Source organism: Acomys minous (assembly GCF_964271855.1).
Source record: "Acomys minous genome assembly, chromosome: 3".
Taxonomy (NCBI): Eukaryota; Metazoa; Chordata; class Mammalia; order Rodentia; family Muridae; genus Acomys; species Acomys minous.
Genome location: NC_140485.1, coordinates 101,927,140 through 101,988,087, shown reverse-complemented (window position 1 = coordinate 101,988,087; position 60,948 = coordinate 101,927,140). Strand labels below are relative to the sequence as shown.

The following is a 60,948-nucleotide window of genomic DNA, read 5'->3' as shown; positions in this document are numbered from 1 at the left end:
CAGGCCTCCTAAGTTCTTCAAGTGGCAGATAAGGGGTGAAATGAAGGCTCCCAACAACATAAAATATTTGAACATTCTATATTAAAATATTTGAGAAAAACAACTTGTAAAACACAGTGACACTTGATGCTTACATTGACACTGATTAGTTGGTTATGACATGATTAGCAACTGAAAACAGCACAGCAGGGCTCTTTGTTGAGTAGTTAAACAAGTTTTGTAGGAAAAAATGAAGTTTCCTACTTAACCTGATCTATATGAAGGAAAAGCGTTACAGCCAAGGCAGCAGAACATCACCTACAATTAGCTGCATTTGAGTTCATATTCATAAATTAATCAAGGTTTTTAAAGATGCTATCATTTCTTTAATTTGCCCTGAGCTTGCTTCTTTTACTTTGTGAATTAAAACTGTTATTTCCACTCCTATGACATCTGTCTCTAATTTGTGGTGTTTCCTTTAGCTTCGTAAATTTCTTTTCTTCTTTCCCTTTTCTTTCTTTCTGTCTTTCTTTCTTTCTTTCTTTCTTTCTTTCTTTCTTTCTTTCTTTCTTGTTATTCAGTCATAGAGCTCCTTCACTCAATGACACTACCAAACAGTCTTTAAAATCTACAAATGTCCCCTCAAACCAACTCATCTCTCTCCTCTTCCCTAGACCTCTCTGCATCTCATTCCCTTCAATTTTGCCCCCACCCCCACCGGCCTTCATCACAGGTGTGCATGGAACACAGCTTTCTCTAGATTCAACATGCTGAAGCTAAAAACCAAAAACAAAACAAAAAAAAAAAAAACAACAACAACACTACCAGGAATTAAGAGTAAGTATAACTGTTGTTGGTTATAACATCAACTTGCCATAAATCAAAATATCTGAGCAGAGAGCCTCCCTGAATAAGTATCCTGCCTTGGCTGATTTGGAAAAACGCTCCCCAATTGTGTCAACTTTCTGTGGTAATTTAGATAAAAATTGGTATGGCCAAAGGAAGATAGTTCCTCCATGTGTGCATTTGGCCTTCCCTCTCATCACCCAGGTAATTTGCCCACTTGCTGCTGCTGCTGAATCTATCCCTGATATCAGAAGCAGGGTTTCCAAAATTTCAATGTGGAATAGGGAGCAACAATGCTCCAGGACCTTCCAGCCTTCTACTACCACATCAGTACAGCTTAGCCGCCCAGCCTTGAGGACTGGACAACTCAGGGTTATAGCCACACTCCCTTGCCAGCTGAGACAGCAATTGTCTGACTGCCCTCAGTGCTCATGTACCCATAGCAAGGACCTAACTCCTGGATCCTCAGGTTTTCTAGGCTGAGATTCTGTTAATGTTACTATATTAAAACTGACAATAAATTGACACACACACACATTTAAATCATGAAGAAAGGCTTTTGAGACATTTAAGTTGACTTCTAGATATTTTCCTGTCACTATCTTCAAATTTAGTTCACAGTATCAATAAAATTATATATATGAGTAAAAGAAAATCTTAAGTTTATTATTCACAAATGTTGAAAATAGTAATAGAAATCCATTGTGTAATAATACAAAAATAATTAAACTACCAAATTCATCAACAAAATATTAGCCTTTTTAAGTAAATGAGTACATCTTCCCTCTTTTATACCTCTTAAATTGTCAATTCTGGTTGCCTTCAATGCTTGGCTAGTTTTCCAAATTAAAAAATTACATATTCTTGACTCAGCCAAAGTTAAATTTTTATTGTGTGAATGGGAAGGTGTTTAATATTTTTTGATCCAAAACTTAATTGCAGAGGATGAAGTTAAAAGGTGTACTGCAAAATAGTATTTGTAGCATTTCCTACACCACAAAACATCATGATTTATGTCATTAGTGCATAACGACTATGCTAAGTCAGAAATAAAGTAATTTAACGCTATGATTTGAAATAAATTTTTTAGTCTCATTATGCTTAATTAATGCATAGTTTACTCATTTTGTACCTTTATATGGCTTGATATTTAATGATTGAAATATGGTAACATATCAATATTGCTATTACAATATGACTTCTGATGAATGGACTTGTATGAATTCTAGTCTTCATTTATATCCCAGGTAAACTTCAAGGGAAAATTGTTCATATTCTTCTTGAATATCATGTCAAATCTTTCATTTTGCTCCACAGTCAAATGATGCTTCCAGTCTCCGATGGTACCTAATGGCAAAAGCACAGAGACAGCAGAAAAGCAAGTTAGTGGACCTCCCAAAGCAAAGGTCACTCTAACTAACTTCAGTATGTTCGGCCACTCATGCAAAATACTTTGTGTTTTGTGCTGAGAATGGTACCTCACCTTCCTTTATAGGATAATGAACACTGAAAGAAATGTATGCAATAACACATTTAAGACACTAACATGTCACTGCCCATGGATCAGCCAACCAAACATAACCAATTTTTACAAAGAAAGAAAAGCCTTAGCAAAGACAAATACATGAGAGTCTTTGAAATGTATTTTAGCCTGTGTCATGTATCATACTAATCAACTATATTAACCAATAAAATGTAACATATATCACATGGCTCTAATTATACATTGTCATGTTTGAGTTTTCCTGCCCCCTTGGACTTTATATCTATTCTGTGACCGGACCACATTGTTTTTATTGTTATATCTCTATAATATATTTTGCAACCTGGAATGAGAATCCCACCAGTGGGTTTTTTTTGTTATGATTGCTTAGACTAAGTGGGTTTTTCAGTATTAATTATACAACGGCCTTTTTGTATGTCTGAGAATATTGTTGACATTTTGATTGGCATTGCATTGGATCTATACATTGCTTTTGGCACGATTGTCATTTTCTCTATATTCCAATCCATGAACGTGGGAGATCTTTTTATTTCTAATGTCTTCCTTAAACTCTCCACAGGCTTAAACTTTTCTTTTTTATTAAATCATTTTTAATTTATTAATTCATTCATTTTACATCTCAATGGTTATCCAATCTCTTGTATCCTCCCATTCCTCCCTCCAGATTTCTCCCTACTTTCCTCACCTATGACTGACTGAGGGGGGCCTCCTTCCCTGTATATGCTCATAGGGTATCAAGTCTCTTCTTGGGAGCCTGCTATCCTTCCTCTGAGTGCCACCAGGTCTCCCCAACCAGGGGACGTGGTCATATATGGGGCATTAGAGTTCATGTGAAAGTCAGTCCCCTCCCCCCTCAGCTCAACTATGGAGAATGTCCTGACCATTTGCTAGATCTGAGTAGGGGTTCGATGTTTACTACATGTATATTTCTTTGCAGGTGTCATAATTTGAGCAAGACCTCTGGGCTGAGATCTGCCCATAACAATGTTCTTCTTGTAAGTTTCTAGTACCCTCTGGATCCTTCTATTTCCCAATTCTCCCATACTTCTTTCGCCTAAAGTCCCAACAGGATGTCCTCTCCTCTGTCCCACTTTCCTGATAAGTGAAGACTTTCATGGGACATGCCCCTTGGGCTAGTTTCCAGATAGAAGTTAGCATATTCCATTTGAGTCTTTCTGCTTCTGGGTTAACTCACTCATTATGATCATTTCTAGTTCAATCCATTTGTCCACAAATTTTGGAAATTCCTTGTTTTTAATAGCTGAGTAGTATTCCACAGTGTAAATGTACCACAATTCCTTTATCCATTCTTCTACTGAGGGATACCTAGGCTGTTTCCATATTCTGGCTATTATGAATAAGGCTGCTGTGAACATGGTAGAACATATGTCCCTGTTATGTGCTGGAGCATCTTCTGGACATATTCCTAGGAGTGGAATCCAAGTGGATTAAAGACCTCAACATAAAACCAGAGACACTAAATCCATTAGAGGAAAAAGTGGGGGAGATCCTGGAACATATTGGCACAGGAGACAACTTCCTGAACAGAACTCCAACAACCCAGGCCTTAAAGTCAACAATTAATACATGGGACCTCGTGAGGCTGAGAAGCTTCTGTAAGGCAGGAGACACTATCAACAGAACAAAGCAACAACCTATACACTGGGAAAAGATCTTCACCAACGCTACATCTGACAAAGGTCTACTATTCAAACTATATAAAGAACTCAAGAAATTAAACACCACCAAACCAAATTAACTCAATTGAGAAAGGGGGCTCAGAACTAAACAGAGACTTCACAACAGAGGAATATCAAATGGCTGAGAAACACTTAAGGAAATGTTCAACGTTGTTAGTCATCAGAGAAATGCAAATCAAAACAACTCTGAGATTCCATCTTACACCCATCAGAATGGCTAAGATCAAAAACTCAAGTGACACCACATGCTGGCGAGGATGTGGAGAAGGAGGAACACTCCTTCATTGCTGGTGGGAACGCAAACTAGTACAAGCACCTTGGAGATCTACCTGGTGCTATCTCAGAAAAATGGGAATAGGGCTTCCTCAAGACTTAAACTTTCCATTGCAGAGGCTTTTCATTTTCTTGGTTAGGTTCATTCCAAGGTGTCTCACTGCCTTTGAAGATCCTGTAAATGAGATTAGATCTCCTTTGCAGCATGTTTGTTATTGGTGTGTAGGAAGGCCAGTAATTTTTGTAAGCTGGTTTTGTATCCTGAAATTCAGGTCAAAGTGAAGTTCCTACAGGCTTCTTGTGGAATTTTTGCATTCTCTTATGTATACTATCATATTATATCACAAAATATCATGTTACTATGACTTCTTTTTTTCTGCCTATATCTCTTTAATTTCCTTCATGTCTTAGCTAGTGCTTCAAACACTACGCTAAAAATCACTGGATATAGCGGGTAGCCCTGTCCAATTCCTGTTTTTAATGAGATACCTTTAAGTTTTTAATTTAAGTAATTTAGTTTTTAAGTTTAAGTAATTTAGGATGTTGGCTGAAGGAGTGCCCTAGGTAGCTTTTAATATGTTGATGTACATTCACTCAAGTTCTACACTCACTAGGACTTTTGTAATGAAAGTATGTTTGATTTCATCAAAGGCATTTTTTAAAGCTATTGATGTGATCATGTGATTGTGGTCACTAGGTCCATCTATGTGACTCATTACATCTATGTGCTTACATATGTTGAATCAGTTCTGGATTTCAGGGAGAAAGCTCCTACATGGGCCTTGCAAGGTCATGGATTTTACTTCATTTCTAACTTTTTGTTTTTTGAGACATGGTTTCTGTGTGTAGCTCTGACTGTCCTGGAACCTGCTTTGGTTTTGTTTTTTAATATTTTATTAATTTATTCATATTACACCTCAATTGTTATCCCATCCCTTGTATCCTCTCATTCCTCCCTCCCTCCCGATTTCCCCCTACTCCCCTCCCCTATGAATGTGACTGAGGGGGACCTCCTCCCCCTTTATATGCTCATAAGGTATCAAGTCTCTTCTTGGTAGCCTGCTATACTTCCTCTGAGTGCCACCAAGCCTTCCTATCAAGGGGAGGTCATCAAATATGAGGCACCAGAGTTCATGTGAAGATCAGTCCCCACTCTCCACTCAATTGTGGAGAATGTCCTTTCCATTGGCTAGATCTGGGTAGGGATTCAAAGTTTATTGAACATATTTTCCTTGGCTGGTGCCATAGTTTCAGCAGGACCTATGGGCCAGATCTGCCCGATGTAATGTTCTTCTTGTAGGTTTCTAGGACCCTCTGGATCCTTCTATTTCCCCCTTCTCCCATGTTTCTCTCACTTAGATTCCTGATCTCAAGCTGTACTATAAAGCAACAGTAATTAAAACAGCATGGTACTGGCATAGCAATAGGCTGGTTGATCAATGCAATCTAATCAAAGACCCAGAAATAATCCACACACATATGGTTACTAGATTTTTGACAAAGAAGAAAAATCTATTCAATGAAAAAAGGATATCATCTTCAAAAAATGATGCTGGACTAACTAGATGTCTAAATGTAAAAAAAAATGCAATTAGATCCATATTTGTCACCATGCACAAAACTCAAGTCCAAGTGGATCAAAGACCTCAACATAAAACCAGAGACATTAAATTGGTTAGAGGAAAAAGTGGGGAAGATCCTGGAACACATTGGCATGGAGGGTAACTTCCTGAACAGAACACCAACAACCCAGGCCTTAAGGTCAACAATTAATACATGGGACCTCATGAGACTGAGAAGCTTCTGTAAGGCAGGAGACACTATCAAAAGAACAAAGCAACAACCTATAGACTGGGAAAAGATCTTTACCAACGCTACATCTGACAAAGGTCTACTATCCAAAATCTATAAAGAACTCAAGAAATCAAACACCACCAAACCAAATAACCCAATTGAGAAATGGGGCTCAGAACTAAAGAGAGACTTCACAACAGAGGAATATCGAATGTCTGAGAAACACCTAAAGAAATGCTCAATGTCTTTAGTCATCAGAGAAATGCAAATCAAAACAACTCTGAGATTCCATCTGACACCCATCAGAATGGCTAAGATCAAAAATTCAAGGAACCTGCTTTGTATAGCAGGCTGAACTTGAGCTGAGAGCGTCGCCTTCCAGTACCTCTGGGGTGCTTGGATTAAAGGCATGTGACACCGTGCCAAGCAGGGTCCTAGTGTTTAGAAAAGAAGCTACTACCATCAGTGTACTAGAGGAGAAAAATTCATACCTGAATTCTAAAAGACATACTTTACTACAGATAAGTGTAGCTGTTATCTGTCACCCCAGCATTTGCTCTTTATAGAAATACAAATTGTTACAGAAAAGCATAACAGTAACCCTAAGGCAGAGAACATGGCTCCTATGGAGCTCACTCCTAGTGACACACTTATAACATGACTCCTAGGCCTAAGACGCAATAAACATTATGGAAGAGGGGTAGCAAGAGTGATAATGTACCCCTAGAAATGACAGAGATGCTATACAGAGAAGAGATATTTATGATGTCTCAACAACCTGGCTGCCTAAGCAAGACATGAACAGGGTAAATATCAACTGCCATAATAGCAAGGAAGGAAGAAGTTTCAAGGTTCTAATCATCTGGACAAGAACTACAGGACCCTTCACCTGCTGCAGGACACCTGGCTCCATACTTTGCCTGGTCAGTAGGGGAAAGCTGGCTCTGGCGGCCTGAGTGTAAGAGGGCTGGTACTATCTCTTGATAGCTGCAGCCCTCAGGAGCACAGGCCCCATACCTCTCATAGGCAAGACAGCAGAAAAGTCTCTATGGGGGAGGATGCTGATGAGTCATCCCAGTCTGCCCTGCTAGTGTGGGAATGGGAGATACGTTCCAAGATATGTTCCCTGCCAGCCAATACCTGTGTCAGTCTTGTGAGATGACCTCTAGAACATGAGGACTGGAGAGCTGACCCCACCCCTGCAGCACTCAGCATATCAGGCTTGCATAGTCTGGACAGCCTAGTAGAGCTGGCCCTGGTGGCAATGGTCCCATTGAGCTGGCCCTAGGGTGTGAGGGCAGGAGGGCTGTCCCTGCTTCTAGCCTGCTGCAAAAACAGGATATCCAACAGGAGTCCCAGTAAGGATCTAATATTGATAATAGAGCTGATAACAGAGTCCTTTAACCAGACCGATGACACATCGTAATGAACATGTGTAAGTAAATCTTTTTGGACAAAAGTGTATGGTGTGTGGCATACCATGACGCACTGTATCTTCCATCGAGAGATGATTTTCTTTTTAAGTATTAGTTAATTAATTTTTCTTTTTAGTTTATGTTTTTTTTGCTTCCACTTCTCCAAACTGATAGAAAAAGACAGAGGTCAGATGTAATGAAATGGGTTAATGAATGGGACTGGGTTGGATGGTGGGAAATTTGTTACCAAGAAGAGACTTGAAACCCTATGAGCATATACAGGGGGAGGTAATCCCCCTCAGGAACAATCATGGGGGAGGGGAATAAGGGGAAAATGGGAGGGAGGGAAAAATGGGAGGATACAAGGGATGGGATAACCATTGAGATGTAACAAGAATAAATTAATAAAGGAGAAAAAAAAGTAAAAAAAAAAAGAACAGAAAAAAAAGAATTAATAAAAAATAAAAAGACAAAACACCTGGCAACTAATGACTGCTGAGAGAAGAAGAATTAATGTCTCCTAGGAATAAGCTCCTGAATTGGTTAACAAATACAAAGTAGGTAGTCCTGAAAATAATACAGCCCATGTAAAAAGGAATCAACAGGTTGTATATAAATATTTATGCATTTGTATATGTCAGAATAAGAATCAAAAGAAGGTCATCAGTTTGAGAGGCTGTGAGGAAAGCACATGGCTGAAGAAGGCTGGCTTGAAGGGAGCACAGCTGGGGTTAACTGTAACACAAGAAATGAAGGAAATTATGTAATATTTTAACTAAAATTTGTAATAAAAAATCAAAGAGCAATGTAAGTGCCAGAAAAAAATTAAATTGCAGAATGCCATCATTGGGGACTTTTAATATTTAAATTGTTTTCACCCCCATATTAATGAATGATATATATGATATATAATTTGACATTGTGAATTCCTCCATTTTCAGAGTAAATGAGACCCAGACTTTCAGAGAATATTGTCAAAGTCAGAGAGGGCACCACAGCTGCCACTGCTGTGATTCTATAGGATACATTTTTGAAGTTACCGTAACCAGCCCTTTAAAATGGAAACAATAGCACAATATTTCCTGCTATCACATGTGATTGCACAAACAGCATTCCTTACATTTGTAATGGACAGAAAACTCATATTGGTATGAGAATTGATGAGCAGTGGTCTAGGCAGAGAATAAGAACTAAAGAGAAGTTAAATGGGAGAAGAGAAAAAAAAGCACATTCTCATACATTACCAAAATCTAGAGAAATTTCAATAAAATGCTTAAAAATGTGTCCATCCTCATAGAAGTAAGTAATGAATTACTTAAAGTAATCAAAATACATGTCTAGTTATGCTATAATGTGCTGCATGAAACCACTTATTGAATTAAAATTCTGTGTTTGGGGAATAAAGACTTAGGGAGAGTCACTCTTTCTTAACAACTTCTGACACATAGTAAGGACATAGTGACTGGATATGGCTGCTCTTACTTGTATTCTCATGGCTTGAGAAGGAGAGGCAGGACTAAGTGGGAGGGCATCCTCCTCAGTTACACAAAGCAAGTTCAAACCCAGCCTGAGTCTCTTGAATAAGACCATGTCTTAAAAATGGAAATATAAAATTAAATATTGATATATAATTCTGTTTCAGGTGATAGGGTAAGATACCTCTCTAATTATTGTGTGAAGTTATGTAAATGTTGTGTAATTATGAAGAAAAAATAACACATAAGGAAAGAGCAATTTAGCCCCCTGAAGTTCAAATATACACTTTATACAGTATGGGATTTTAAAAAAAATGATATCCTAAAGAAAAACAACTAAACTATGAAAATTGCCTCAAGTCTAGAGGCAGGAGGAATTCAAATTCTAGGCCAGTCTGAGCTTCATAGTGTCTGTGATGCCAGCTTAGACCAAAAAGGATGACTTTCTTTCAAAATAAAATAAAGTAGCAAAATTTACAGTTGCCTCTTCTAAAATATCCATTGCTTCCGTTGATATACCATAAAATATTTGAGCCATATATGTATACAGAAGGAAATCCATACTTATTAAATAACTAAACCTATAAATATTTCTAAATATTTTCTAAAATACTATTAAATTGTGGTGAGATGCTCAGTTATCTGTCCATTATTTTGCTGTTGTTGTTGTTGTTGTTGTTGTTGTTGTTGTTGTTGTTGTTTTCTGGTATCCCAGTGTCTTTATGTCCTGGAAAAACAAATTCGAATCCCAGTGCTACTTTTGGTAATCTGTCTAGAGACTCTTAGTACTCTGATTACAAAAGACCATTGAGTCTAACCTTTGCGCATCATACTGCCTTCCTTCTTGGTCACCCCAAATACAGAATTTAAAATATTTTCATAATTAGCTCGTGGGTCAGATTTCATGGTCTGAAATGTAGCTTGTCTCACAACAGCATCCACGTCTTCCTCACTCAGATCTTTCTCCAGAAAACTGCAGATTTTAAGCACTGAGCTTCTGAGGTCCTGAAATAGTCATGGGTTGAGAAATTACTGACATTGTAATAGAAGTACGCATTATTGACAAACATGAGACATGATTATGTATGTAATTGAAGATCTCCCTTCTGGATGGCAAAGATGGATCAACATAAGCAAATTAGTGAATGGGGAATATAGTAGGTTCAGGAAAGAAACTAATATGGTTACTGCCATTGATAACTGGAATTTTTTTTTCAGTAATACTGCAAACAATATTAGAAAGAATTTCCTTCAAACACAGAATGCTACCTATAAAATACCTACACATGAAATCATAATCAATAGATAAATATATAAACCTTTCCAAGTGATGTTGGGATTAACTCAGACTTTTCTGGCTCTGCTGCTACAGTGTTAGGGATAGGAAAGAAAAGAAAAGTTAGTCAACAGCAAGATAAGCAGAAGGTAAAGGGAAGCACACTAAGTCTGTCACTACTAAGCAGGTCACATGGTTTTCATTGTAGAAAGTGTTCACAATATAACAATGACATATAGAACAAAATCTAAACCATACAAATACTCCATGAATATGTAGGTATTGATATAAAAACTTCTTCAACGGTACATCATAACAGCAATAAACTTAGCATTAGAGTTAACAATGGCAGTCAGAAATTACACAAATATTATTGAAAGAACACAAACAAACAGAAAAAGCCAAACAAATAATCTACATTCAGTACAGCTCTTCTTAAAATATAACTAAAAATAATAGAACAAAATATTGCAAAATTTATTGGAAAAGACATTAAATATGTAAATAACCTTCAAGGAGAGGTTAAATTTTATGTATTCATACTTTCACATTTCAAAAGTTAATAAAAAATTATTGGACTCAGTATGATACAGTAATTACATAAACAGAACATGTGAGTGAAATTCCTTATCTGGAGATTAATGTATCATTTTAATGTACTATTAAAATTTGCATAAATGGCTCAGCATTATATTACAGTGACTTGTAACCAAGTATTGGATACAAATTCTTATAGTAAAATTGTAACTGTGAAATTAGGACTTCATTTTTGTGAAGGAAATATCAACAAGCATAAAAATTCAGAGAGAGTCTGAGAAAATACTGGTTGACAATTCCAATAGTTCACTTTTGACGACAGATAGGCCATCCAAATTAAAAGTCAACCAGAATACTCTAAGTAAAATTGCATCACAGCTTAAAAAACCATGACAACCATCTACAGAATTTTGTGTCATTTCTTTGTGATAAAGCATTGACCAAAAACAATGTGGGATAGAAATGTTTATTTTGTCTCACAGAGAGGACTCCATCATCAGGAGAAGTGAGGACCTGAAGGGAGGAACTGGAGAGAACAATGGAGGAACTCTGCTTACTAACTTGCTCCTCATGGCTTCCTCACCCTGCTTTCTTAGACAAACCAGGACCACCTGCCCCGGGGTGATGCCACCCACAGTGCGCTGGACCCTACTTCATCAATCATTAAATAAGACATTGACTCACACACTTGTCTACAGCCAATATGATGAAGGCATTTGTTCAATTGAAGTTCCTCCTCCAATATAACACTAGTTTGTATCAAGCTGACAAAACAAAACAAAATATCACAAATCTTCCCAGAATAGGTGCAATTTTACTGCATAGCTACAGTGATAAAAAACATCATGGTGCTGGCATGAAAACAGACACATTTATCAGTGCAATAGAATTGAACACCTACATATAAGCACTCAGTCTTATATTCATCTGATTTATGACAAAGAGGGAGCCACACAAAGAATTAAGGCCAACAGGGACCTCATGAATAAGTTTTGTACAGTAAAAGAAACTACCATTTGACTGAAGAAGTAGTCTAATGAATAGGGAAATTTTTAGCACCTACACAACTGATATAGTGTTAGGTTCTAGAATATGGAAAGGACTAAATAAAAATGAAAACAAACTTAAACGAAACATCATAAAGAAAAAAAAAACCTAGTTGAAAAACAGGACAAGGAATAAAATAGAGAATCCAAAGAAGACAAAATAAAAATCTTGGGAATGATTTTTATAAATGCATATGGGCAGAACAAATTGTACTTCATAGCAAAAGGGTGGAAAAGGTGGATTCAATTTTGACTAGGTAGGGAAGAGGGATGGATTTGGAAGGAGTCGAAAAAAAGTCAATAAGACCAAATCCATGACTTGGGATTTCTCAAAAATTTAATAGAGTAAGAAAAAAGTGGAATAGGCAAGCACTTTCTGAGAAGGACTTCAATAGTTTAGAAAGTAATGGGAAAACTGGCAAATATGATCACATGAAATTACGGTTTTTCAAAAGCCCAAGGCCAGATCTTTAACTGCAGGATTCTAACAGACTTTCAAGGAAGAGCTAACACCTACACTCCTGAAACTATTCCACAAAACAGAAACAGAAGAAACATGGTCAAACTCATTATGAGGCCACAGTCATGAGGAGACCCAGACCACACAAAGACCCAACAAAGAAAGAAATCTTCAGACCAATTGTCCTTCTGAACATTGATGCAAAAAAAAATATTCAATAAAATACTCACAAACAAACTCCAAGAACGCCTCAAAAACATTATCCACCATGATCAAGTAGGATTCATCCCAGGCACGCTGGGCCGATGCAATATACAAAAATCCATCAATGTAATCTACTTTATAAATAAACTGATAGAAAACACTAAAGGTCAACTCATCAGATGCTGAAAAGCTATTGCCACAATCCAACACCCCTTCATGTTAAAAGTCTTGGAGGGATCAGGAATACAAGGCATGTACCTAAACATATTAACGGCAATATACAGCAAGCCAGTAGCAAACATCAAATTAAATGGAGACAGAGACAAGTCATGCTGTCCACTCTCTTCAATAGTGCATCTCTTCAATAGGGTACTTGAAGTCCTAGCTAGAGCAATAAGGAGAGCACGGGGATACAAATGGGAAAGGAAGAAGTCTAAGTATCACTATTCACAGATTATTTGACAGTATATTTAAGTAACCCTCAAAATTCTACCAGGGAACTCCTACTGCTGATAAACAACTTCAGCAAATTAGCTTGACACCAAATTATCTCAAATAAATCAGCAGCCCTACTTTATAGAAATGATATATGGGATGAGCAAGATATTAGGGAAAGAGTATCCTTCATAATAGCCACAAATAATATAAAATAGTTTGGGGTGACTCTAACCAAGCAAGTGAAGGCCGGCAAGACAAGAACTTCAACATCTATAAAAGAGATTGAAGATATCAGAAATTAGAATGATTTCTTGTGCTCATGGATCCATAGGATTAGCATAGTAAAAATAGCCATCTTCATTTAAAGATGGTTTTATTATATTATATATTCTTGGACAACAAGACAGATAACTCCCAGCAACTCAGCTTACGTCAAAGAAGAAGATGAGAAGTGATGTCTGCAAATGCATGGATTTCTTTTTTGAGAATATATTAAGTGCCAGTTCAGAGGAACTGGAAATGCTTCCCAAATGTGATGAACTAATAAGTTTTAGAGAGCTTGATCCATAAGAGAATCACAAGAGCATGCAGCTGAGCATTGTTGGAGTGAAGGAAGGGCTTTCTAAGCTTGCTACTGCTTTAATTTCTTTTTAAGTGATCATGTGAAAGACGTTTATGTGGCCCATACAATAACTACATCATAGTCATTAACTTACTTCTACAAATATCTTTGTTGTGTGGTGATCATAAATGGACATGAAAAGCAAGGTACTGTAGCCAAGAAGAAATAAACGCACAGTGATAGAAATAGAATAATTAATGTTACAAATACTGAAATTACCTGAACATTTTCAACATAATTTTGTTTACTACCTTCGATTAAATAATAGGGCAAAATAAAAATTGTCTAAAAAATCTAGATTCTGGCTGATGATGTAGGTCAGAAGAACATTTTTATGGCATGTATGAGACACTGGTTTTAGTCAGTGGCATAAAAAAAAGACAAAGAAAAAAAACTAGATGGCCATGATGACATATCAGATTAAACACTGAGTGGATTAAGTACATTCACAATGGAGAACAGTGTAGGTCTTACACAATAAAAATAAGCCCACCATACAATCCGGTAACCCCATTTCTTATTATATAGCCAATGAAAATAAATTCAGCATTCCAGACTCTTATTGGCATCTAATGTTGATGTACACTTCACTACAGTCAAGGCATGCAATGTCCTTAGAAACTCATTAATAAAGAAATGAATGAATGTGCAGCACATACATAAAACAGAGTATTATTTAGACACAGCGAGATGTAAACACCACTTGTTGGGAATGGATGAACCTTACAAAACAGATTAAATGAGATCTGACAATACAGAGCAACAGTGATCACATCTGGCTCCAATGAAGAGAGGAGTGAAGGCAGAACATCTGTCATTTTAAAAGTTAAACTATGATTACTAAAAATTGGGAAGATTCCTGAGCAAATAAAGGCTGAAAGTGTAAGAGAGTGATTAAGATGAATGCATGTTTCTTTCATCAATGGCAATACCACACTGAATCTACTAATACAAATAATTAAAGATTTATCAACTCTTGAAAAGGTGAGTATCCTCTAGATACCATAAATTGTCTTTATGGACACTAGTGGGTACACACAGAAGGAATCACAAAAGACATCACCAGGGAGAAAGAGCCCCAAGGCATTCAAGTCAGTAAGGGAGGGGTTGGAAACCATACACGCCCTTCCACAAAACGCCCAAGGAGCACTGAGGAACAAGGGGACCTGGGAGTGTGTAGTTTAAGTTCAGAGATGGGAACATTCATGTCTTACCTTCTTCATTTCTTCATAGCTCAGGAACATTATATTGAAGTCATGTCTGTGTTCATACCAGCCTCTAATGTGATCAAACCAACGGCTTCCAAAAACTAAAGAAAAAGTTACTGAGTAACAAGTCAAGGCATCATACTACTGAGATCAAACTGGATCCTTTCTTTTCTGGTTCACACTCTTCAGAAACAAAAATGAAGCCACTACACTTGGATCATCATATGATTACATAAAAAGAGTTGTGTTTGTGTAACAATTACACTAGGCTCAGACCAACTTACCTACATAGGGACACAGGATGCAGACACTGAGAAAGTCAAGGATCAGGAGCTGGAGACATCACTCAGTGGCTAAGGAACTGGCTGCTCTTGCACAGGACCTGAGTGTTGTTCTCTGCACTCACATGCTGGCTCCCAAACCAACTATAACTCCAGTTCCGGGGAATCTGATGCCCTCTTCTGACCACTGAATTCCCTGCACATGTGTGTGCACAGACATACATGCAGGCAAAATACTCATAAAATAAATCAATCTCAAACCCTTTCAATAAAGAAGTCCAAAGGTCTGACTTTAAAGACACCTTTAAGGGAACTTCCTATTTCTCCTCTAGCTGAAGGCATATGTCTCCACTCCTGTTCTAAAAGATCTCTGGGCAGCAGTATTTCCTTGCCACAAGAGACAAAACTTGAATATAACAATAGAAATGTGTGAGATTCTGATTCCACACTCCATATGGCTTTTTCATTCATCAATTCTCCTCAATAATGGCATGAAAAAATTCATCAATTTCCTCACAAATGTGTGCCATGCGAGCTCAACTTCACTCTCAACTTTAGTTTTATGACACTTCCTATACCATTATCTAGGGAAACAATGGATAAAGTATTTTTAAATATCTTATGGTCTTGCCAAAATCCCTTAATATACAGTGTTGCAAATTTGACAACCTTCAAATGGTCCCAACACTGGCAGGAAAACTGTTGGTTTTGTTTTTCAGGTTATATTGTTTCAAAATCATAGCTCTTTATAACCTTCCCACTGTCCCCTCCATCTCTTGGTTATGTCTTCCCTAAATTTAGACGGTTTAATTATCATGTGTACTTTGTAAACAAGTGAGAGGGATAAATATTGTTACCTTTTCCATCCAGAAAATTGTCCAGAAAATGTTCTATGGTATATGTAGCTTCTATGAAATTTATCAACTTTGAAAAATGAAAAAAGGAGATCAAAACATCTTTGGGATTTCTGTAAAGATAAAGAATCTGCAGAAAAAAAAACACACCAAGTTGCTTTAGTAGTTCATTGTTATCCTGAAAGGTTCTGAACAATTATAAAATGGTTCATTATGCATAGAAATCTTTATTTTCACCGAGGTAATATTTATGAAAATGTAGTTAGTTATCAACTTATTTCATGCTATAAAAGATGAAGGAATCCTTTGATTTCCATAGTGTTTCACACATGCACTAAAGCACAGGTCAACTTCCTAGAAATTATATTCTTTGTAATGTTGAGTGCACAGAGATGGAGAGGGGATCTAGAAGGCCTTGGGGGAGGGAAAGAATACTGTTATAATATATTTCATTAAAATTGTTTTAATCATGAAATATAATAAAGATAAGAAAGTGATGAATTTATGTTAAAAAGTCAGTGTTTGATGATACTAAAGTTGAGAATGTTATTAATGCAATTAAACCACAAGGTTATAAACAATTAAGAAGGACACACGTATATTAGTATACAGAAGTGACAGGATTCAAATCAGTAGGAAAATTAATCTAAAGTTATAATAATGAGCCGGGCGTGGTGGCGCACGCCTTTAATCCCAGCACTTGGGAGGCAGAGTTGGGCGGATCGCTGTGAGTTCGAGGCCAGCCTGGTCTACAAAGTGAGTCCAGAACAGCCAAGGCTACAAAGAGACCCTGACTTGAAAAACCAAAAAAATAAAAATAAAAAAAATAAAAATAAATAAAGTTATAATAATGAAAAGCTAGAGCAAAGCTAGAGCACCTTCACAAAACCAAAGCTAATCATGAGACTAAACATATGAAACATGTTTAATCTCAGTTTTTGAGGGTTGGTCTTTATTTTGTATGTTTTGATTTTTTGTTTTCTTTTTGTTTTGTTTTCAAGATAGGATTTTTCTGGGTAGCCTTGGCTGTTCTGGAATCATTCTGTAGACCAGACTGGCCTCCAAATCACAGAGATATGCCTGCCTCTGTCATCCAAGAGATGAGTTTAAAGGTTCTATGTATTTTAATGCTAACTGCTGCACCCAAAATCAGGTCTCTGCTCAGACAAGCACATTCTCAGGTATACCTGTCCTTGTTGTGTAAACCTTGCTCCACCTAACTTAAAGTGGATTGGTTAATTTTTTTAAAATGCTGAAAGATGGAATTTGGCAGATAGAAGAGGTGGAGTTTTGTTGTTATGAGGCTGGAGGTCCCCAAAGAGGGCGCAGAAGGAGGTAAAGGAGAAGAGAATGGTTGGATTCCAGAGAACACATTCATGTGATCACCTGGAACATTGGACAGGAAGAAACTCAACTGATAGTGTGATAACAAAGTAATTATTATGTTCATTTCTATGCTTAATTCTGAATGAATCATAGTCTCAGTGTGTGGTTATTTGTGGAAATTATTAATTAATGAATAAATAAGTTTTTACTAAACATAATACTGAGTATTAATTACTAATATTCACCAACATCATTACTGAGTATAGATATGCAAATTAAGACCAGTATGAGACACAATCCAATAACTATCACATTGACAAACACATTTCAGCCATGTCAAGTTACTGGAGGGAAAATAAGTATTCATCCTTTGCTGGTTTCTGAATAACTGATTATCCCCATTTTTTTAGAATGCAGTGCCACCTCTGTAAGTAGAATATTCTCACACTTAGGTTCTGTAGTACAATTCATAGGTGTAGACTCTCAGAAGGCTGGTGGAAGAATGCAGGTACAAACTCAAGAATGTTTGCTTGTAAGATCATAGCACAAGCACTGAAGTAATAATATTATTCACAAAGCAAAGCATTTTGTCTCTATAGGAAGCCAAAGCTCTATGACGTACTTTAGCTTTTTTGTTCTTGAGACCTTTTGGTACTAAGTAATATGGAAGGTGGGAAGAGAAGATGCGAGGTGATGGCATTTTCACATAGTCTAATTTAGGACTCTTGTACTCAAAGAATGGTGCTCTTTCATTTGTTAGGGTGTTTTCAGTGCAGTTCCGGTGACCCTCAAAGTAAATGGAGCTGAGGATCTGCCGAGCCCAGGTGGTACCTGTAAGAAATATATATAACAATCCTGATGTAGGTTTGAACAATTAGTATCTGTGGTAATACATTCTATATTAAAGCAAATGGTGCTTTTAAAAAATATCCCCTGTATGCAAATGAGCAAGTGTAGTTTTTATTTGATTTTATCTCTACTTGGGTGTATGAATAGAAATGAAATTCTCTGAGTTCCTTTTTTGATTTTAGAGTTCTTTTATTCTGATTTCTTTGTAATGGTCATTTAAATTATTCCTATAGATTCTCTGTACTCCAAGTTCCATGGGAAATTTTTTAAATTCTAATTGACAGACACTATTTGTAGATTTTAATGGGTACCGCTATATTATAACCCAAGTGCAAACATTGTGCTAAAATCACACCAGAGTTAGTAGCATTACATTTTTACTACCTTTTTTGTTTATTTGTTTGGAGTATTATTGCTCAGTTTTTCTTGACCTGGTGTGTGTGTGTGTGTGTATGTGTGGGTGTGGTCTGTGTATGTGTGAGTCTGTTATGCATAGTGTGTCAGAGAATTTATACATGCCCATATGTTAGTGCATGCATGTGTGTGAGTACAATGGCTTTCAGACTTTTTTGGGATAAGGTGTTTTGGTTGTTTTTGAGTCTGCATTCCAAATGGCTAGTGACATTCTGGGAATCACGTCTCTGCCTAGGATCTCACCACAGGAAGCACACAATTAGAGAAACACATAACCACATCTGGCTTACAGGTGTTTAAGTGACTCCCACTCAGGACTTTATGCTTGCAAGGCCAAGACATTCATTCACTATGCTCACTGGGCCATCCTCTGAGCTTTCAAAAGACTTCTATGGCAAAACAATGTACAATTCCACTGTTTGTACTATTCAGCAACAGCCAAGAATAAACTCATTTTTCAGAAGTATGCAATGTTTTAAGAGTGTATTTATATTTAAACACTTACAGAATACAATGTACAGATTAATAATTTTACAGAATTAATAAATTTCATGTTTTACCTTTAACTGCATTTAAAGCAAGAACAAAGACATCCAAGTCTGGCCCCAGCTAAATCAGAAGTGACCATCATATTAGATTTTTCTCATCTGCAGCACAACACCGCCTCTCCACCATTAGTCTGTACCTATGGACTTCACACCTCAGTAAAATGTGTGTCTCAGACTGTGTGTGTGTGTGAGTGAGAGAGAGACAGAGAGACACACAGAGAGAGAGAGAGAGAGAGAGAGAGAGAGAGAGAGAGAGAGAGAGAGAGAGAGTTAAGTGGACCTCAGTTCCTTTGCAAATCTTTTAAAGTAAATGATATATGGTAGAAAATTCATACAAAATAATGAAGCATTTGGATTAGGAAGAAACTATTTCAGACTGTCATTCTTGTCTACCACATTGACAGGTCAGTGCTGACCTAGTGTCTGCTCCTGGCTCTAGATTGCACCTCTCATTCCCATAACACTTCTCCTCACCATCAGCGTGTAGTACATGCACGGATGGTGGCCTTCTCTCCTACAGATACATTTTGGCTGTCATTGATTGTTGTGCAAAAGAGGGTTTGCTGCTCTTGGTAAGTGGAGAGGAGCAAGTTGGACACCCCTAACACTAAAGCAAAGGAGACATTAGTGACCACTCCTGGTACTTACCAGATTTTGGATATGTGACAATGAAGACATCGTCATCTCTAATCTCAAAATCTTCCATCTTTTCTAACTCCTCAATGTCCACAAAGTATTTCACAAAATTACATCCTTTAAAATTAAGCAAATATCCATTCGTATTATCCATAATTATTCACCTGGAAGTAAAAGCAGAGATTATTTTGTATGTCAATTAGCATACAATAGTAAATAATAATAACTGAGAGGCCAATTTGTGCCAAGAACCATTTAGCTAGCTTAAGTGTATAAATACCTACTCTGAAAAACAAAACACATAAGTTATATAATCTAAATGTCATAATATACTATGATGCTATATTCTTAAAACCTCCTTATTAAATATGAGGAAACAGAGAGTAAAATGTTAAGTATATTTTCCTGTAATTGAATGTGAGATGGAATTCCACAGTGCTTTTTTTTTGCACTCTTTAGCATCTTTTTTTCCTCCTTTATTAATTTATTCTTGTTACATCTCAATGGTTTTCCCATCCCTTGTATCCTCCCATTCATCCCTCCCTCCCATTTTCCCCTTATTTCCCTCCCCTATGACTGTTCCTGAGTGGGATTACCTTCCCCCTGTATATGATCATAGGGTATCAAGTCTCTTCTTGGTAACCTGCTGTCCTTCCTCTGAGTGCCACCAGGTCTCCCCCTCCAAGGGACATGGTCAAAGGTGAGGCACCAGAGTATGTGAGAAAGTCATATCCCACTCTCCACTCTACTGTGGAGAATGTTCTGACCATTGTCGAGATCTGGGTAGGGGTTTAAGGTTTACCGCCTGTATTGTCCTTGGCTGGTACCTTAGTTTGAGCGAGACCCCTGTGCCCAAATCTGCCTATCATAATGTTCTACTTGTAGGCTTCTAGGACCCTCTGGATCCTTCTACTTTGCCATTCTCCCATGATTCTCTCATCTAGAGTCCCACTAGAATGTCCTCCCCTCTGTCTCGGTTTCCTGGTAAGTGAAGGCTTTCGTGGGACATGCCCCTTGGGCTAATATGCAGATATAAGTGAGTATATACCATTTGAGTCTTTCTGCTTCTGGGTTAACTCACTCATTATGTTCATTTCTAGCTCAATCCATTTATCCACAAATTTCAGGAATTCCTTGTTTTTAATAGCTGAATAGTATTCCATAGTGTATATGTACCACAGTTTCTTTATCCATTCTTCTATTGAGGGACACTTAGGCTGTTTCCATGTTCTGGCTATTATGAATAAGGTTGCTATGAACATGGTTGAGCAAATTTTCTTGTTGTGTGCTGGAGCCTCTTCTGGGTATATTCCAAGGAGTAGAATAGCTGGGTCTTGAGGAAGCCCTATTCCCATTTTTCTGAGATAGCACCAGATAAATTTCCAAAGTGGTTGTACTAGTTTGCATTCCCACCAGCAATGAAGAAGTGTTCCTCTTTCCCCACATCCTCACCAGCATGTGGTATCGCTTGAATTTCTTATCTTAACCATTCTGATGGGTGTAAGATAGAATCTCAGAGTTGTTTTGATTTGCATTTCCCTGATGACTAAGGAGGTTGAGCATTTCTTTAAGTGTTTCTCAGCCATTTGATATTCCTCTGTTGAGAATTTTCTGTTTAGTTCCAGCCCCATTTCTCAATTGGGTTATTTGGTTTGGTGGTGTTTAATTTCTTGAGTTCTTTATATATATTGGATATTAGACCTTTGTCAGATGTAGGGTTGGTGAAGATATTTTCCCAGTCTGTAGGCTGTTGCTTTGTTCTCTTGACAGTGTCTCCTGCCTTACAGAAGCTTCTCAGCCTCATGAGGTCCCATTTATTAGTTTTTGACATTAATGTCTGGGCTGTTGGTGTTCTGTTCAGGAAGTTGTCTCCTGTGCCAATATGTTACAGGCTCTTTCCCATTTTTTCTTCTAAGTGTCTCTGGTTTTATGTTGAGGTCTTTAATCCACTTGGATTTGAGTTTTGTACAAGGTGACAAATATGGGTCCAGTTGCATTTTTTTACACATAGACATCCAGTTAGACCAGCACCATTTGTTGAAGATGCTATCCCTTTTCCATCGAATGGATTTGACTTCTTTGTCGAAAATCAAATAACCATATGTGTGTGGATTGATATCTGGGTCTTCGATTTGATTCCACTGATCAACCAACCTGTTGCTGTGCCAGTACATGCTGTTTTAATTACTATTGCTTTATAGTACAGTTTGAGATCATGTATGGAGACTCCTCCAGAGCACCTTTTATTGTACAAGATTGTTTTAGCTATTCTGGGTTTTTGTTTTTGCATATGAAGTTCAGAACTGAACTTTCAATGTCTTTAAAAAATTGTGTAGGTATTTTGATAGGGATTGCATTGAATCTGTAGATTGCTTTTGGTAGGATGGCCATTTTTATTATGTTAATTCTCCCAATCCATGAGCAAAGGAGATCCTTCCATCTTCTCATGTCATCTTCAATTTCTTTCTTTAGAGTTTTGAAATTTTTTCCAAACAAGTCCTTCACTTGCTTAGTTAGAGTAACTCCTAAGTACTTTATATTGCTTATGGCTAATGTGAAGGGTGTAGTTTTCCTAATTTCTTCCTCTGCAAGCTTGTCATTTGTGTATAGGAAGGCTACAGACTTTTTGGAGTTAATTTTGTATCCAGCCAATTTGCTGAAGGTGTTTATCAGCTGTAGGAGTTCTCTGGTGGAATTTTGAGGGTCACTTATGTAGACTATCATATCATCTGCAAATAGGGATAATTTGACTTCCTCCTTTCCCATTTGAATACCCTTGATCTCCTTTTCTTGTCATTGCTCTGGCTAGAACTTTGAGTACTATATTGAAGAGATATGAAGAGAGTGGGCAGCCTTGCCTTGTTCCTGATTTTAGAGGAATTTCCTTGAATATCTCACCATTTACTTTGATTTTGGCTATTGGCTTCCTATATATAGCCTTTATTATGTTGAGGAAAGTGCCTTGTATTCCCGATCTCTCTAAAACTTTAAACATGAATGGGTCTTGGATTTTATCAAATGCTTTCTCTGCATCCAAAGAGATGATCATGTGGTTTTTTATTTTCAGTTTGTTTATGTGGTGGATTACATTGATGGATTTCTTTATATTAAACCATCCCTGCATGCCTGGAATGAAGCCTACTTGGTCATGATGAATGATCTTTGATGTGCTCTTGTATTCGTTTTGCAAGTATTTTATTTAGTACTTTTGTATCGATGTTCATCAGAGAACTTGGTCTGAAATTCTCTTTCTTTGTTGAGTCTTTGTGAGGTTTAGGTATCAATGAGACTATGGCCTCATAGAATGAATTTGGTAATGTTCCATCCCTTTCTATCTTTTGGAGTAGCTTGAAGAGTATCGGTATTAGCTCGCCCTTGAAGGTCTGGTAGAATTCTGCACTGAAACCATCTGGCCCTGGGCTTTTTTTGGTTGGAAGACTATCAATGATTACTTCAATTTCTGTAGGGGAAATGGGACTATTTAGCTTGTTTATCTGTTCTTCACTCAACTTTGGCAAGTGAAATTGATCAAGAAAATTGTCCATTTCCCTTAGATTTTCAAATTTTGTGGCATATATGCCTTCAAAGTAGGATCTTATGATGCTTTGTATTTCTTCAGTGTCTGTTGTTATGTCTCCCTTTTCATTTCTGATTTTGTTGATTTCAATACTGTCTGTCTGCCTTTTAGTTCGTTGGACTAACGGTCTGTCTATCTTGTTGACTTTCTCAAAGAACCAGCTCTTGGTTTTGTTGATTCTTTGGACTGTTTTCTTAGTTTCTAATTTGTTAATTTCACCCCTGAGTTTGATTATCTCCAGACGTCTACTCCTTTTGGGTGTTTCTGCTTCTTTTTTTTCTAGGGCTTCCAGTTGTGTCGTTAAGGTGTTTATGTGCAATGCTTCCAATTTCTTTTTAAAGGCACTTAGTGCTATGAATTTTCCTCTTAGCACTGCTTTCAATGTATCCCACAAATTTGGGTATGTTGTTCCTTCATTTTCATTGAATTGCAGAAACTCCTTGATTTCTTTCTTTCTTTCTTCCCTGACCCAGGTGTCATTTAGCAGAGAGTTGTTTAGTTTCCACATACGTGTAGGCTTTTTGTTATTTCTGTTGTTGTTGAATTGCAGCCTAAGCCCATGATGATCTGATAGGATACAAGGTATTATTTCAATCCTCTTGTATCTGTTGAGGCTTTCTTTGTGAACTATGATGTGATCAATTTTGGAGAAGGTTCCATGGGGTGCAGAGAAGAAGATATATTCTTTCTTCTTTGGGTGAAAGGTTCTATAGATATCTGTTAGATCCATTTGACCCATGGCATTGGTTAATGATGTTATTTCTCGGCTTAGTTTCTATTTCAATGACTTGTCCTTCAGAGAGTGTGGGGTGTTGATGTCTCCCACTATTATTGTGTGGGGATCGATGCGTGGTTTAAGCCTTTTTAGCAGATCTTTTACAAATGTGGGTGCCCTTGTATTGGGAGCATAAATGTTCAGAACTGTGATGTCATCTTGGTTGACTTTACCTTTGATGAGTATGAAGTGTCCATCCTCATCCCTTTTGATTAATCTTGGTTGAAAATCTATTTTGTTCAATATTAAAATGGCTATGCCTGCTTGCTTCTTATGACCATTGGCTTGGAATATTTTTCCAACCTTTTATCCTGAGGTAATGCCTATCAATCATTATGGGTGAGATGTGTTTCTTGAATGCAGAAGAATGTTGGATCCTGTTTATGCACCCACTCAGTTAGTCTGTGTCTTTTTATTGGAGAAGTGAGACCATTGATGTTGAGAGATATTAATGACCAGTTACTATTAAGAGTCTTAATTTTGATGTTGGTTCCAGTCAAGCGTTTGTGTAGTTGTGTTTTTGCCATAGTATAGTTATCTATTTCCTGAGTAGTTTTGGTTGTAGCTTGACCCTTTGGGATGGAGTTTTCCTTCTAGTACCTTCTGTAAAGCTGGATTTGTGGATAGGTACTGTTTGAATTTGGTTTTGTCATGGAATATTTTGTTTTCTCCATCAATGGTTATTGATAGTTTTGCTGGGTAAAGTAGTCTGGCCTGGCATCTGTGGTCTCTTAGGGTTTGCAGGATCTCTGTCCAGGCCCTTCTGGCTTTGATGGTCTCTGTTGAGAAGTCGGGTGTAATTCTGATAGGTTTGCCATTAAATGTAATTTGGCCCTTTTCCCTTGCAGCTTTTAATATTTTTTCTTTGTTCTGTATGTTTTGTGTTTTGATTATTATGTGACAGGCAGCTTTTCTTTTCTGGTCAATTCTATCTGGTGTTCTGTATGCCTCTTGTATGTTTATAGGCATCTCTTTCTTTAGATTGGGGAAATTTTCTTCTATGATTTTGTTGAGAATAGTTTCTGGGCCTTGGAGTCTGTCTGATATCTTCTCTTTCTTCAATGCCTATTATCCTCAGATTTCTTCTTTTCATGGTGTCCTTAATTTCTTGGATGTTTTGTGTCTGGAGTTTTCCAGATTTGGCATTTTCTTTAATGGTTGCTTCAAGATCTGTTATTGTATCTTCTAGACTTGAGATTCCTTCTTCCATCTCTTGGATTCTGTTAGAAAACCTCAGCACTGTGTCATTCGCCTTCTTCTCTGAGGCCTCATGTTCTCGTTTTTCTTTTGTCTGTGTGTTTATCATTGAATCCATTTTCATTTTCATATCTTGAACAGATTTTTTAATTTCTTTCATCTGGTTGTTTATATTTTCCTGAAAATTTTCCGGTTCCACTCTATGTGCTTCTTTTATGTCTCACACCTGCTTGGCTGCGTCTTCCTGCATCTGATTTTGAATTTTATTTGTTTCCTCCATTACCATCCTCATTACCAAGGATCTGAGGTCATTTTCTTGTGTTTCCATTGTATGTGAGTTCTCCAGGTTGTTTTCTTTGGGATAGCTGGGAACTGGAGATGTCATGTTGTTTTGGGGTTTTTTTGCGAATGCTTTTACACTGTCCCTTAGACATCTTGCCATCTCTGCTTTTGTTGGGTAAGTTCCAGAGTTGAGTGGAGGGAGTCTGATGATAGATTCACTTGTTTTCTCACGATTTCCGTAGGCTGGAAGCCCTGATACTTCACTGGCAGGGGAGCTGTGCCTCGGGCAGAGTTGCTTGCTGAGCTGAGCCAGCTTCTCCAAGGCACAGCTCACTGAGCAAACCCAGGACTCTGGGGCTGAACTGTCTCCTTAGTCCAGTTTGGGTCTCAAGGCACCATGAGACCCAATCCTGTCCAGAGTCCCCTCTCCCGCAGCAACTCCCACCGTCCACCACACCAATCGCCTCCACTGGAAGGCTCTGAGCTGCAAACCTCAGCCACTTCCGCTGGTGCCGCTGGAGCCACTGGTGCCGCTGGTGGCACTGCTGCTGCTGCTCTGATCCGAGAAAGTCCACGCTCCTCCCGTGTGCAGGGGCAAGCAGGTCTTCCGCACCCTGGTCCCTCCGAACTGTAGAGCACTTCTGCTGCCGTGGTGTGGGGACCTTGGTGTTCCTGGCTCAGAAATCTGTGCAATTCCCTGAATTGTTCACTGGAGCTTTCAAACATGGTCCACACTGCTCGCCGCCATCTTGGATCCACCTTCCACAGTTCTAAACATGTAGGTGTGAAAATGGAGCTGCACAGATGTCTAACCACCTCAGAAGATTACATACCAAAAATTTTGGCACAGAGTCCATGCATATAATATAGAACATTTTGTATTTTTATTACCTTCATGCTTTCATTTTTTAAAAAATATATGAAACCCTTTAAAGCTGTGCATTTGATATCTTGTGCAGAGTTGGCATAACCTGCTCTCACTGAATGAAGCTTCTGACCCTCAACAACTGAGTGGTTATTTAAAGTTAGTAACACCAGCATATTTGCTTCTGAAACATTATTTGCTTAGAGTTACAAGGTCTCCTTTGAAATGTGTAATAATTTAAATTTCCAACCAAAGACTCACACATCAGAATGCATCGTAAGTCTAAGTAATAACTGAACTAAAAATGTAAAGCAAACAATCTCAAGACATACCTGATGTTGTCAAAGTTTGATCAAGCCAAATATCTCTACTGAATCTGCCAGACAATTCTCTACCTGAAGTTAGTTAAAGTGATAAGAGAATACTCACAATTCCAATCTTACGTTGGCACTAGTGTGCTTCCATTCAGTTGTTTATTTAAAGAAAAATAGTTCCCAAGAAATCCAATTAGATAAAATCTGAAAATACAGTGTTGACTAAATTGCATGTCAATAAACAATATTTAATTTGGTGTGTGGATGATATAGACAAGCACTCTCCATGTAGTCTAGGATGTCCTACAACTTAATATGTAGTCCAGGGTAGCCTCAATATGCATTGATGCTCTGACCTGTACTGGGATTACATACATGTACAACGACTCTGACTAATGTCTTCAGAGATATCTATCAGGTAGACAATCACTTACATTAGACTCTGCTGGAGGACCCTTAGTGGGGTGCATACCACAACCAAAGATATCTAATGAGGCCTACATGCATTGCAGTTTCTCCCTCAGACAGGGAAATGCAAAGCACCCTGACTATAGAGTGTTGTTGATAGAAAGGCTGGGCTGAGGAAATGCACACGCATATGCACACATTCTCTCTCTCTCTCTGTCTCTCTCTGTCTCTTTCTCTCTCTGTCTCTGTCTCTCTGTTTGTCTGTCTGTCTGTCTCTCTCTCTCTGTCTCTCTCTCTCTCTCTGTCTCTCTCTCTCTCTCTCTCTCTCTCTCTCTCTCTCTCTCTCTCTCTCTCCCATGCCAGTGCAGGTAGATGACATTGGTATTGAAAGAGAAATTTTGAATATATTCTATGAAGTGTGTGAAAAATTGCTGAGGTCATAACACTGATAAAGGGAAAATCTATTCACAGAGAATATTGCTGAAACCCAAAAGGAAATAGAACCAAGTCACTGTCCCATCTCATCTGTCACCTACAATACCTACCACACACTCTCTAAACAGCCATTTTTTTATTCCACCTTGACCTTCCTGGTTAGGAGTGTCAAAAGACCCTTGTAAGCACACTGAAGGAAATTTTCACTTTTTCTATTGTGTTTGTATACCCAGTTACGCTGCATTTTATAAGATTGAGATGGAGAGGAGGAGACAGAAATAAGGCAGAACAGGGAGAAAGGAAAAGACACACAGAGAAAACCTAGATGGAGAAAAAGAGTTATACAGAGTATTAGAAAGACAGAGAAATTCATTCTCTAAAACAAGGGGAGTAAGAAGCAATAAAAAGATTCATTTACATATAGACATCAGAGTTTTTTAGTGATGGAAGGAAATGTGGTTGTTTATAGAGAAAGTAAATGTAAGTCCCCTGCTTATTTTTTCACTGAAATTCAAGAAAAAGATGAAAAAAAAAACATTACTGTGAGGAAAGGGTGTTAAGACAAGGACTCCTTGTGTAGCCTTGGTTGGCCTGAAATTCACTATATAGACAAGGGTCATCCCAAATACATAGAGATCTATCTTCTTCTGCATCAAGAGTGCTGGAATTAGAGCCATGCACCATCATGCACAGACTATGAAGAGATAATTGTACACATATTCTGACAAAGTAAGGGAGACCCTTGGAAATAATTGAATCCATCCAGTTGTACCCATTGTTTACAGATCAACAGATAAAGAAAAATCATTTCTGATGAAGATTGAAGAAAAGCAGGAATCAATAGGTTGCTGGTGACTCAATAATCCCTTCCATGTATTTACTGGAAAATGGCAGGTGTTACATAAAATAAATTGAAATCAGATGGGATACACTAGGTAAGATTTGTTAGTTCTAGAAAAATCTTATCAGATGTTTTCCTTAAGTGCATGAAAGAAGTTAAACATTAGGAGATTCGGGTTAAACATTACAGGGAACTGGAGGACAAGTTAAACTTTTACTTAACTATGAGAATTATTAGCAAATCTGCAAGGTGTTTTGGGGGGTTGTTTGTCCTTTTGTGTTTTACAATATAGCTAGAGCTTACTTAGGTAACTTCTAGCATATGATTGTCACAAAATCCTTTTAAGAATAGCTGAGTGGCTATTTCCAATGATTAAGGGCTTTCTTTCTATTTTCGTCATCTTAATTTATGCTGGTCAGATATTTCTGGTTTGTTGTTGCTTGTTTGTTTGGGTTTTTTGCTGGTTTTTTCCTTAATTACTATTCTTTCTTTTTTCTTGGTTGGTTGGTTGGTTGGTTGGTTGGTTGGTTGGTTGGTTCTTCTCTTTGTCCACTTGATAGAAGCTAAGAAATCTGAGAAGTGGAAATTGAAGAATTGTGGCTTTGACAATTTGGCCTCTGTGGGAGTCAATGGGGTAGTTTCTCAAGTAATGATAGAAGTAAAGAGCTGAGTCTACTGTGGATGGTGACAACTTAGGGTGGATAGTACTAGGCCGTACAAAAAAAAAATACACATTAACAAGCCATGTAGAGAAAGCCCAAAAGCTGCTATTCTCAATAGCCTCCACTTCATCTCCAACATCCAGGTTCCTTCCTCAAGTTTCTTTTATGAATCTTCCTTGATGATGAACAGTGATGTGGAAGAGCAAGTCAAATAAACCTTTTCCTCTTCAAGTTGCTTTTGGTCATGGTGGCTCATCATAATAACCCTAAGACGCAGTATATTAAACCACTGGGTGCTAACAATATCATGGATTACAGAGGGATCACTGATTAGTGAGAGAATCTAGAGTTTTAAGTCACTTTATAGGAGATACGAAAAAATTAAAAATACAGAGGTGCTGACGGTGTTGACCATACTGTAGTTGAAGAAAATTTGTAGACTATTCATTCTTAACTCTTTGGGATGCTGAAGCAAAGCCAAGTTTAAAAAACTATCAACTATGATTGTGTTTTATTGATAGAACTAAGATTGATTTGGAATTATTCTTATGTACAGATTCGGTAATAAATGAAAAGTATAAATCTAAAGCTCAGGAAAATGATTTGACCTGTAATTATCATTGGTGTTAATTTGGATATTGTCACAGAATATAACATAACTGAAACAATAAATGTATGTAAACTGGGGAACAGAATAGTAGGAGTACAGTTGTAATGAGGGTAAAAGAAGAAGGAAGGGGGAAAAAAGGCAGGAAATAGTAGGAAAGAGCAAGAACAAGAGCAAATTGCTGTGGGACCATGGCATGCTGTTTTGTTGAAGACCTATGAGCCCACCAGAGAAACACACAGAGGGCAATCAGAGAGGTAGAATGGAAGGAAACATGAATGTGTGGTGACTCCTTCACCATGTGTGCCTGTCAAGAACGAGCTCTTTTGTTAGTGGAATCTTCAAGATGGCCAAATGATGGAACAGCCTAACTTCATCTTACAATTAGGAGCCAACTTCTTATTAGATCAAAATAAGTAAAACCTAACTTGATCATGCCTTGACACATTTTCAGAATGTCATATGTTGTGGCTTTTTTAAAAAGTGGGGGGGGGTCTGCAGGATTAAACTAGAGTCTGCCTCATTTTTTGAAGTTCTCCAAATCCCAGGTCTAAAAGACATAGCTACATAGGTGGAGAAATGTAGATGCTAAGATATCAAAAACATACACCAGAGAAAAGCTGTCCAGTTTATCAAACTAGGCTGTGTTCCTGCTCTCGAGGTGGTGCGGCATGAAGCCGATAACTGAGGCTGACCAAACTAAACTAAACTAAACTAAACTAAAGCAATGAATGCAACATCAAACAAACTTTATTCAAAATATCAAATATTTTATACTCTGGGGTTAAAAGTTCCATATGTAAAGTTCTCATGATTTCAGTTTTATACAATCACAAGAACAAATTACACATAACAAAATCATGTTTTTGCAAAAGGAGTATAAAGGATAGTTTAGACATTTAATTGAATATGAATAGCAAGCAATAGTGAGTAGTCTGATGTAAACACACTCCTCTTTGCCATGTCAAGGGGAACCATAAAAACACATTAGAAGAAGGATTCTGACTATTGAAGAAATGAGATCACAAGACTCTTCTTTTCTAGGAGTATTCGCACAAGCACTTGGAATTCTCATGAGACACAGTGCAGTAGAACTAAATGGGGGAAACAGAGCAGGAGAAGGAGGATAAAGAACTCACCAGAATTGTTTGATGGGACCTGAGTGCAGATCTGTTGGCGTTTAAACAGAAAGATCCAGAGAGCACTAGGCTTCAGTGTGAAGATTGCCTGCTCATATCTCCAACTGCTGAGAAGGAATGTAGACACCTAAAAAGAAGTCCTTAGTTACCCTTAAAGCCCTGGAGTACAAAGTGTCAGCCAAGAAGCCTCAGCTAGGTGTCCTTCAGGTCACATTCCTTGGCTACAACCTAGAGGAAGGATAGTGAATGATTGCCATGAGTGTATTTCAACCATCCTACAAATCCCCACTTTCACACTGACCTGGGGGCAGTTGACTATGGCTGGCCATGTTAATGAGATTTGCTCATATAGCCCAGAACCTATACCCCAGTACCTAGAGTACACAGCCTTTGGGATGGACTGAGACTGAACAGAGGGCCTTCAAATCCTTAAAATGAGCCATGCTATCTGACTTGGCTGTGGCTCTAATGTGGATTACTTGCCCATTTCACTTGTTTTAGGAGAAATCCAGAAGCACAGCCTTGGGGTCCTTATGGGAACATTGGGGCTGTGGAAAACTCATGGCATATCTAACTGATATATTTACCCTGGCCAAGCCAGCTGCTCACCATGAATATGGCCATGGTTGCCACTGCCCAGCTTGCAGAAAGGCATGTGCAAACTCTTCTACCCTAGGAAAGACTCAGGTCATGTCTGTCCAATACACTTGACATGGTCAAAGCCAGCTGTTCACCATGATTACGGCCCTCAGCTGCCAGTGCTTGCCAGAAAAAAGTAAGCTGACACATTAACTTTGGGGTGCAAAATTCCTGACAACCCCACACTCTCTTCATAACTCAGTAGAGAGTAACTTATCTGCACATGGCATGTCTATCTTTAAAGTTCCCTTTTTTAGATTTAAAAACTATATATTCTTTGTAAATTTCATATCAAACACATGAATCCCACTTATCTCCTCACCTCCTCCTATCTCCCCTTCACCTGTACAACTTTCCCTCAAAGAAAACAAACCAATATCTTGCCATGGAAGCTGCAGTGGGTCGTGCTATTCCACATGCAAACCCTTCTGTCTACACTGCTTTAGTTGTAAATGTTGAATGGAATGAGTCTTTTGTGTGGTTTGAGAACCATGGCTTCTGCTACACTATCAGCACTAGATCCTCCACAGGACTCCTCTCAGACACCCAGGTGTTGCCCTGTGCCATGCAGGTCTCAAGCTTTGGATCAGCATGGATGAACTTTGTATACTATCCAGCAGTTCATCGAATGGATAGAACATAAGGTAGGACATCTTAGAGCCTTGAGTCTGGGCCTGGGTGGAAGCTGAGCTGTTCAGCCAACCAGGTCTTTCATGCCTGGGCCACCAGGACTGGAACTCCTGCCTTCCCCAGCAATGGTCAGGCCAGCTCTCCTGCACCCACGCACCAGGTGCAGGTCTACTATGTTTGCCAGACAAGGTGTGCAGTCCATTCTCCTGTGTGGGGCAGCTGGTGATGGATGGTGCCAGGGTTCATTCCTTCATGCCCTGTGGCCAGCTCACCCACTTGCTACAGGTGACAGGGGCAAGTGGGGCATCTCTCCCATAACCTAACCACCACAGCACAGACAAGGGGCAGTGCCTGCTCTCCTAATCTCACAACCTTGGGGCCTGTTCACCTGCATCTCCACCACCAAGGTCAGCGCTACTATGCTCCCCAGGTGAGGTGCAGGCTCTGCTCTCCTAAGTGCTGCAGCTGGTGAGGTTTGGGGTCAGACCTCCCTAGTGCCACATCTGTGACAGGCAGGGACAATCTTGTTACTAAAGACAGAGCTTGGTTAAAGTTTGTTAATCAATGGCCAGAGAACTATTGCTCTGGAATTACAATAAAGTTGTTGAGAGGAATATTGATGGTACATTTTATGTAGTTGTGAGATTCAAAAGAAGACTATATAATCAATAAGATGATTGTAATTTCCTTCTGTATATTTATTTTCATCTCTTTTGAAGAATATGTTTGTATTGTGTTTATTTTGAAAGAATAGATAACTTGAAGCTGTGAAGTCATCTTTTTTCTTTTTACTCTGTCTTCTTTGTTTGTTTGTTTGTTTGTTTGCCCTTGTTTTTTGATTTTTGAGACAGGGTTTCTGTGTGCATCCCTGTCTATCCTGGACTCAGTTTTGTAGACCAGGGTAGCCTTGAACTCACAGAAATCTGCCTGCCTCTGCTTCTTCAAGTGCTGGGATTAAAGGCATGTCCCAAGGCACTTGGCTCTATCTTTTGCTAACATAGGAAATTTTTCTTAGTTGGTATAAAAAAACTAAGGTTAAAAAAAAAAAAAGGTGTTAGAGCTTTGCTCTATCCACCCTAAGTATGGATGTATATATACTTATGTACATCATCCATACATACATACATATGAATATATGCATATATACATACACATATATGTGTAAAATATTTGGAGCTTTGCACATCAACCAAATGTGTATGTATGTATGTGTGTCTCTCTTTGTGTATATGTGTATTTATGAAGTTGTTGGAGCTTGCTCTTTGGAGTTTGCTTCATCCATCAAGTGTATATGAGTATGTGCTTGCTTTATATTTAGATGACCCCACAACCCTTAATTGAATGACTGAACTTGCTGTCGAAGCTGGTCTTTGATAGTGAGCTCTCTCACGCCCATCCTACCAGAGCCACCTCTCTGAGGGGCAGGTATAACTCTCCTCTGAGTGTTGGCCATATAGGGCCAGGGCCAGCTCAGCACAGCACTTGGCTATCAACATGGCCCCAGATGGCAGCCTAGATCAAAAATATCACCAAGGCCTTTGATGGTAACACAAGCCTCAGACATCAACATTGGACCCTGGCTATGATATGAACATGGAACCAGACATGGCCTCTGGCAGTAGCGTAGACCCAGATATCACTATGGACTCAGGTGACATTTCAGGCCACTCAGAACAATATGAAGAAGATATGCTCATGTCTTCCTGAATCCTGTGAATGTGGAGGTGACAGAGCAGTGTCTTCCAGTTTCTGAAGCCCTTGACCTTGAGTTAGGGTCAGGAAGATTGCCAATGCCTTGCAAACTCTCTGCTCACTGGCACATTCTCTGTGTTTCTATATTAGACAGTAATACCTCAATACTCTTCAACAGAGGAACACTGAAGTGCAAAGCTAGTCACCGCTCAAATAGTTGAAAATATCCTATTGCTCCAAAAAGTCTAAGGCAAACAGGTTGGCACAGCCTATTGCGAATTGGACAGCAACTTCCCAAGTTTCAGATCCGAAACAAAGTTCTAATTTGTTTTGCTACTTCATAAAAGTAGAAGTCCAAAAGTATCTGCTCCTGCCAGAGGACAAAAAAAATTCCTGTAATAAATTACTTCATAGGTACTATGTACTTATTTTACCTTATTTTAGGTCTCAACAATTTTCTCCCTTTAACTATTAATGTATTCATTTATTTACTTTACATTCTGGTTATAGATGCTCACATTCCTCTCCTCTCAGCCCCGTTGTCCCTTCCTTTCCCCCCTTGCCCTCCCATTTCTGTATTCCACAAAAAAGGAGCCCCTCCCACCAACCTCACCGGAGTTAACATCAGGACTGAGCATACCCTTTTGCCATGTGGCTTGGCAAAGCAATCTCATGGGGGGGGGGGTCATCAAAAAGTAGTTGACAGAATCCTTCTCAGGGACAACATCTGCTCCCCTTACTAGAGGATCCACATAAGCCTGAGATGCTCATTACCTACATCTGAGTCAGGGGCCTAGGTCCAGTCCAGCCATGGCCTTTGGTGGTGCTTTAGTCTCCACAAGCTCCCTGGCCCTGCTTAGCTGGGTTTGTTGGTCTTCTTGTAGTGCTCTTTTCACCTTTAGATCCATTTGTTCCTGGCCCCCCTTACTTTTCCACAACACTCCCTGTTTTTCACCCAATGATTGGCTGTGAGTCTCAGCATCTGTTTTGAACTCTTTCTTGGTGGAACCTTCCAGGCGAAATCTTGCTAGGCTTCTGTCTGCAGGAGCAGAAAATATCATTAATAGTGTCAGGGATTGGCTCTCTTTCAAAGGATGGGTCTTGGGTTGGGCCAGACATTGGTTGGACTTTATCCAATTTCTGCTCTATCTCTGCAAACTTTAACCTATAACATCTTATAGGTAAGGTAATTTTGGGGTCAAAGTTTTTGTGAGTGTGTTGGTGCCCCTCCCTCTAATAGGAGTCTTATCTAGTTAGAAGTTGTCCCCTTCAGGCTCCATGGCCCATGCTACTAAGGGTCTCAGATAGAGTCCCCCTCATATCCTCCCAGAAGCCTTGCAGACTTAGGTCTCTATCTTGTTACAGAGGAGCCCTCACCTACAGTTTCTCTTTTCTTTGCAAGCCTTTTGTCCTCCCAACCCCATGCTCCCTAGACCTGATCTCTACCTTCATTTCTCTCTATTCTCCCTCTCCCAATTTCTTCACTCTCTTACCCACTACCATTGTCTATTCCATTTCCCCTTCCGGGTGAGATTTACGCATTCTCCCTTGGGTCCTCCTTGTTATTTATCTTCTTAGGGTATATGATTGTAGTGTGTTTATCCTCTATTATATGGTTCAAACCCACTTATGAGTGAGTACATAACCATATGTGTCTTTCTGGGCTTGGGTTAACTCACTCAGGATGATGTTTTTCTAGTTCCATCCCTTGACCTGCAAATTTCAATATTTCCTTGCTTTTAGTAGTGAGTTACTTTATCCATTCTTTGGTTTATGGACATCTAGATTGTTTCCAGGCTCTGGCTATTACAAATAAAGCCACCATGAACATTGTTGAGCAAATGTATTTGTTGTATAGTGGAGTACATATTGCATATATGTCCACGAGTGGTAGAGCTGGGTGTGGAGGAAGAGCTATTCCCTATTTTCTTAGAAAGTACCAGATTGATTTCCAGGTGGTTGTACAAGTTTGCACTCCTACCAGCAGTGGATGAGTGTTCCCCTTACTCCATATCCATGCAGCACCATGGATACCAATGCTTGAGAAAGGCCTAGCTCAGCTTCCCTGAATGCCTGGTCAGCCTGCTGATTCCCTTGAGCTATTGGTGAATTTCTGTTCTGATGACCCAGAGTCTACAGAAGCCTGCTGACCTCATGAACTCATGTACCTGTCTTCTCATGGAGGTAGGCAGTAATGTTCAGGATGGTCTCCTTCTGAGCTTGAGACAACATTTGCCTTCCTCCCTTGAGATGTACCCAAGGTAGGTTACCTCCTCATGGCACAGTTCGACTCTTGGCTGATACTGGATAACCTGGTCTGGCCAGTTCTTGTAGCAGGTCTATGGTAGCTTGATGACAGGCATTCAAATCTGAAGTGGCCAGTAAGAGATCATCCACATACTATAAGAGACTGATGTTAGGATGGACATGCCTATACTTACCCAAGTCTTCATGTAAAGATGCACAAAATGTGGTGGGCGAACTCTTGAATCCTTGTAGCAGTCTGGTCCCAGTGAGTTGTCCATTGAAACCCCATTCAAAATCAGGGCTAACTAAGGGATCTGGAGAGGGAGCCTGCCCTTCCACAACAGAGACAGGCTCCCCAAGAGCTGGTGGAAAGACCGGGTCTACAGCCCAGGTGGAAACAAACTGGTGAGTGAAAAATCATCTTTCTCTGTGGAGGAAGGCAGAAGCAAGGGTGGGAGCATTCATGCACCTCCTTAACAGGAAGGGAATAGGAGTTAGGAAAGGTTTAAGCCAAGATGGAGAGCGCTGTAGTAAATATTGCCAGGTGATGATGTATGGAATCTAACAGTGTCGTGGATTGTCATAGACGAGAGCCTTAACTCTGTAAATAATGAGTAAATAATTTTCTGTCCACTGGCCATGCAACTTTGAAAGTGGGCCATTCATTCCTGCAAAGATAGTAAGTTTACTCAGGCAAACAACCAAACCCAAATCTTCTGCAATTCGGCAGAAATCCTTACAGTGATCCAGCACTAACCTCAAGGTAGTGTATGTAGTCTGACCCATAAGGCTTTACTCCAACATCCAGAGCAACAAAACAGCAAGCACGACACACACACACACACACACACACACACACACACACACACACACACACACACAAATGAACATAAAAGGGAATGCCAAGGATAAGAAAAGCAAAAACTGAACATGGTGTCAGTTGGTCTGTGTGCATGCTAGGCAAAGAGACCTGACATTGCTTCAAAAACTACGTGAGAACTGTCCGACTCTCCCAAAACCTGACAATAGTCACACAGCTCTCTCTGGGAGCTCAGAGCACTGTTTGGCATTGGATATTGGACTGTCTGTGTGTCTGCCAAGTCCTTTTGGCCCCGTACTGCTCTCAAGTAGCTCCTCAGATGTAGAGACACAAAGACATCAGGCAAGACAGGGTGCCCCCAAAAGCTTACTGATCCTTCAGGGAGGGAGTTCCCTCAAATGGTCCACTACCTTGAGTGGGGGTTCCCCAGTAATCCTGGATAAGCCCATAATGGAAGGGTCCAAGAATCACTGAAGGAAGATCCCAGACTCAAGTAGTATGCGAAATTAAAGAGCATCTATTCTGCAGAAATTCCAGCATGCAGGAATCAGTACCTTTTTCAAAATGGTCACCTTGAAGTGAGCAAGCAGGCTCAACTTATAGACAGGAAGTTTTGTGGTAACCTTTAAAGTGATTGGTTGGCAGTGAACCAGAGCATAACAGGGAATTCAAGGTTGGATATATGTTTGAGGATTCTTCTTAGTTACTGTGAGTTGTTTGTTTGTTTTCTTTTGTTTTTTTGAGTCACTGAGGTTTGGCTTCTGTTCATGTATTGACCTTTGATTTGACCAGTTGGGAACAGAAAGACCACAAAGTAGTATAAACATAGTTTTTTTGGTCAACCTCACCTGTATCCTCATTGGCTGCCCAAGGGCTGTGGCTTTTCCAGGGATTCTTTTCCTGAATTCTGAGAAACAGAAACTCAGGCCTAGTAAAGCAAAATGGAGAACTGAAGCCTGTCATGGAGTCAGATTGGTCAAACAGACTGGGGTCTTTGCAGTTCTTCTGCCTTTTCAGAAGGTTCATTTTAGAAATGGACATCAGATGATTTAATGATGGAAGGAAAAGTGGTTGTATAGAAAAGAAGCAAATGTATGTCCCCTTGTTATTTTTTCACAGAAGCTCAAGAAAAAGAGGAAAACAACATTAGTGGGAGAAAAAAAATACTGAGACAAGGTCTCTTTATGTAGCCCTGGCTTGCTTGGAACTCACTACATAGAACAGGCTCACCTTGAACTCACAGAGATTTACCTACTGACTCCAGAGAGCTAGGTTTAGAGTCATGCACCACCATACATAGATTATGAAGAGATCGTCATACACATGTTATGCAGGAAAGAGAAAGTGCCTCAATAGAGGAAGAATCTATCCTTTTGTACTCAAGGTTTGCAAATAAATAGATGAAACAAAGCCAGTTCTGATGAAATATTAAGAGAAGCAGGAATTGATGGGTTGCTGAGGTAGAAATATTCCTTGCCATGTTTTTCTTAGCAAATGACAAGTGTTATGGAAAGTAGGGTGACCTGGGTGAGACAGGTTGGGTAAGACTTTGTTGGTACTAGAAAAAGATTATCAGATGTTTTCTTAGGTGTGTGAAACAAGATAAACAGTAGGATTACAGTTAAACCTTACAGAGACCTGGGGGACGAATTTCACATTTACTTAATTATGAGAATTATTAAGCAAACAGCAAGTTATTTTGACAATAGCTGCAAATTGCTTGGATACCTTCCTGGCATGATAGTCACCAAAATCCTTGTAAGGATACCTCAGTGGCTAGTTCCAAGTTTTCAGGGCTTTACAACTCTTCCCCATCACAGTGTGTGCTGGTTAAAATTTTGGAGGGGGTGGGTTGGTGGGTTGTGGTTGTTGCTGCCTTGTCAACTTGACACAAGTTAGAATGTCTGGAAAGAGGGAACCCTCAATTGAGGCTTCCACAAGTTGGACTGTCGGCAAAGTCTTGTGGTATTTTCCAATTAATAATAGATGTAAGTAGCTGAGTCTACTGTGGGTGGTGCTACCCCAGGGTGGATGGTCCTGAGTTGTAAGGGAAAAAAAGCCCAGTAAATAAGCCATGTAGAGCAAGCCAAAAGGCTGTATTCCTCCATAGCCTCTGCCTCAGGTCTGGCCCACTGCCTTGACCTCTTCCTCAACTTCTATTCATAATGAGCTATAAGCTGTAAGATACATTGTTTCCTGCCAACACTACCTTTGATTGTGATTTTCTCACAGCAACACAGAGTCACCACCTGTGCTGGCTAGTTTTGTGTCAACTTTATACCATCTAGAATGAAGTAGCCTCAATTGAGAAAATGCCTCTAAAATATCTGTCTGTAAAGAATTTTTCTTAATTAGTGATCAATGGGAGAGGGCCTAGCCCATTGTGGGTGGTGCCACTTCTGGTCTGTCTTAGGTTTTATAAGAAAGCATCTGAGCAAGACATAAGCAGGTAGCCAGTAAGCAGCACCCCTCCATGGCCTCTGCATCAGCTCTTGCCCCTAGGTTCCTGCTCTGTTTGAGTTCCTGTCCTGATTTCCTTTGATGATGAACAGGGTATTTACCAGAAATAAACCTTGTCTATCCAAGTTGCTTCGTTAATGGTGTGTCATCAGAGCAACAGCAATCCTAACTAAAATGGGTTGGTACTAGGGTAGTAGGGGTATTTCTGTGACAGATCTGACCATGCTTTGAGGAAAATGGTAGACTTTGGAACCTTGAGACAGAAAACCATTGAGTATTGAGAGCTCAGGAGGCTATTCTGTGGGAATTTGGAAGTTAAGCATTTTGAGAGCAGTGCAGAAGATGGAGGCCTGGCTTGTGAATGTCACATGGAAGCAAGGACTCGACAGGGCCATTTGTGTGACGAATTTATTGTGTCTGACCAGCAGTGGCTAAAGAATCATCTGTGATAAATAGTTACCAGCATCACTGAAATAAAGGCTTCTGAGACATGTTTCCTCAGAGTGAGGTTACAGATGTGATTCAGTAGCAGCCAAGGATGTACCTCCCACTTACAAGTTGGTAGTGTACATGTCACCCAGGTGGTACTGGTTTGGAAGGCATAAACGGGTTGTGGAGAGCAGCTGAGGCTTGGCACTCTGTGGCAGAGCTAGAGTCCCTGAAGGAAGCTCAGAGTAGGTATCTGTAATATTGCAGTCCAATTTCAGCAAGGAACACCAGCAGTTTTGGTATGAGTGCCATGAGGTGACCACCATGAACAGAAGGAAAAGCGGAATGGAGCCAGAAATAGCCTAGAAGACCACCTGTGGGTGCTGCAGAGAGCAGATATGGAGTATTGGCTCAAGCCACTTGGAGGAGCCCAAAAGATCACGAGTCACAGGTAATTGGACATTAACTTCTTTACAAGTTTGGGATTTGAGTTTCTTTATTTAGATTGTGACTGTGTCTAGTTCTTCCCTCTTGAAGTAAAAAAACATTTAACTTACTTTTATTTTACAAAAGCCTACAGCTGAGAGACCTTAAGTTTTAAAAGGTTTTAAGGAGACTGAATTTTTAAAGTCTGTGGGACTTTTGAAATTTGGAATGTTTACATTATAATGTTGCTTTTAATGTATGATCTTGAGGAAGAGCAAGACAGGAAAAGTTATGATTAACAATGATGTGTTTGTGTGTCAAGTTGACAAGAGGTCAGCTATGCTGCCTAGTTTTGTCAATTTGACATAATCTAGAGTCAAAAAAGGAAGGAACCTCCATTGAGAAAATGTCTCCATAAAACCAAGCAGTAAGGCATTTTATTTTTCATTTTTTGTAAGGCATTTTATTAATTAAGGATAGATGGAAATGGGAGCATCCCATTTTGGGTGGGGCCACCCTGGGTTGGTAGTCCTGGGTTCTATAAGACAGCAGTCTTAGCAAGCCATGGGGAGCAAGCAACTAAGCAGCATCTCTCTGTGGCCTCTGCATCAGTTCCTGCATCCAGGTTCCTGCCCTGGCTGAATTGCTGTCCTGATTTACTTTGATGATGAACAGTATATGGAAGTGAAAGCCCAGTAAACCCTGTCCTTACCAAGTTGTTCTGCTACAGTGTTTCATCAGTTGAAACAGTAGACCCAAGTAAGGCACCCTCCTACTGTCAATTGCACCTAATCTGTTTCTACCATTGCCAAGACAATTAATCTAATGAAGGTTCAAGTAGTTTATAAAATCATTTCATATATTAATTTATTTTCCAATGTCTTTGGAGTGTCCTAGTGATGCCCTTCTGAACATGTTCCTCTACTTAAATGTAGAGATTACCTGTCTTTGGTTTTCCATAATAATAGGCTTTTGTTCAAGGCCTGTTCCACCATCTCCTCTCATCTTTTAGTTCATTTTTCAGTCTTCTCTTTCTCACATGCACTGCTATTAGGTAATGATTCTCAGGTTCCCACAGAATACAAAAGTTGATACAGGAGAAGTTCCTTTATTTTCCCCCAGGAGAGTCTTAATGGGTTCAATGTAGAATTCTTTCCTGGTTACAGAATAGGACATAATCTAAGGATAATTTAAGCCGCTAAGCAGTGAGCTTGTCCCAGTGTACATAATGATGAAAACTAAGGAAATATTTGTAAAATAATCCATGTTGTGAGGAAAGCATAGTACAAAACAGGGATATCAATTGGGGGGCAGAGGGTAGGGCACGACACTTACTGAAGTGCACTATTCTTTGTAGTTAAGTATTTGCTCTTTCCCAACCTAAGTATCAAGCTACAATCCCAGCAGGCCAGTGAGACGGAGGGAAAGCACAAGAACACTACAGTATCCCCTGCAGCTGAGGGAGCTTGCTCAGTAACATGTGTACTATGTGCATTGTCTGCTGTGGTACTTTAAATCTGCTGTGGGTTTATTTGGACTCAGCCCTCTCATAGGTTGAACAGTCAGTCCTACTCTTATTTCATGCACTGTCTTCTACACTATAGAGATTATAGATTTTTTTTCATACCATTTTAAAGTATGCAGGGGGCTATTTAGTTGTTCTGAGTTACCTTTCACAACGACCTCATATCTCTTCTGTCTTTATTCTATGATTGCTGTTTTAAGAAGCTTCTTGATGTGATCAAGTGAAATAAACATATAAATATAAAACATCCAAACATGCTTTTAAAACTCTTGTATCTTTCTATAGGAAATACATATTTTTCAGTTATGTATTTTTCCTATTATCTTCATAAAGGTTTTTTTTTTTTACTGTGTTAAAAATACATGTTAGGTGTTATCTAGCTTCTGCCACTTTTTCTGTCTTGCCATTTTTTGTTGGCCATTTTCTTTTGCATCCCTGGAAAGCACTTCCAAGAACTGTCACCAGAAAGTCCTGCCATGAGGACCACCTCTGGTTCCAGGCCTCGGATACTCCTCCACAATGAAGCCACATGGTCCTTTGTGTTCTCCTGGCCAGTGACTGGACATGCAGCAAGAACCTTCAAGGAATTTCTTCTGAGCATGAGATTCTGTCCATGAAGAATGCTGACTCTGGTCCTCTCCTGGTCCATTGCCAAAACTTCTCAAAGTTACAAAGAAGTCTGAGATCTTTCTTCTCATCTCTTTTCACTGTTAGTCACCATATCACAGGGCACTTCCTAGCTCCTCCCGCTCCCTTCACATCCATCATTCACAGGTCTAGAGAGTTCATTAATAATTTTCTTATGATCTCATCCTGTCTATATTTTTGATGGCATCTTATTAGAAAACACAAAATGACACATGCAAACACAAATCTTGTCCCCCAGATTTAACTAGATGTCTATATTTCTTCCATTGCTGTTTAAACTGTGTCTTAGAATCTTTATATAAAATTATATTTAAGCCAAATAATTACTGAGATTTTGGAGGGAAAAAAAAACCTATCGTTTATCCATCCATTAAAATGTTGGCAAGTGGGCACAGGGCCGTGCAGTGGGTATGGGGCCTGGGGTTTGAAACATGAGGTCCTCAATGCATTCTGAGGATGAATGTGTTCCAGAGCTACACAGAAATGTTCACCCCCATGAGCATCCTGATTGGGAGGAAACACTTAGTGCAATGTATTAGAAATACCCAAGCTGAGATCATCCAAGATGGCGTCAATCATACACTGTGTCTGATCCACGGAGGAGCAGTGACTGCACAGCCACCAAAGGACCATACTCAGTGCTCCAAAACATAGTGACGGTGTTTCCCAGAAAGAAATTTTGCCATGTGGATCATCCATGCCCTCCCACCGCAGGACCATGGTATCATACTCAGGAGAGCTCCCATGGACCCCGGGGCCACTGTTGATGACCTTGATTTAAGGTCAAAGAGATGGCATTCGAGGAAGGAGTGCTTTTCCAGTCGAGCCCTAGTAAGGATTAGACTGCCCACAGCACAGGCCTCAAGGACAGAACTCCTCTCAAGGGCCAGGGCCATCGTCAATGCTGAGAGTTGGATCATGCAGGGGTAGATACTAGGGGCAGCACCGTGGCAGGGGCCCATGTTGAATGGAGCTAGCAATGGAACCAGAGACTCGGGAGGTGCAAATTAATAGAGCCCCAAGTTCCCTGGGACAAGAAGCTGATCTGAGCCAACATTGATGGTTTCTGTGAGCTACTCAACGAAGACTCTGAGGAACCTCCACTTGCCACCTGCTTGATGGCTAACAACATCCAGTACCTACAAGAGTAGGAGGCCATCCAGGCCCTTGACGGCCAGTAGCAATCTGGCAAATTGAACAGGAGCAGGACAGCTGACCCTGAGGGCTTGGAAGCAGGTGAGTTGACCCTGAGGACACAAAAACAGATCTTGCTCTTAAGGTGTAGGAGTAGGTGAGCCAACCCTGGGGACATGGGAGTCCAAGAGCTGGCCCTTCCTTGAGGACACAGAAGTGGGAAAACTGGCCCTGACCTGAGGACACTGGAGCAGGAGAGCCATCCCTGCCATGATGACATGGGTGTGGGAGAGCGGGAGATCAGGCCCTGCTCTGAGGACATAGGAGTGGGTGAGCCAGCCCTGCCCTGATGGCATGGGATTGGGAGAGTGGGCCATGCCCTAGGGATGCAGGAGCAGGTATGCCAGCCCTGTCCTGATGACTTGGGGGTGGGTGAGCTGGACCTGCCCTGAGGATACAGGAGCAGGAGAGCAGGCTCTGTCCTGAGGACAGGAGATCAGACCTTGCCCTGATTACATGGGAGCGGGAGAGGGACCCTATGCTGAGGACATGGAGCAGGAGATGGGGCCCTGCACTGATAATATGGGAGCAGGAGAGGAGCTCTTGCACTGGGAATGTGGGAGTCGGTGGGCCGGCCCTGCCATGATCATGTAGGGCCAGATGAGCCGGCCCTACCCTGAGGACACTTGAGTAGGTGAGCTAGCTCTGCCCTGATGGCATGGGAGTGGGAGAGTGGTCCTTGCCCTCAGAAATGGGAGCAGGAGAGCCAGCCTTACCATGAGGACAATGCAGTGGGCCCTGATCCAGGGCTCTGGGTGAACCTCACCCCAACATCTACCCCATGTAGGACCTGCTGGAACACATGAAGGGGCCCAACCTGCAGATTTGAAGATTAAGAATCTCTTTGACACACAGCAACAGTGGGATATCCGACAACAGTCCCAATGAGGATCCAGTAATGATAGTGTACGGAGGCCTCCAACCAGACCCGTGACTCATAGCAATGAACTGAACATTTGAAAGTAGACATATGTGTACCAAAGGCTATACTACAGTAAACACTACAGCTTCTGTGACAAGACTTTTTGTCTGTCTGTTTGTTTTATTTCACTGGAGGAAAGAGAGGGATTTTGATGCATGATGTGTAAATCATAGACATTCAATAAAAGTATAAAAAAAAGTTGGAAAGTAAAATATAGGTTAGGAACAAGAACACAATTCAAAGTCCAGCTGCCCGGATTATGAGCATTTTTTATATGCCTGCTCCTCCAAAGCTATGATTATAAATTTTATTCTAACTTCACAACTAGTACAACCTTCACCAGACTTTAATTGTTCAATTGCTTTGTCCTTTATTTCACCAAAATACATTTAATGCAAGTATTAATTTCTTCGGGTGGAGATAATATTATAATTGCATACAGTCTTAGGGTCTAGCATAGTGTGGGGGCCAGTAAATACAAGTGATGAAATATATACCAATTATATATTTAATATATATAAATTATGTATAATATATAACTATTCATGTATAATGTATGTACTTGATATCTATCAATGTCTTAATGTTTGTGTTTTAATCAACATAGGCTATATGTGAAACATTTACATTTTTATAACATTTTTAAATTCTCTTAATTAATGGAATACACAATAGTTAATCATCAATACTACTAGTTTGTATTATATTGTGGTACTATGGGTCACTCAGCACTAGGCCAGCAGTTGATGGATGTATCAAAATTGTCAAAGAGTACAAAATTGAAAAAATGTACCACCTGGGCAAATATTCCAAAGGAAGTTTGTTTTTTTAAGGGCACACCAACTTTTTAGGAGTCTGTGGTTGTGGCAGTCTTGTAAATAGCATCCCAATGTGTTCCCATTCTCCTCTCCCTCTCCCTCTTCCCATCTCCTCTGCCTCTCTTCCTCCATCCCTCCCTCTTTCCCTCTTTCTTCTCCTCCTCCCTTAAAATGACTGCATTTTAAAACTAACTGAATTCTTAAGTCTTATTTTTGATCAAAATCTTTCTTCAAAAACATCACTCATTTTATAATTAAGCTGTGATTATCCCTTGGTGCCAGGATGGACCTGTCTGGTAGTTGGTCTTCTGTTTGCTCAACCCACATCAGGTGAAAGTAATCAGCAATTAGAAGGCACAGTCAAAATCCTTTCAGATGGGCTGAAGAAATGGCTAAGTAATCAATAGCACTTGCTGCTCTTCCAGAGGACCCAGGTTGAGCCACAGCAGGGACAAGGAGGGTCACAGCCCTCTGTAACTCCAGTGCCAGGCTCTCCAGTGCTCTTTTCTGGCTTCCGCAGGCAGAGACACACATGTGGTACACAAATAGACATGCAGGTAAACACTTGTACACATAAAATAAAGAAATAAATTTAAATTTTAAAATACTTCTAGTTAGCTATATCTGAGCAACGGAGAGATTTAGAAAGAGTGGTTATGTTAAGTACGCCTGTCGTTCATCATTGCCTCTAATTCTATTGGTTCTGTGTACCAGGCATTATTCTGTTTCAAGTACTTAGCCAATTTTATTATAAGCAATGGGTGTGAAGTTTAAAGATAACAATACAGAACAAATATAATGAATAGGTTGGAACCAATGATACTGAGCCCAAGGTCACCAAGAGAATCAAACAAGAGGAACCAGGTGAGACCTACTCTAGCCAACGCTCTTCTCTTCTTTCACGTATCATTTTCTCCAGGAGGATTCATCCAAGTACAGCATAAGTAGTAGATGTTTACCAAAATATAACCCAAAATATCATAATAATTTGCTATTAAGAGAATATAATATAAAAGTATATTTTGAACAAAGCTGCATTGCAGATATTGCCACTTACACATGAGCAGTCTGAGGTTTTTCTTAGATAGGCTTATGTGGAATTACATGCAGTAGTTACTGACCCTGAAATTCTAGCTTTTTCGTTATCCTCTGATGTAACCAACTGAAATGAACAAGGAAAAGATTGAGAGGACAAGAGGCTCCTATGATGTGGAATCTTATTCCACCATCAATTCCCATGCTTGCTTGCTGTTTGAACTTCTTTAGTAATGGCATCAACAGTACAGTGAACATTCTGTTTGGACCACTACCTAAAACAAGAGTGTCCTCACCTGTCATCCGTATCAGTATAGTAAGATTGCTCAGCAGTTTAAGGCACTTGCTGCCAATCCTGGTTACCTAAGTTCAAGCCCTGGGATCCACATGGTGGAGAGAGTTGCCCTCAAGTTGTCCTCTGTCCGCCAGACATGCAACTTGTCACATATGCCATCCTCCCTCTACCACACATGCCAGAAACAAGTGTAATTAAACTGAAACTCTTCTACCAAGTTGTCCAAATTCAGTCAATAGATCTTAGGTGTTCCTTAGTAACTCTGTGTGACAGAATTGTATTACAGGACTTTACAGCAAAGTGGTCTCCAACTACTCTGCAAACCAATGCAAAGTGAATGATAAAACAAAGCACTGACTGCATACCTTCAAATATACCTGTGGTTTCATCGTGTTCTGCTATCAAGAGTCCATATGTACTCAACTGAGGAAAATGACCACAGGCCATCGAAATGATAACCTTCATGGAGTTTTGAAAGAATCCAGGATGGAGAAGTAAAACAAATGCAAATACCTCTGTTCACAAAATCATTTTTTCTTTTTTTATTGGTTCATCTTACATACAATTGTAGCCCCCTCCCTTGTCAACTCCTGATCCCATCCTTCCTCCCTAGTACCCTCTCCTCCCTCATACAAGGACATTTGCTCAACTATATTCATAACAGCCAGGACCTGGAGGCAGCCTAAATGTCCCTCAACTGAAGAATGGATAAAGAAACTGTGGCACAATTACACAATGGAATACCACTCAGCTGTTAAAAATAAAGAAATCATTAAATCTGTACGCAAATGGATGGGACTAGAAACAATCATCCTGAGTGAGATAACCCAGACCCAGAAAGACTCACATGGTACACACTCACTTATAAGTGGATATTATTCAAACAATACAGGATAACCACAATACAATACACAGAACATTAGCAAGTATATGGGATTGTGGATGGCAAGTAGCTTGGTGGAAATTATTAGAAGCAGATGGCACTATGGGAAGTAGTTTAGGGTATTAATATGTGCCCTGCATCATTACTTACTAACAGTATTTTAAAATACAACAGGTATCTGGGCCTTGATTGATTTGTAGGAGGTTATACTACCGTAATAATAACTCTACATCTGATAATGAACATTATTAGGCCTTATTGATAATATATTTATATTCCTGTTCACTGGAGCTACTGCTTATCTGGTACGTGTCCAAAAAAGCAGCCTCCATTTTATATCCTCACTTTCAATAAAGATGAAATGGAGAAAAAAATCCTTAAGACAAAATTTGTATCAATTTCCATTAAAAGAAAAGTACTTATACTTCTAATAGATCTTTACTTTTTTTGTTCATTGCTGCACCCCCCCCCCCCCCGTGTGTGTGTGTGTGTGTGTGTGTGTGTGTGTGTGTGTGTGTGTGTGTGTGTGTGTGTGTGTGTAAGGAGTTAGGGGGAAATGTGCAGTTCAGAGGAGGACTTGCAGCAGTCTGCATCTCCACCATGTGGCCTGGTGACCACACCCAGGCCATCAAGCTCAGCAGCAGTGCCTATATCCTGAGCTATCTCACTGGCCCACATCTAAATTTTACTTTCAAGACTCTCTCCTTGGATTTTAATCTGAGTTCCTTTTGCTAATAAGAGCTGCCAAAAGCACAACAGTGCTGAGGCTAGAATAGATGAATCACAAAACCACTAGGTGGCACTATACTTTGAAGACAATTACCTCCATTTGGTCGATAGGTGGCGATAGTGTCCTTGCATTACCAGTGCTGTCCAGATCCACTCAGCCTAGCACAATATGGTCAGTGAGAAGTCACTAAGCATGCAAGCTGAGGATCATCCCCAACCAACTCTGTGTTGGTTCTACTGTCATTTGCTACAGTCAGAGTGGTGGTTTTTTTTTAAATTTACTTGTCTATAATTTTAATAGTACACATTATATGAAACAAAAATTAAAATTAGCCAAATAGGGTTTTTCTTGAAAATAGTTATGCAAAACTCAACAGCTATAAATCATAATTTTAAAAAACCCACCAAGCTAGCCAGATGAAGCAGCACACACCTATTCTTTCTGCAGTCAGAGAACTGAGGCAAGGGGATTCCAAGTTCCAAGCCATCCTCCCTACTAAGGTATCCACAATAAAAATGAATAAATAAATAAGAAAAAAGAACAGAACTGACTGAGCCTTGCTTTTTAAAATACACCCATGAGAACAAAAGTGCAGCACTGGCCATACATGTGCAAAGTGCAGGGTCTGATTGGTTGATCCATTTTTAATGGCCTAATTCAAGTTCCATATCAGCTAAAACCAGCCCCTCTCAGAAATCTTGCAACTCACTTTCTGTAACTCAGAAAATACTACTTGCCCATACTGTTTTTCAAGAAAAAAAGTTATGTGCTAATGAATTATATCTAAAATCAGATGATGAATTCATGCAAGAGTTTACAACATTTAGCAGCATTGCACTAACTGCAGTAAAGACTGGTTAGTGTGTGCTTCTTAGGAGACATAGTTCCACAGTTCAGCTGCAGCGAGCTGTGCATCACTAACACTGTGCAGAGTGAACCTAGGAGAGGAAAATATCCATTCATTACACACATTAAATCAATACCTAGTGGTAACTGCCTGGACAAACATGCTAACAGAGCTTCTCTTCACAGTACTTACAGATTCAAACACACATGCGCGCGCGCGCGCACACACACACACACACACACACACACACACACACACATTTTATTGCAACCAAAGATTAAGGAGTAACAGTAAACACTCTTCTCCTTTCACCAGGATTCATGGTTAATAGTTACAGTGGGCTATGCAAAGGGGGTGCACATTCTGAATTCTTGCTCCCCACAACTGCTACTTGTCTTCTTCTGCAATATGCACAGGCAAGAGTTTCTGTACTGAAGGAACAGAGAAGACGCTATGCTCAGCAGCCTCTCAGTGTTTGCCCAGCTTTTGCTTGGTTTGATGTAGTAATGGAAAAAGGAGATGGCTACACTTCCCCCTTTGGTGTAATCTAATATGGTGGAATGGGAAGGATTTATAGGCAAAGACCTGTGAAAACTTTCTCTGATAAGCACCCATCTTAGAGCAGTTGGCCACTTTCTATTTCCTTTGAATTCTGTAACTATGTCGGGGTGGGGGGCAGGGTTGTGTGCAGGGCCTAGAGAGGGCAGAGGAGGGTGTCAGACTCCCTGGAGCTGGAGTTACAGCCCAGTTGATGCAAGTGGGTTCTGGGAACTGACCTCAGGTCCCCTAGAAGTTCAAACAAGGGGTATTGATTGATGAGCATTCTTATAGCCTTCAGTTTCATTTTTTGAAATAAATTCTGTATTACCTCCCCTACAGAGGAGGGAACTAAGGGTCACACACTCAGGAACTTCACCATGCTCCCATGGCTCTTGGTCTCACCACTTCCAACATTTGAGACAATCATATACTTCCCTTTCAAAAATGTTTGCATAGCTGGGCAGTGGTGACACACACCTTTAATCCCAGGACTTGGGAGGCAGAGGTAGGGCAGATCGCTGAATTCAAGGCCAGACAGGTCTTCAGAGCAAGTTCCTGTACAGCCAGAGCTACATGGAGACATCCTATCTCAAAACAAACAAACTACAAAATCTTCACCTGTGTATAATGTATACGTGTGTGTGTGTGTGTGTGTGTGTGTGTGTGTGTGTGTGTGTGTGTGTGTTCATTGGGCATCTGCATGGCACAGCACATGTGTGGCACTCAGAGGACAACTGCAGATGTTCGCCATCACCATCTACACAGACAGTCTCTTGTCTGACACTACATACACCAGGCTAGCTGACCCTGGGGCTTCAGGGAGTCTCCTTTCTCTACCTCCCGCTCTCTCTCTAGGAACACTGGGGTTAAATACACGGACTACCACATCTGGCTTTACCAGGGATCTGAAGATCCAACTCAGTCTTCATGCTTGCAAGGCAAGGTCTTTTACTCACTGTTGATATCTCCCCAGTCTTGACAACCTCATCGTGTATATTTGTGAGAGGAAATGTGTCAAGACATGACTGGAAAATTAAAATATTAAGAATCAAATCTTCACTACCTTGTTTTCCCTTTGTGCTTAGCTTCAAGTCCATGTGCAAAGGGCAAGGTTCATTATCAATCGAGGACCAATGTCAAGAAGATTAAAGCCCCAACCTTCCCATAAAAAACAAATATTCAGAGGCTTGTATTCAATAAAGATCAGTTGATAAAAGCAAGTGACTTTGACTGAAATGCAAAAACCATGCAGCGATCACTGATCACGTCCCATTTTGCAGTCGCTGATTCTGCTGTTGCTGCTAAGTCTAGAGTGTCAGTGTATCATGGTGTATCATGAAGTGGTTTTCAAGCTCTTCTTTTTGTTCAGTATTGATTCTTAACTTCACCCTCCCCACCCCCGCCCCACCACTGCCCCTGAGACAGGGTTTCTCTGTGTAGCCTTGGCTGTCCTGGACTCCCTCTGTAGACCATGCTGACCTCAAATTCAGAGATCCACCAACCTCTGCCTCCTAGGTATTGCGATTAAGGGCATGCATCACCTCTCCCAGATTAACCCATAACCTTTTTAAGAAAAAAAAAAAACCTGTAAAATGTGAAGTATGTTCTGGCTGCAGAGAATCCTACTGTGTATTGCTTGTTGTGTAAGTGTCTGAAGCCTGGTGCTAACACAGAGGTTTTCCAAAGCAAACGCTCCCATCTGCAAGGAGACAACAGTCAAGAACAGTAGCACGAAGACAGAGCCCTACCCGGCTCTGGTCGCCTTCCCTAGGAAGCACTACCTCCTTCTGCTCACGCTGTCTTGGCAAGGCCATGCTTTTCCGGCTGTCTGTCTGAGTCTGTTTTCTTGTCTACCCTCTGTGTTCTTCTTCTCCTTTGGTTCAGTATTCCCGAAATGTTTACCCGGATCACACACTTAAAGGAAAGAGCACACTTTAACATTATGATTCAGGTCTGTGGACAGTGCCACTGTATTGGCCTGAACTGGGACAACTGAACATTTGGTATATTATTAAATACATTTGTTGTGGTGGCTGAGAGTGGATAAGATTCTACAGTTCTAGTCACAATAATAAAATTCCTGACTGAGCTGCATTGTTTCTCTTCATAAAGAGGAGGGAAGATGGTCACACGGCCAACAAGGGCACATGGCATATAGTAGCTGTCCAGTGCTATCGGTTTACTGAATGGAACCTTTAAGGGATGGTCGCCAGCAAACAAATGCAAAGTAAATCTGTGTTTTTACACTGCATATCAGGTTGGCTCAAGGATGAGACCCGGGTGACAACTCAGTCATTCTCACGGATTTGAACTCTTAAGAGCATTCTCAAAAGCAAAACAAAACAAAACAAAACAAAAAAAAAAACATTCTCACTCTTCCCATAATTCACCCATTCCCTATCCAGGGCTCATCTTGCCACAAGAGTCCAGCATGATGACATGTAGTTGCCTTTTTATTCTACTAATATTTTTTATATCACTTGCCACAACTAGAAGAAAAGAAAAGTAAAAACCATTAGTTTTCTCACATCCAAGTGATCACACACTGCTTCCAAGGCCACTGACAAATGCTTGCTCCACAAATGGAGCCCTGGGCTCCTTCCCAGACTGGGAATCCAGTTGGGATTTATATTCTCATGAAAACTCTTGAGGTGTCGTCAGAACGAGCCAGGTCGTCTTTTTATCATTTGCTCTTCCCAGCAGTCTGGAACGACCAAGGTGGAAACCCATTTCAGTGTCAAATCTTGTGAGTCACGTGAAGACAGAATGACTCCTTGGCACATCCAGGGCAGGAACCTGGCCTTGGCTCGCCATTCCTCACTGCTCTGTTAACCCTAATTGAACAGTTTCTCCAGGTTCTTATGTATCTACTGATGTGGTTCTACAAGTCTCCTCTAAGGAAAGGATAAGCTCACATAACAGGAACTTTTGGCTATTTCTGCATAGACGTGCTGAAAGTTAGTGCTGCCACCAGGCATCAAGGACAACCAAAACATCTTCCAAAAGCACTAAGTTCCATGAGTTCCCTAAATAAACTTATCTACTTATTTGGTTGGTTGGTTATTTATTTTTGGTTTTTAAAGACAGGGCTTCTCTGTGTAGCCCTGGCTATCCTGGAGCTCACTCGTTCTGTAGACCAGGCTGGTCTCAAAGTTAGAGATCCTCCTGCCTCTGACTCCCAAGTGCTGGGATTAAAAGAGAGTGCCATGACTTCCCAGAACAATAGTTTTATCATAAACAGTCTGATTTGAATCATAAGTCTCACTCCAAAAATAACTGGGGTGGACACTGCATTTGTGGATATGTGACAGACATATCTTTGACTGAAGATCAATACTTGGAATGACACAAGTGATTTGCCCCAGGGTCAAGTCAACCTTATAAAACTGAAGCAACTGGAGAGTTTGCAGGAAGCCTGGCTCTCCTACCTGATGCCCTGAACAGCCACCTCAATTTAACATGAGGACAAACAGCATCCCAGAGGCATGTATCGGGATGCATTTCTCTTCCAATAACCAATAGTCCCAAGAGACCCGCTAGACTGGTTATCTGGAGGGAAAACACTAACCGGGTAAGACAAACCAACAGGCCAGAGACTCAATCAAGACTGTATTAGAGCACCTCTAGACCTGCTGTAATGAGACTGAAATGTTTTAAAATCAGATTCCTTGTGGATCTACTCCAAGAAGAACCCAGCAGTGCACACCTCAAAACCATCAAACTCTGACTCAAATGTTGCCACCACTGCAATAAAGTCCATTTTATCCCTCCCTACATAATATTTGAGCTTCCAACTTTGTTAACACTCAGAATGATTGTACCAGGCCCTGGGAGTCCAGGTCATTGTGCTATTCACTCAAGACTTCTTGTAAGACACTGATTCAGCATAGAAATCCTGAGTTCTGCCAGTTCCTCATCTGTAAACCTATACATGTACAGCAGCAGCTACATCAGTGATGTAGGCAGAGGCTCTCTCCAACACCACATGATTTAAAATACCTAAACTGCTTATCAATAAGAGCAAGTAAACATTTTATATTTGAAATTTTATGGGCAGTTTATTAAGTTCAATGATGAAAGCTATCAGAAGAATATTCTCCTGAAAAATATGTTTTTTCTTAGAAAAAAAAAAAAACGAAAGGAAGATCCAAACCCTCTCATCATAGCCACAGATGCTGTGGCGGTCACACCTCTCTGGATACAGGGGCAGCGCGTCAGTCTGAGGAGTCGCTCCCTGCGGCAACAGGATTGTAGTCAGGATCATCGTCACCATCCTCCAGCTCCAAGTCATCCATTTCCTGGAACAAGGACTCATCCACCTCCACATTGTTCCCAGCTGTAAAGAGCAAGACAACCTCGCCTTAACTACAGAAACAGCACATCCACTGTGCCCACAATGTACTAATATACTAAATCCAGGCCAAAGGATAGTTGACTCTGGAGTACCGAAAGCTTCTCAGATAGCTTCAGGGAATATTTGAATCCCACCAGAACACCAAGGTCAGGATGAAGAAATTCTAGAAGTATTTAAAACACACAGCAGCCAGACAAGGTGGCAGAAGCAGGCAGATGGCCGTGAGTTCAAGGCCAGCCTGGTCTACAAAGGGAGTCCAGGACAGCCAAGGCTACACAGAGAAACAGTCTTGAAAGGAAAAAAAAAAAGTGAGATTGATACTTCTAATTAGAAAACAAGATTTTAAAGAAAAACACCTACAAGTAATACATGAAAGGCCTGATTGAGAGACACTGTGCAGTTTTTTTTCCTCAAAAAATTGTAAAGTTTTATTGTTAAGAATGAGTTTCTCCTTCTCAGAAGAAGAGCAGTTAATATAGAGCATCCAAGGCCCTGGAAAGGGTGAAGAGATTCAGAAGCTGGAGAGACACTAAGAGCACTGGCTGCTCTTCCAGAGGACCAAGGTTCCATTTCCAGCACCTACATGGTAGCTCACACATGGAGTTACAGATGTTACTGTAACACCAGTTTCAGGGGTTAGCACCCTCTTCTGACCACCATGGCCACTAAGCATACATACATGCAGGCAAATACTCATACACATAAAATAAATAAATCTTTAAAAAGAAAAAGAGAAAGAGATTCAGAGAAATTATTTAGGTGGCTACAATGAAACTACAGGCAAAAATAATAAAACCTCCAAATGAGAGAAGGAAATTAATTGCTTGGAGACACATAAGGAAGACTCACAGGTCTTTCTGGGAAATCGAATAGAAATGAGGAGATACTTCAGCTTATGAGAAGAAAGGAGTCAAGAGGAAGTGAAGCCAAGCATGCTGCAAACTGCTTCTAATCCCAGTCCGCAGAGGCAGAGGCAGAGGCAGGGGCATCTTTGCGAGCTCAAGGCTAGTCCAGTCTACAGAGCAGGTTCCAGGCCAGCCACTGCTATACAGTGAGACACTGCTGAAGAAAGAAAGAAAGAGAGGGAGGGAGGAAGGGAGGGAGGCAAGGAGGGAGGGAGGGAAGGGAAAGTTAAGCTAGTACAGTTTCTTAAGCCCAGTAGAATGAGATGAGGCTGTAGGATGCTAGAATTCCTCCTCAAAACAGAGAATATCCTACTGAGCTTCTGACTTTTGGTTTGTGTGAGTGTCTCACTCTATAGAGCAGACTGGCCTATACCTCACACTGTAGAACAGAACAGCTCAGTCTTCATGAGCACAGATAGAGAGCCACATGTCCAGCATTGGGTTTTGTTTCTAAGATCATAAAAAGAAAAATCTTGATCTATCTCCTAGAGAAGGTAATAATATATATTTGAGGAAAAAAAATATTGAGGGTGGCAGGACAGCTCCATGACAGCATTAACATTCAAGCACAAGGCCCTGAGTTCCATTCTAAACACTGCAAACAATGGACACGGGCGAGTACCAGCGTGGGCCCCCGCGAGGTTAGGAGGGATGGTTTAGCAGTGGGCCACAGCAGCAGAGTCTGCCCTCCTCCAGACCCAGGCCATGTCTGAGAGGCCCAACACAGAGAACTCCAAAGCACAAGGTGGACGGAGGAGGGTAATGGGGTGTATATAACCCTGAGAAGGTGCTGCTGTGACCAGGTGTGATGAGCACGGGGGCCAGTGCTCAAGCACTGCAGACCATCAGCTGCAGAAGGCGGAGAATGGTTCATGGTGCTCACTGATGGGCAGAGATGCAGGATGGGTGGACGGGTAGCTGGTAGAGGCAGAAATAGGAGCAAAAGGAGGAAAGCAAAGACAAAATACTCCACAACTGTACAGCAGGAGGAAGGGCTGGCTGCCCAGCAGGGGGTGCTGGGAGTTCCACATGAGAGGGTTCTCGACACCCAGAGCAGACGTGGATTTGCTTCTCCCGCATTTGTGATACAGACTTCTGAGAAAAATCGTCACCTGAGCCACACTGTCCCAGTTTTTCAGTGACAGAAGTTCATGTACTATAACTGCCACCCTTCAAACACTTAAGTCATTAAAAAAAAAAAAGTCACATTGCTATATAATTTAAACACTTAGATTGAGTATATCAACTGATGAACTTTTTGTTTGTTTGTTTACTGTTTTTGTTTTTTGTTTTTTGGAGACAGGGTCTTCTGTGTGGCTATGGCTGCCCTGGACTCGCTTTGTAGATCAGGCTGGCCTTAAACTCACAGCGATCTGCTAGCCTCTGCCTCCCGAGTGCTGGGATTAAAGAGTATGCCACCATGCCCCGCCCTCAACTGAAAAACTATTAAACCTTATCTTCAAAATGTATTTTTAACAAGTCTGGTAGAAAAATTTCACACTAAATAAAAATATTCTCCACTTTCCAGAGATCAGAAGATGACACATGACATCCATAAGGATGTCTGAGAGTATCTTACCGTCCTCCAGGAACTGGATATCCGATGTGTCAAGATTATGATCTGTTTCAAATAACTGTTTCCCTAGAAGAAAGAAATATGCTTAATTCAAATGGCACAGCATTCCTTCATCCCCTACAATTACTTAAAAGGTTAAAGAACTCAAGAAAACAAATCTGAGCATTTGTGTTTCTGGGAATTCCAATAAATATGAATTGTGCAAAAGTGAAAAGCTTAGGTTGCGTGGGCCTGAAAAACTCTGGGTTTCATTTTAGTCCTCAGTATTTATTTTTACTCATTGAGTCTTCTTATTATAATTTATTTGCAGTACATCTCAATTGTAATCCCCTTGCTTTTATCTTCCAGTTCCCACCCTCCTTCCCTCTTCCGCCCTACCCTTCCCCATGACCTCTGACCAGGGGGGTCCTCCTCTCCCGCCTTCTGACCACAGCCTATCAGGTTGCACCTGGACAGCCTGCATCCCCTTCCTCAATATTCTTACCTCAGGATCTAGACTACAAAGCAACTCACCACACACCAAGCAACCCGTAGCACACACAGTAACTATGAACTGTGTATGAAAAGACACAAGGAGGCTACAGAAATCTGTCCCATCATCTTTGCTGTCAGGAAGTGGCATGCGGTGTGAGGTGGCAGGCGTGACTATGCCAGGGAGGCACCATACCACTTAGCTTATTTTTCCCTGCTTGTTCTTCTTCTTTCATCCGTTTCTTTTTAATTTCCAGGAGTTCTGCATCAAACTTGGCCTTCCAACTCAAAAAGTTCTCAATTGTAACAGGAGTGCCATGAAATAGTTTCTTAGAAAGTGAAAGACACAAAGCACTATGTCAGTAAGGCAGTACCTTAACAGATGAAGCCAAATCAGTCTGCCGTCTAGATACACACAACCACAAAAGTGAAGCACAGAAAAGCATTCATGACTTCTGCCTGGGCTAGAGCTCTAGTTACTTTCAGCAGTTTATAATGGAAAAGTCAATTTTTAAAAACATTCTTCCTCTAAAAATTAAAAAAAAAAAGATAATATGCAGTGTACTAAATAGGTATTTATTAAGAAAGTTCTTGATTTTAATATGTTTTGAATACACATAACCCTGCCATCACATTTTTGTGTCAGTTCAGGCTTTGGAGTTGGTCTCTGTGCACACAGGAACTGTTTAGATCACTGTGACGGGGCTTGATAGCTCAGCTCTACTCCCTGGCTGGAACGACTTCTATTTCTTGGTGCCATACAAATAAGTTTTATCAATCTGTCTCCTGTTACTCACAATACGTCATCAGCCAAAACTTCACTAATAGTAAAATATACATTTGAGTCTATTACAATTTTCAAAAGTTACTAAAATTATCAGAAAAACAAACAAACAAAGCTAAATATCAAGCCAATCAAGAGATGTGAAGAAAATGGAAAACAAGGTTTTCATCTACACCTTCTCTGCTTCTTCTGCTTCCTTTTCTTTCTGTTTCTTTTCTTCTTCTCTTCTGGTTTTTATTTGATCTACTATTTCATTTAACTTTTCCTGAACAGCTGTCACGAGGGTGAAGATCATCACCATGCCAAGATTCTCCTCGGCCTGTGTAAAGCAAGCAAAAGTAGCAAACAACAAACTTCTCAGGAAAGAAAAAACTGACCACAAATACAATGTTATTGTAATAATTAAATCCCATGTTTATAATATAATTCTTCACTCAGTTATACCATATAGTTGGATAAGTGGACATTGAAAACTTGAGTATAGAGCCAGAAGTAGTAATCTGTAAATCCTAGCATTTGTGAGATGAAGTAAAAGGGTCAGGGATTCTTGGCTACACAGGGAGTTCAAGGCCACCCCAAGCTACATGTGCCCTTGCCTTTAATGACTAGGTCACAGACCTAGGAAACAAGCAGGTATTGTTGTTCTAAAATCTAACAACTTAGATTTAAAACCAAAACCTCATGAGGAAGAAATAGAAGGGCCACTTCTTACTGATTAAGATAACTTAAGAGGACATGGATGTAACATCAGAGACTAATCCAGCAAAGCAGAGCAGATGACTTCAATATCCTCAAGTTGTGATCTACCATGTGGGTGCTAGGAAGCAAACCCAGGTCCTCTGCACTAGCAGCAGGTGCTCTTAACTGCTGAGCAGTCCCTCAGCCCTATTCTCTTTCTGCTGGTAAGTCTGGCTAAGTGTCTATCTTGTTTATCTTTTCAAAGATCCAATTCTTGTTTTTTGATTCTTTGCATTTTTTTTTTCTGTTTGTTTCCATTTCATTCATTTTGGCACTACGCGTAATGATTTCTTTTTTTCAGTCTACTGATTTAGGGTTTGGATCCTTCATTTTCAATAGCTTTGAGGTATCTTTAAGTTGAGATTTTTTTTTTTATCATAGATAAAGCTATAAACTTCCTTCTTAGGACTGTTTGCATCATATTCCATAGGTTCTGCTATGTTGTTTTCATTCTGATTTGATTCTAGGAATGTTTTTATTTCCCTCCTGACTTTTTCAAGGACCTTTACTCATTCAGTAGCATGCTGTTTAATCTCTGTGCATGTGTGTGCGTGTGCTCTAGAGATTCTCTTGCTCCAATTACTTCAGTTTTCTTGTGTTTTCTGAGACTTGGTCTGTGTGCTAATATATAATCTGTTTTAGAGAAAGTTCTACAGGATGCTGAGAAAATGTGTATTTTTCAGTGTTTGGATGGAATGTTACATAGATATCCTTCAAGTCCATCTGATCTATAATAAATCATTTAATTTAGATATTTCTCTGTAACTCCAGTTCCAGGTGGTCCAGTAGCCTTTTCTAGATTTTGCAGGCCCCAGGTATATACATAGTACAAATTCACACGGTGTTTTCCTGTAAACCTGGTCAAAACCTGGCACATGACTAGGGAAGTCACGGAGCCTAACAGGGAACCTACTACTACTGCTTTGCTAAAGACTGTGTTGTCCAACAGCCTTCAAGTATTTATGATTGTATTTATAGATTAGGGTGTTCCCAACCTTGGAGAGAATTGTAGTTGCCCAAAGTGTGGAAAATAAATGACTGCTGCGTCCTCATCCATAAACAGGACATGTATGGCAGCCCATTCTATCCCCAAAGTTCACGGAACATCATGGAAGAGTATGTGGAAAGACTGTAAGATCCAGAAGGCAGAGAGGTGTTGTGTGTCTTCTGGACATGACACAGTCGTGACACTCATGATCTCATGACAGCTGTAGAGACCTACAAAAAACCTGTACTCCTTCAACCTGCCAAAATTCCAACACTGAAGGGGCAAGGCACAGGGCCCGCCGGCCCTTAGCTGAGTGGTAGCTTCTATGGGAAAGGGTCACTTTTCTTTGGGGTATGACCAACAGTGGGTTGCCCATGCTCCAGTGAATGGTCCCTAGCCAACTAATTGGTCTTAGTGAGCTATTGAAGGAAGGGCTGGAGACACAGCTCAGCGGAGGTAAGAGCACCAAGCACTCTTCCAAAAGATCATACAGCTCCCAGGCCCTACCTGGGACAGCCACAACTGCCTGATACCCCAGCTCCAGGGGACCCAACAGCCCTGACAGTCCCAGCACTCACATGCACATAGCCACCTAGAAACACACACATGCGTGCACATAACTAAACAAATCTTTAAAACAACAAAAAAGAAAGAACAAGATGTGAAGAAAAGATATGAAGGTGGGGGGAGCTGGACTGAGGGGATTCTCGGAGGGAACATTTTATACATGAATAAAACTCTCCAAAAATAAAAATCTTGTCTTTTTAAAAAACGATGTTTTGTGTCTACATATGAATACTGGACAATGTACTGTTTACATATATTTAAAAACATTTTCTAGCCAACATTTAATACAGGCCAATAAAATATGCTATCATGAAACAAAATGATTTCCTTACCTGCAATGCCAGTAATTTTAAAATGTCTGTGACATCATTATCTTCTAGGTTTTCCTGGGAGAATATTTCATAAAGGGGAGCCTCATCGGGGTATTTTTCACTATATGTAAACTTGAGAGTAGTCTGGACAGCTAACGCACAAGATAAAGGTTTAATGTTAATATATTAAAAGTATAAAAATCAGTGCTTCTAGTGAGTCAATGAGCAGTGCCATGACATTCAGCATGCATACGGGTTTCACACAGCCAGCTGATGTTCAGGGGGCTTAGAGCAGTTTTTATTTGGAACTTTAATGTAGTACTGGAAATTTTGTAAATACTTAAAGTACAGAAACAGGAACTGTATCTATCGTTTTCATTGAGATTTCAAAAACCTCAATGTGAAATGCACTTTCCATTATTAAGAAACTAACAGTTTCCAAGGGATACCGCTATAATTGGCTGATTCTCCTCACAGAACTGGTGTTCCCACCTGAGAAAAACATACTTGAGGCTGTCCACTTATATACGTTAGCGGACTTAGACCAAAAATAGATAACCTTTGCATTATCACTACATTTAATTTATTTAACCTACTAGTTTTAAGGCTGTTTTACTTCAAGAGGATGACGACAATGATAAACAGACAGGTGTACATTCAACATGTTTGTAAAAGCAAACAGTCAAT

The 60,948-nt window shown here is 40.1% G+C and overlaps 2 protein-coding genes across 2 annotated transcripts in view; both read right to left on the bottom strand.

Moving 5' to 3' along the window:
• Positions 1–2,044: 2,044 nt before the first annotated feature.
• LOC311593969 (amine sulfotransferase-like) lies at positions 2,045–30,926 on the bottom strand. Its single transcript, XM_084775393.1, has 7 exons — positions 30,788–30,926; positions 19,698–19,849; positions 17,861–18,069; positions 15,916–16,042; positions 14,784–14,878; positions 9,805–9,991; positions 2,045–2,172 (listed from the first exon to the last, which is right to left on the bottom strand). Exons 2-7 carry the CDS (start codon positions 19,837–19,839, stop codon positions 2,051–2,053), a joined length of 882 nt encoding a protein of 293 aa, XP_084631519.1. The 5' UTR covers positions 19,840–19,849; positions 30,788–30,926; the 3' UTR covers positions 2,045–2,050.
• Positions 30,927–53,582: 22,656 nt separating this feature from the next.
• Positions 53,583–60,948, bottom strand: part of RWDD1 (RWD domain containing 1) — a 13,376-nt gene continuing 6,010 nt past the window's right edge. Inside the window, exons 3-7 of the mRNA XM_084775385.1 lie at positions 60,283–60,413; positions 57,833–57,976; positions 57,070–57,202; positions 56,406–56,468; positions 53,583–53,903 (exon numbers count right to left, since the gene is read on the bottom strand). Of these exons, the coding sequence (XP_084631511.1) occupies positions 53,782–53,903; positions 56,406–56,468; positions 57,070–57,202; positions 57,833–57,976; positions 60,283–60,413 (593 nt within the window). The 3' untranslated portion in view covers positions 53,583–53,781. The remainder of the gene's footprint in view (positions 53,904–56,405; positions 56,469–57,069; positions 57,203–57,832; positions 57,977–60,282; positions 60,414–60,948) is intronic.

Excerpts from the sequence above, each read along its gene's own strand:
- LOC311593969 (XM_084775393.1), bottom strand. The coding sequence starts at position 19,839 with ATGGATAATACGAATGGATATTTGCTTAATTTTAAAGGATGTAATTTT. Across the intron at positions 18,070-19,697 it reads TGTCACATATCCAAAATCTG|GTACCACCTGGGCTCGGCAG; the intron begins GTAAGTACCAGG and ends TATTTCTTACAG. Across the intron at positions 2,173-9,804 it reads AGGCAGTATGATGCGCAAAG|GTACCATCGGAGACTGGAAG; the intron begins GTTAGACTCAAT and ends TTTTGCCATTAG.